Here is a 72,089-nt window from a genome sequence, read left to right on the forward strand (position 1 = left end):
CAATGCTTGCACTCTCTTGCTCTAGAAACATCCTGGATGTTGCTCTGCTTCTCTGGCATTAACCATAACAATTTGAATTTCAGTTGATTCTAGTACCTATGCCATATTTTATTGTTTTGATTTCTTTATTGCATTTATATCCCACTTCTTCTCAAAGGAGCTCAAGACAGTGTGCTCCAAATTTAGTCCCCACAACATCCCTGTGAGGTAGGTTAGCCTGACAAGCAATGTTTGGCCCAAGATCAGCTTCATGGCTGACTGGGGATTTGAACTCTGGTCTTCCAGATTCTAGACCAATACTCAACCACTACACCACACTGGCTTTCATATATAACATATGCCTCAGCGTTCACCTCTATCATGAAAACACACACTTAATGAATGGGGTTTACTGATTCATAGAAACTGTGATGTAAATTGCCCCTTTTCCTACTGAAATTGATATGTGTGTGCAAATGTGTAGTAAAGGATAATATTAGTCATTTTATCTGGCCTGTTCCACACACACAAAATGTTTCAGTTACAGTGCCTATTTTAGGGGGGAACAAGTATACCTTGCAGAAGACACAAGAACAAATACCGGTACTTCCCTCATTTCTCTGTGTTGAGAGGAGCCTGACTTATGGATTCCATGTAGAAGAAAATTAATGATCTCCTTTCAAAGAAAGAGTCGTACAAGAACCAATAAAATAAAACAGATGTTATGACTTGACCTGGGTTGTGTGTATCAGATACAAACCTACATCCATATTTTAAAATCAGATGATAATAATAGAAGCCTTTGTTTTAAAGAAGGGGTCTAAACCAGAGGCGCTGTCACAGCTGGTCAGTGGGAGAGATTACACCCATTATTCTGTCCTGAAAAAGAACAGAATTAATGGCAACCATGTTTTAAAGAGAACAAGAGGGCACTTGAAATATTTCAGTAGGTTCTCCATTCTTCCATGACAGATTTTTTCCCTTCCTGCCAAGTATGCATTTTTAGAAATAACTGGTGATTTGCTTGTTTTAACTATAAAATGATGGATGCCCCCCTCCCTGCTTTTTATCAATTTGTAGTTTAAAGATCTAAATAAGGGATTGGGAATCTGTGTCCCTCCAGATGTTGTTCAGATACAACTCCTGTCCTCCCTAACCATTGGTCATAATGGCTTGATTTCTAACAGAAATCAAGCAGTTGTTTCCTTGCGCAGAAATAATCTGTTTTCATCCAGGGTTTGATCTTCAGTAGTTTGTTCAGTACCTGGTAATTCTCTTTGAAGTTCCTCATATACTTTTTGCACATTTAAAGAGGGCTGTGTTGTTTTAGCCCAAACTAACACCCTGTTCTGTTCAAGAAGGAGTTGGAATTATTTAGCCAGCTGTGAACACAGATGGAATAGCTTGGAATGTATTTCCAAACAAAAATCTGGAAGCTATACTAAGAAAAACAACAAAAACCTAAGATTGTGCTATTGACCAGGCTAATATTAAAGTATTAATGTGTTTTTGCAATGGACTGATGCACATGAAAACTTTTCCAAAAAAGGAAGTGAGCCTTCCAGTAACACATGGAACCTAAACATCTGAAGGGATCCACCATACATTTCTTTTGTCTTGCCTACAAATGTTATGCAATGCCTCGCCCCATCTTACCCCAAAGCACCCGGTATGCTAAGTTTAGAGTAACTCACAATCTCAATGGATAAAACTGCTTTTGGTGGACCAGTAAACTGAATGGACTGAACATGAAGAAGTAATAATAATCAAGTGGTTGAAAATGTGCTTGCATTTGTATTTACAGGTGCATGAAAGATCCCAGTTCATTATCACAAGAACCCTGTAAGGTAGAAAAGGCAGGGGGATAAGTGACTTACTGAAGGCAATCTAAAAAGCTTCATATTTCACTAAAAATTGTCCACCTGAGTCAATCTTGATTATCTATATACAGTACTGACAACACTATGTAAGCTTCTCCCTCGCATGCTAAACAGGCCCCCAGTCCAGTTTCAATTTTTAAAAGGCTGGGCCTTGTGTGCGATCCAGTAGGGGCAACTTGCTGCAATAGCCCAACTTGCTGAAGAGGGATGTTTTCTCTGTCCAACTAATTCAGGCAAAGTGTGGCATAGATACTGAACCACCGCACTTGCACAATAAATGAGAGGTTGCATATCGGTAGTTCAGCAAACACCCAGCATTATCGGTCTCACATCATGCCACCATATTGTATCTTTGTACCTTACTTATTTTGAAATATACACCAGAACAAGAGATTTCAAAGTTCCAGTATAATAATGTCTCTTGAAGAAATACAACAAGGATCAGGTCCAAAAGAAGATGAACAATGTATATATCTGAAGCTTAATGGCACTTTTTGGTATTATCCAGGAATATGGCATGGCCAGACACAATGTGAGGAAAGGAAAATGGGGAATCTTCTGATCTTCATCTCAATCTCCATGCAGCTGGTCTTGTTGGAAGCCTCTTGGAACCTTACTTATGACCTCACCAAAGGAGAGAACAAACTGCCGTCTTGATGTCATGACTGAATCCTTCTACTATTCATAGGTCTGTGGTTTGACAGAAGGTAAGCTATGAAAAGGGGAAAGCTGAATATATCTATGAGTCCCTTGAAAATCTCTCACACACTCCTCTTACACCTACACCCACACTTCATTGGCATATGTTTGAGATACAAAATTAGGAATAGTCTAAAGAAAGAAAAAGGAAGCAGTATAACCAGAATTTCCTGAGTTCAGAAAATGACTTTATCCTCTCCATTCTCCAATGATTCTAGCTTATTTTGAAATGTGTGGGCTTTTGCTCTGTGAAGTCTTTATGGGATGCCCTGGAAGTTGCCTTCAAAGAAACATTTCTTGGAGAACAGTCTTTGGCTTGAAAGAGAAGAACCCACTTGGGAGTTGGTGTGGATGAAAAATCTTCAAACACTAGTAGATCAAAGATAGACCTTACAAAAATGTGACTTTCTGTTCGAGCGTTGGTGTATTTCAGTTACTGTTACATCTGGAAAGGAATCGCATCCAGTGTAGCTGCTAGGAATTGTTAGAAAAGGAAGAGAAGACAATGGAGGTGCTTTTAACACTCTCATGCATAAATGCAAGCAGTGTGGTCTTTTGTTTTTATCCTTCAAGAACACATGCCAAAGGTCGCAGGTTCAATCCACAGCATGTCAAAGCAGGGCTGGGAAATAAACTTGCTGGAAACCCAGAAGAGAAGCTGCTAATCTAGGCATAGGCAAACTCCGGCCCTCCAGATGTTTAAGACTACAATTCCCATCATCCCTGACCACTTGTCCTCTTAGCTATGGATGATGGGAATTGTAGTTCCAAAACATCTGGAGGGCCAGAGTGTGCCTATGCCTGCGCTAATCAGTGCAGGTAATCCTGAGCTAGATCAATCAATTATCTGACTCGGTATAAGGCAGCTTCCTGTATTTCATATCATAGAGCCTCACACAGACACAACCGAGAAACAATTCAAACAAAGCACATTTAAGCATTATTGATTTCAGTGAGACCATTGAGCACATGCTTAAATCTCTACCATTCAAATCAATGGGAGTGGGGTTTTTTTGTAAAAAAAATTAATTGACTGTAACATACTCAGTAGTGAGCTGCAGGGGTGGTGCTCTCCTGACCTTCTGTCGCCTGTGTTGCTACTGCTCACTGGGAGGGCAGGAGCAGCACAGTGGTGGAAATGTCTACCATTGCTGATCATACCTACACTGCCAGGGCTTGTCCACTCAAGAGGCAAGGTGAGACAACTATCTCAGGTGGCAGGAGCCACAGGAGAGGCAAATGTAGATCTTTATTCTCCCCTTCTTCCTGATGTAGATATTCACTCACCCATTCTTCCCCAGCAAGGAGGGAGGCATCTTCTGTGGTCAGCCTCAGGTGCCAAAATGTCTTGGGCCAGCCCTGCCTATTGCATACACATTTATGTGCTTCCTCTCGGCTTTAGGATATGTACACCCAGCAGTTCCAGAATATGGTAGTGTAACATATGAACCCTTCTGAATCAGACCAATGGCCCATCTGGTCCAGCATCTTGTTCTCACACTGGCCAATCAGATGTCTGTGAGAGGACCGCAACAAAGACACAGTTGCACTGTCCCCATGCAATGGGCTTTCAGAGGCATGCAGTCAGTGGCGGAGCTTCATGCTCTGGCACTGGGAGGCAGAGAGCAGGTGGGGGCAGGACTGGCATGTGTCCTGGGGGCGTGGCAGGGGCGGGAGGGCAGCCGCGATGGCACCGCACCGGGAGCGTGCTGCCAGGAGCGGTGCGCTCCCCCCGCACTCCTCTTCCTCCGCCAGTGCATGCAGTGGAGGTAGAACAGCCACTGATCTCTGCGTCCTCCTGTTTGCTTAACTGAGCAGACATAGGAAAGGCTATGAAGAGCTATGCATGGGCCTTCTATTCCCTACAATGACATAATGTGGCATCTATATTTATTCATTATATTTTTAACCCACTGAAGCACAGTAACACAAACATCCTGCAATCATGGAGCAGGAATTCTAACATCTTCCTCCCATAGGAACCCAGAGTGGCATACACATAGAATCAGAATTGTAGAGTTGGAAGGGGCCCAAAGGACCATCTAGCCCAGCAATCCAGTTTAAACATTTTAAACAGCTGTACAAAAATACTATCAGGATAGCAGTATAACTATACAGCAGAGCAGGAGGGAAATAACAGTCCCAGTCCCCTTTCCCCAAAGGCCTGTATGCACAAACAAGTGCATTTTAAACTTGTTTGGGAGAATGATGCCAAATGGGACCATATTATGCAAAGAGTGGGTGGAAGACGGAATGTGTTACATCCTGTTGGGACGGAGCTGAGTCATGCGTGCATCTCCCAGAGTAAGAAAAGGGAAGAGCAGCAACAACAAAAATGGGAACGTGGAATGAATTCAATGTTTACAAAGGTTACAAAACCAAGGCTTCTGTTTTACACACTAACTTGGCTGAAGGGTGATGGGTCTGATCAAGACAAATGAGAAAACAGTGTCAGCTCTGGGGAAATTAAAGGAGTGAAATGTTTTTATCTTTTTATACAGCATATGAACGATGACAAATCAGCTAAACAGGCAGCTAGATTAATATAAATAGGAGAAACTTTTTTAAATATTGCAGAGAGCTTAGTTGTAAGTCTTTGTGAGAAGGTTCAGTGAAGCCCCATAATGTTATGGGGTTCAGAATACAGACATATCCATTATTTGCCATTAGATGGGTTGAAGGTACAAAGCAAAAAGAGCTGTTTGAGTTGGTGAGCTCAGGGTTCTAGCTGAATAGGGATTTGGCCATGATTTTGACTGGTTGCATTTGGACCAATGACTCAGAGCGCTTCCAGATGACCTTTTTATGGAGTTTTTGCCCTGTTATGTCTGCACAAAGTTTGCAGGAAGTTGTACAATGTTGACTGCTATTGATAATTTATTCTGATTTGTTTTCCGAGAGGTTACACAATGTTGCACCAAGTTTGGAAAGTCGCTTTGAGCTGCTTGTGGCAAGAAAAATCAATGGATGCATTTAGTAAATAATCATAAAAATAGTCATCCCTGATTTTCCAGTTGTGCTGGTAAGGGCAGCATCACAAAATCCTCAGAAAAGCACCAGGGACTAAAACCCTTTTCTGCAGTGCTTAGGTGTATTGAAACCCTCCTGGAATCCCCTTAGGGCTGCAACACTTCTATTATTGCAAACCAGAGGAACTAGAAGGTCCTTGTCATGCCAGACTGTCCTTCAGTCTTTCCTTTTGTGAGTCAAGGACCTGCCACCCACTTAGTGATAATTAAAACACAAGGACACAAGTATTTTAGGTTGATGGACTAAAGAAGGCCACAACTTTATTGGTTACAGCATGTGAGTGGTATTGGCTTAGGCATTGGATCAAACAATCTATACATGACTCCACCCCACTCAGCGGGCAGTCATCCGAGGGTTAACAACCAGTGGGAGGAGCTTGTTGATGCAAATAAAACTGGACACTTCCCCTGATGTCACTGGGGGTCGTGCCATGGCCCTAGCCACCAGCAGGCATTGGACAGGATCCACGACTGCCAGATCCCTTTAATGGAATATCCAATGAGGGGAGGGGTAGGTGATGGCTACAACCTGCCTTCCGACATACCACACATATTCCAACGCCTAACCGCCAAGTTGTGACGATTTGCTATGAGGTAGGCAAAAACCAAGAGGCTGGTACTAATTTGCCAAATGGATAAAATTCCTACCAGGCCCCTTGGGCAACCAAGGCAACCAACCAAAGTCAAAAGCATAGATGTGACCTAAAGGGAGGGTGGGCAGGTTGAGGAATGAGGGGCACGGTGCTGCCGCGGCCGCTTAAACGCGTCTAAATCCCGCCCCCAAGCCAGCCCTATTGGCTGACTGAAGGGCGTGGTGCAGCAACTGGAATAACTGATGCAGGGGGCCGAATATGCCCCCCTGCCAACGCTGGAACCAGCTCCCGCTCAAAACTCCTTCCCTCTGGTAGAAGAAGAGGCGTTGTGCTGCCAACCTCTTACCCATTGCATGGATTTGCAGTTAGCTAGTTTCATAGTAAAAGTGTCTCAGTGGGGGTAGCCTGACTGTGATTTTATGGGTATTAGCATCTGGTTTTGGTGACTAAATTCATGGAGCACACACATGATGACCTTTTTGTTTATTTCCACCTTAAAGCTACACACGATGAAGGAGGAGGACAACTCAGAGGCTAAAGTAACCCAGGATGAAAGGAATTATAAGCAGAAAGCACGCTGCCGATTCATGAGGAAACAGAAAAATGGGATTTCACCCTGGAAGAACACTGGGAAGTTAAAGAAAAGGTTGCAGTCAAAGGAGGTACGGCCTCCTCTAATTCTGTGGAAGAAGTGCAAGCACCCTCTAGGACCTAGCCCTTCAATGTCAGGGAGCCAACAAGAAGAGCACGTCATTCACAGATGAGAGAAAAAGAGTGAAACACTTGGCTAACTTACAGTTAGTTTCTTTATGAAGGAAAGCAGAACAAAGAACACAGAGAGACTTCTAAAGGTTGCCCCTGTCTTAGTGACACTGTTGTCCAGACTGGCTTGTGGCTCCCCTTTCACTCCCTAGCCCTCCCTCTCTATAGCAACCTCCAAGGGACCCTCTCTATGCCTGCCTGGCTCTCTGCTCAGCAGCATGCAAAAGATGCCTCACTGGGTTTAAGGCAGGTTTCTCACCCAGCCCTACCTAGAGATGCCAGGAATTGGACCTGGGACCTTTAGCATGCAAAGGAGATGCTTTGCACTGAGCAATAGCGCTCTCCCCATCTCACAATGTTCAGAGATGTAATATTGGTTTCAGCATAGGACGAACTGCAGCGGAGTGGAAACAGTGTTGCATGAGACGGTTACTGGGAGGAATGGAAAACAATGCATTCTTACATCTCTGCTTACAAGTGGTGTGATCATTGTTATTAGATAATAGATCATTGATGTATGAAATTATGATTGCAGACCTTTCAGTACGTTAACCTTTGTCATTTTCTTTCTAGAAAAGCCAAGAAAGTTTGAAAGAAACAAAGGAAAGAGCACCAACTCTCTCCTGTCAAGAAACCTCCAAGTCAGTTGAGAATAGTGCTGAGGATTTCAATACCGAGTGGACCATTTTTAATGATTTGTTCTTCTCAAGTGATGTGGCACCCTGTAATGAGTTCATACCTTATTACAGGACATACTCAAACCTTGTGGAAATCCCTCTGCAGGTAAATATAGAATTGAGCCATGAGAACGCAGAAGGAGAAGAAGTTCAAAGCGATGGCTGTGTCTTTAATCCTAAGTATGAAGATGAGCCTCTAAGGGACGTGAGTCTCACCATGGGATATTTTCCATATTATAGAACATATGAGGAATACTTTGGCAGCTCAGATCTTCCCAGTGAAATACACAGTGGAGCAGAGAGCGAAGGGAGTGTGGCAAACAATGCAGAGGAAATCAAGAGTGAAATTAGCTGTGAAACTGAGGAAGTATCTGAAGGTCCTGTAAGTACAAGAAAGGCCAAATCTTACGCTGAACCCAATATCATACAATAATTTCCTTTATATCTTACTTTTAAAAGACACCTGAAGGCAGCCCTGTTTAGGGAAATTTTTAATGTTTAATGCTGTACTGTGTTTCTCATATTCGATTGGGAGCTGTCCAGAGTGGCTGGGCAAACCCAGCCAGATGGGCGGGGTATAAATGATAATTATTATTATTATTATTATTATTATTATTATTATTATTATTATTATTATTATCATCTTTATGGATGGCAGAACATCATTTTTGTCGCTGCTCACCTATGAGATTTAGGGCCTAACTAAATGTTACATATAAATATGTGTATTAAAACACTTGTAGTCTTTTTTAAAAAGAGAAAAGCCAATATGCAAGTGGGCAATTTAGATGTGTGAGGCTGTATAACCACACCCTGGGAACTCTATACTCTTATCTGTTTATTATTTTGGAAGAATTATTGCTTCTTTTGTCAAATTCATTATTTGTTACAATATTTTCATGCCCATTAGAAATACATAAATAATAATGAAAGAGAGGTTTCAACACTCACAACTTCACAGATCTGAGGCCCATAGATTTCTGAAAGAGCATCCCAAAGTAGTCCACAGTTATTAGGGACTGGTCCTTAGTTCACATAATCCATGAATTTTGACCACTCACCCCTTTATGTTTTCAGGATATTCAGGAAAACTGTGAAACATCAGAGGATACCAGCCAATGTTCTGAGAGTCTTCAGTTCACTGAAAACCAAGTATTAACTGACTCCATTGTTGAGTCCTGCGATTCTGACCTCTCTCTCTTTGATGAAATTTTAAACCTGAGGCAATCACCTTCCGACAGTGGTTATTTTCCATATTATAGAACGTATGGGAAATTGCTTCTCGGCCCAGAAGCCTCAAGTAATGCGCTCTGTAGCAGCAGAGATGCACTGGAAATGTTTGGTATGGAAAGTGAAGGAACTTTGCAAGAAACTAGGGACAATGACAATGGTTGTTCGGTGTGCTAACTCCACTGGGATTGAAACCACAGGCATGGTTTTAAGGACTCTTACCACTGCACGGCCTAGTAATAATTTATATTGAAACATTTTAATAAGAAACTGTTATTCATATTAAGTTGAGCCATTGAAAAAATGGGACAAATGTTCAACTAGCTTTTGCTTGAACTTGGAGAAATTGACCATCTCTGGCAGAAGATAAAGGAGATGAAAAAGTTATTGTTTTTTTAAAAAAACTGCCAGCCCTATAGATGATCAATCAGACTCTCAAATTGTTGAAGGAAAGAAGAATTTTGTCATGATCAAGGCAAGCTCCCAAAATACGCCCCCCATACCACTGTTTAAAATAAGAAGTTGATAATATGTGGTTTGAGATTTAGCTTCTCTCTCTACCACAGAAACTCAAGCTGAGAAAATCTGAGAAGAGAAGTCTTTCTGCAACCAAATAGTTCAGCTGCAAAAAGTGTAGAATTTGTATATTGAGGCATGGAGGATAATATACTGCAGATGAAAAACTAGTGTACTTAATCTAATGAGCAACCATCTCTGGTTGCTGCCACTGACAATGCCCTCTACAAGCACTCCTCTTACAAAAGGAAGACAGGGACAACCTGACCAATTCTCCATCCTGGCCAACAGCATAACAAAGATTCAGTATGTAACAGAGGTGTTGTAATTGCCCACTAAACAGCAACTTTCAGTCCGTAGGAATGAAAGATGCATTATTCATTGCCATCTTTACCAGCTGATTCTTTGTCAGAGTTTAGAAAAATGCAGGAGAAGAAAGGAGAGGCATGGAGCCTTTGAAGAGGATGTAGAAGTCTTCAAATTACTAGTATGACTGCTGATAAGACATCATTCAAGCAATACTATTTTTCTCCATGATAAAAAACAACAAAAAACAGTTCCTGTATTTTGTTATATTTGATATGAGCTACGGATAGGGAGGGACTATTTTGTATAAAAACTTAATAAATACAACTATTTATTAATGTGCCATGTTTTAAAATGTGTGTTCTTCGAGACTGTTCATAAGTAACCCGATATGTTCTAGCAACCACATATAATTGGACAAATTTTTCCTCCAAGAAGCCCAGAGCAGCTTAAAAATGGCCTCGGACAGACTTCCACGCAAACACTGTACAGGATCAGACCTGTTTAAAACTACATCATGTGCTATAAGCAATTCCTTAGGCATAAGCAATAAGCCCAACTGGTTTTAGGCATGCCAAAAAATCTTGTGGTAACTAGAGTTGCAGCCAAAATTGGGAACGGATAATGGAATCTGTTTTGATTTTGCCACTCAGTCACTTTCAAATACAGTGGTACCTCGGGTTACATACGCTTCAGGTTACATATGCTTCAGGTTACAGACTCCGCTAACCTAGAAATAGTACTTGGGGTTAAGAACTTTGCTTCAGGATGAGAACAGAAATCATGCTCTGGCGGTGCGGCAGCAGCAGGAGGCCCCATTAGCTAAAGTAGTGCTTCAGGTTAAGAACAGTTTCAGGTTAAGAATGGACCTCCAGAATGAATTAAGTACTTAAGCCGAGGTACCACTGTACCTTGCTCCACTGCTTTTTTTCGGGGGGAGGGACGCAGGGGTATGCATACCCCTAAACATTTTGTAAATCTAAGTTTGGCCTCATTGAGGGGCAATATTTCAATCTGAGTAGGAAAATGAGAGTACCCCTAAACATTTTTTTAGAAAAAAAGCACTGCCTTGCTCTAAGATTCTCAGTAGTCCCACTGTGGCCCTAATCTTGTCAACACTCAAGCTCCTAAATTTTCTGTTAGAGGGAATGATGCCAAAGAGTTGTAAAAAAAAAAAAACCATACAAGATTATCATGAAGCTTAATTTTTGCATTTCTAAACATTCAGAGGATCAAATAAAGCCCTCATTTCTAGCTACGGGATATATCTAAAATTAGCTCCTCTATACTGGCTTTTCTATATGATTTATGTGAACAATGAATCTAAGAAATCAAGGATTTTGGAGATAAGTGCATTATAGGCTTTCTGGATTATGAAAGTAAATCTGAAGCAAAATCATTAAGCACTTCACTTCATATTAGCATATGGAAAGTTATTTTTTAAATATTTCCCCCATGGAACCATGCAATAGCAGAATAGAGATCATTAACAAGAAGGCTAACTGCAGTTTCCTAGTGTAAAGAATACTCACTAAACAAATTTTCATTTGTGTTGTTCTATGTAACAGAGTTAACAGAGCACAGGATGAATTTCTCAAAACTTTCTCCATATGTCAGCACTGAATTAGAAAAGGGCACGTTATAGCCTTCACCAAGGAAAACGCCTCATTTGGGAATGACAAATATGTCAGTAAAGTCTTGGCAGACTGGAGCTTGTTTACTTTTATCTTTCTACTTGAAAAATCCATAATTATTGCTCTGAGACCTCAATATTTCAATATTATTAGTGGTTCTTTCAAGTTTCCAAAACAATCCACAATTACTTAGAAACACACCATGTAGTTTCCATTGATCTCATATAATCCTTTAATCTCATGAATCCACAAAGTTAATTTTTAAAAACAAGCCTCAACAAAATGCTTTCTTTTAATAATGAAATGGGTTATATTGGTGGATCTTCAGGGACTTCTCACAAGAGACTGGTTGGGCCTCCATTTTGAATCAAAATAAAAAAGTACCCATCATCACCACCACCACCATTTGTTTCCCTGTTAGGAGTTTGACTTCCACCAAAAGTATTTAGCTAGAGGGGTTTTGTTTGCTTTGTTTTGTTTTGTGGCCCTGTCACTATCTCTCAGCCAAGCCTCTGACCTCAAAGAGTTTTCAGAGGATACCTTGAATCCCTTAGGCAAAGTGGGAGGGAAATCAAAATAAATAAACCATTCTTCCCTGTTTCTATATCTGAAAATAAATGCAGGGAATGTGGCTGAATCTAAATTACCACTGCTACATACCCAGTGTTTATTTAAATGGTTTTGACATTGTCCAGGTATTATTACCCACAAGACTCGTCTCAAGCTCTTTGTCATAACATGATGGAGTGCTTCTAATCTTATACATGCCTTGTACCCCACCAATAACCATATATTTGTCATATATACTATCTGGGAGCAGCATCTCTGCAAGGTTTCAAGTTTTGGTGTCAGTTTTGGGTTTGCTCAGTTGCTCATTTTCACAATAAGTTTCTACTTAAAAAAAAAAAGTCCTCGTGCAGATTCCTCAGCATTGGAGTGCTAATTTCTCCTGATATGCAGATATGTATGCAGTTTTGCCTAATAAGATTCATTTTTTGTATTTTATTTTCACAAATATATACACTTACCTGACTGGAATGTTACTTGACTGGAAAACTGTGTAGCAAAATTCAGAAAAGTATAAATTTCAAGGAATGGCTGGGTTTCAGTTCATATAATGTTTCAGAAAGTGTGGATTAGGTAGGTTCATTTTTAAATACAAACTGAATTGAATTTCTCACCAGTTCCTAAAAGCCAAAGATTGGATACTGGACCTTTTGCTTATCTTGGTCCAGAATAGTCTTGGCTATCCCCTGTCTTGCAAATCAGGTTCCATTGGAAACCTCATGTGCCCTCTGGGACTTGAAATCCCTCTCAGTGTATAGAAGGTCTCTGTTGGACAATGGCCAGACTGCCCTGTTTTACTCTGCTTTAAACCCAACTTTAATCCTGCACTGGAGGAATATAATTTCTATCCCTGTCTTCTAGTAGCAGCTGGTAGGAGCAGCTCCCCATGCCTCACTCCTTCCCTTTCTCTCAGTAAGCGCAACCAACCTTTGCTGTTGTTGTTGTAATTCTCTCTATCATCGTTATCATTACCATTCAACAAAACCCACATTTCTGACCTTTCTAGAAGATGTGAGGTCAAATTACATCAGATCTTATATTCCTTAGGTCATCGCATTCCAGCTATGTGGCAGTTTCCATTACCACATGCAGTCATGGCAACGGAAATATTTTGTAATGTGGAGATCCCGTGTGCTCCTCTTCTGCACTGCGCATAATATAAGTGTGTTGATCCACCCAAAACGTGTCTCTGTTTCATTCCCTTTGATATTTTTAGTTTAGCGTTGATTTTTACCTCAGCTGTAATTGCCAGGTCCTCCACATGTGCTGATGTGACTTCTACTCTGTGGAGAAGCTGGAAGATGAACTGAGCCCTACCCAGGTCACCTCACTGGTTGCCACTGATGTCTTCTTGGTTGCAAGCATAGTCAGTCACGACACAGAGGTGTCAGCTTTAAACTGAAGTGGCATGATGCACCACAACTTCCAACAGCTGTGCCCTAAAAGAATCTTTTTCTTTCTCCTCTTATTTGGCCAATGTAATGCCACTGGGAAAAACCAGAGCATGTCAACTGCAGTGGAATCGTGCTCCTCATAACTGATGAATAAAAAGTTAACGCAGGGTCAACCCACCCGTGAGGCAAGGCGAGGCAGCCACCTCAAGTGGCTGAAGCCCCAAAAGTGGTGCCCCCATGGAGAAACAGCAGTGGAACTGGTTTCTGAAGAGATCTCACCAAGATCTCATGAGATCTCACAGAGCACATGAGATCTCACAATATTTCAGCAAGCTGGCACCACTGCTGGCACTTTGTGGCCCTCACTGGGGCAGCATCTTCCCATTTTGCCTCACACAGTGAAACAGGATGTGCCATCCCTGAGTTAATGGCAAGATTCTTGATGATACAAGCAGTTTTTGAATCCATACTCCATAAGGGGATATTTAATTAAATAACCAGTTGTGCTCTGGGAAGCGTTGGTGCTCGTGTTCACTGCCCCAGTGAGGTTTTCTCAAACCCCAAAGTTTTGAAAATGAAAGTGCAAAGCAAGCTGCAGAAAACTACATAAAGAGCTAACAGGGTCTGTTTTAAGGCTGTTTAACGGACTAAATGGTTACACTGAAATGCAGCGCCTGTACATCTAAGCTCTTGCCTCTCCCCATGAATCTGACTTAATAACTTAGCTTTGAACTCTGGTTAGAAACTAAGCTTTGGAACGTCACACATATCACAGAGCTGCAGAACTTGGCATTCAACAAAAGAGGCTTATAGAGTTTCCCCCTTTCTGGTTCATATAAAAATGGAAAGGATTTTTTTATTATGAAGCTGCCTTGCTTCCATTCAGAGATTCCCTTGTTATTCAGATGGTTTTAAGAGCAGCACCTTGACCTGGGATTGCTTTGTCCATTCAGCACTAAATGAGCTACATCCAATGCATTTCTGCGCTATTTTCACTAACAGCATGTTGAAAGTACCTTTGAATTTTGCACAGATCTGAACGCTCTGCAAAATGTCAGTTTGGAACTAGGTTTGCATTTTAGATCCTGATTCACATGATTTGTTTGGTTCCTCCAAAGGGAACAGCTGTGACAGTTGTTGTGGTTCAGTTTCAGGGATGCACTTTTTATGGTTGAACCATTCCACAAACACATTTGTCTAGGAACTCTGGCTTGATTGCCAATAATTCCGAATAAGAGATAAAACAGTAATCTCTCACACTGGTGTGTGTGTGTGTGTGTGTGTGTGTGTGTGTGTGTGTCAGAGAAAGCGTGAGAGAGGGAGAAGTCTTTTAAGTTATTGGATAGAGCAATCCAAACTATAGGAAGCCAGTGTAATTTATGCCAGACTAAAGCAAACCAGCGAAATTTACCCCTATTCCAAACTCAGTTCAGCAGCAGGCCAACCCAAGCCTGGCAGAGGGAAAATAAGCCTTTAAAATAGGGGTATACAGTGGTATCTCGGGTTAAGTACTTAATTTGTTCCGGAGGTCTGTACTTAACCTGAAATTGTTCTAAACCTGAAGCACCACATTAGCTAATGGCGCCTCCTGCTGCCACCGCACCGCCAGAGGCCGATTTCTGTTCTTATCCTGAAGCAAAGTTCTTAAACTGAAGCACTATTTCTAGGTTAGCGGAGTGTGTAACCTGAAGCATATGTAACCTGAAGTGTATGTAACATGAGGTACCACTGTATTTGTCTTTTTTTGTCATTATATCGTTTGCTGAGTTAGTCACATGACCAAGCTGAATGGAGTTTCAAATTGGGTAAGTCTCCCCCTGTCCACTGAATTTAATGAATTTAAGTAAGTCATGCTCATTAATTTGAATGGGTCTACTCCAAGCTGTGCTAACCCTGGATACAACCCCATATGTGACAGGTATGCAGCAGGCCATTTGGACTGAATCAGCTTCTCCCACATCTCTCTCTGCTTTTATGACAAGTTTGGCAAGATACGAGATCATCGCCCTTATTCTTTTTCACTTTTGCTCCGCTTACTGCTTCAAAGGGAAAGCAAGTGGCTTGCCGAAAGTCACCTAGTGACTTTATAATAAAAAAGAGAGAGGTTTGAACAAAGGACTTCCTAATTCACAGCTCACAGTGAGTCAGAGTTGAAAAACCAGGAGAATATAAAAATACAGGATGACTGGAATGAATCTCCCTCCATAAATATAGCAGTCTCTAAAGGCATTGCTGAGACCTCTGATTAACAGCTCCCGGAATTCCCTCACCACCTGGAATCCTTTGACTTGCACCAGACCTGCAGATGATGAAAATTGCAGTCAGAGTCAAAAGAGGGGTAGCTTCTGCATCATGTTCTCCTCTTGATCATATTGGTTCAGACTCCTTTTATATATTCTGCCTTTAAAGCTCAGTCCAAAGAAAAGAGTTGCCCTAAATTTGGAGTTTTGTGCTTTTTAAAATACTTTTTAAAAAAGATAATTGTAAGTGGACACTTGCTGGGCAACTATGAGTAGAAACATCTGGGAGACGTAGAGCTAATTCTTATCCTATGCAGTATTTATGGTGCCTGGTCATATAACATTATTATCTCAGGTTTAAAAGGAGAAGAATAGAAGCACACAAAATGAGACAGCCCAGCCAGCTATGATCCTTATCCCTCCTGTACCATTCTGTACACAATAATATGATTCCCATAAGCTCTCTTGTCTCCCCATCTATGGTGCCACATACAATGCAAGCTGTTCCCAATGATGTGAAGATGTCCTGATAACTAGTGGGCCTCCTGCTTTCCAGGTTTGCAACACAAATAGTATTTATCCTCAAGCTTGTACGCCAGAGAGAGTGTGGGCTGCAGGATAACTGCACGTAGTTGTGGGCAGAAGAAGGGCCTCACATTATCGGGAAGGTTGGAAGATGTTGTGTTATGTCTGGCAGAGCAGCAGCATCCCCAGCTGAGGGGAGAAAAGTCCTCAGCAGAAGCTGACAGAGATCTTTGTCACACACACACACACACACACACACACACGGAAAGGAAAGGAAAGCTTATGCTGAAGATTTTGTGAAGAGGAGATGGCTTTAAAAACAAACAAACACATGAGCACCCTTTAGGCGGTATCTCGTTTGACTAATACCAACTTGGCCTAACATATCACACGCATGATCATCAGTCTTCACCAAAGAAACACTTATTTTAATGAGCCGTGCTGTCAATACTGCATTGCTGTGAAGGACCTTAGCTCTCACTGCAACTGAGAGAAATGTTCCCCTATGTATGTACTGTGAGAGCAATTATAAGCAGCCTTTTCTTGTGTTTGATTAACCACAGTTAAACATTTTGTCTGAACCCTAAACTATGGTTAATTTGAACTATGGTTTCTTGAAACAAGCCAGCTTCATAAACTATGGCTTGAAGCTGGCTTCTTTCAAAGAAACCATAGTTAAGATTAGCCACAGTTCAGATGACACAACAAACTGTGGTTATTCAAAAACAGATGCAAACGATTTCAGATGCCCCCACATGGCACTGCCAGAGGAGGATGTGGGCAGGCAGTGTGGCCTGAGGCTCACCAAATCTCATTTCTATCATGCTAAATCATAGTTTATTGTGACATCTGAATATAGCCTTAATTAATCATTTTTCTCTTCTTCAAATGACTCTGGGTATTATTCGTTTTTAACAGCTATAAGCATGAGGTATAGTATCCAAGCTTTTACTATTATATGTTAAGGGTTTACTTAATTGTGTATTACACAGATGCTTCCTTTTCATCCCAGAGCTCAGCTAGCAAAGAAAAATAGGAATTTTTAAAGTGATTTACCTCCTGCTTATTTGAGGCAGATATTCAATAGCATTGGATGGGATTACACTGTAATTTAGTCCTTGGAGGACAATATTTTCTTACCCTTTTTTATGTTTAGACCAGTCCTAGTTCTGCTTCCCTGGGAGTAAGCCTCATTGAACTCAATGGACTTAGTTTGGAGTAGACATGCATAAGATGACACTGTTGGTTGTGGGGTTGTGTGACAGTGTCTGGTTCCAAATGAGCCTCGCTAGTATCTAATGGTTTATGATGAGAGATGATTAATGGTCCTTATTCTTTCTTCCCCGTTTTCCTTTCATAAATATTTATATCTGGCAGATGTATCCCCACCGGACTGCTTCAACTATTAGGTCTTAGTCATCAACGCACAGCTGAAATATTACGCAGCAACCTGGAGGATGCTTTTCAAAAGCACCACATGTTATGTGCAATCGTATCTTTACATCATTTTTATGACACTGTTAGACAAAAATGTTTCGTTCACATACAATGAACAATGAAATAAAAATATATAAAGAGTGAGAACTAAAAAATGACATTAAATGCTTAAAAAAGCTATTTAGAGCTAGTTACATCACCACACACAGTCAAAGCCACAGAATATAATTTAAAGAACCTTTAAAGATGACAGCTTTTCTACTTATGGAAATATCGCTCCAATTTGTTTGGGGGGTGGGGGTGGGAAGCTTGCATTAAGAGAAGCTTAGCCGCTCTTTTGCATCATCTGCTTAAGATGTGGAGATCTCCTGTTAACTGAGTTAATGCCTGTTCATAGGTAATTTATATGACTGTCTCATAAATTAATCAGAAATTAATTTGAAAAAACATATGGTGCTTTGAAAAGCGTGATCCTCCAGACAAAATGGCAAATAGTTTCTGTCTTGTTTCTTATTGGCAGAATTTATTTCTACTCAAACCTCTGAGACCCAGTCATTTGATGATGGGAATAAATTTTCTGTGCCATTGTGTCAAGACGTGTCAAGTCATGGAATGTGAAGGGTGAAAAACACCTCCCCCCCCCCATAGTTGCAACATAATCCTATCCATGTTTACTAAGAAGTAAACCTCACTGAGTTTGTGGCCACTAATTTCCAGGGTAGTGGGATAGAACTGCAGTCCTGGTTGGCATCCGTCTATCTCAGGAAAGAATGATGAAGTGTGCCTTTGAGTCAAACTGTTGGAGAGTTACAGTGCCTGCTGTGGTGTAGAGACTGATACAGGAGAGACATGTTTTGTTGCAGCTGGGGCAGATAAAGGAATCTGGTTGTGCTGCTGCATATGCACCATGGCTTTCTCCTCTCTGCGCTCCTCCCAGCGGCTATTCCTCCTCTGGTCACTTCTATTGATACTATGGATTCTATGGACCTGTCTGTCTGTCTCCAGGCACTGTGGTTGTCTGCAGGGGATTCCCACATGGTGGGGTTGATGATTCCAGCCTTCATATCACATTTGCAGATGTCTTTGTAATGCAGAGTTAGTCTGCCAATGGGCCTGGGGCCTGAAGCCAGCTCTCCATAGAGCACGTCCTTGGGGATACGGCCATCTTTTATTATGTGGACATGACCAAGCCAGTGTAGACGTCGCTGAGACAGGAGTGTGAACATGCTGGGAATGTGGGTTCAGGAGCGCACATCTTTGTTTGAGACTCTGTCCTGCCATGTAATGCCCAAAATCTTCCTGACGCAGCACATGTGGAAGGCGTTGAGGCGTCGCTCCTGATGGTTGTAAATTGCCCACGACGCACTGCTATATAAAGTAGCATGCTTGGCACGCAAGGCTGGTATACCTTCATCTTGGCATTGGACATTAGCATCACATTCTCCCATACCTTTTTGGAGAGGTGAGCCATTGCCGTAGCTGTCTTGCGAACACGTTTGTCCAGCTCAGCGTCAATGGAGAGATTACTGGTTATGGTGAAACCCAGGTAGACAAAATCGTCTACCACCACTAGTGTGTGGTCCCCAATGCTGATGTGTGGAGTGCTGGGGATGCCCTGACCTAGGATGCTGGTCTTTGTCAGGCAGATGATAAAGCAAAACCCCCTGCTGGCTTGGGCAAAATGGCCAATGAGTCTATGCAGAGCTTCCTCGGAGTGTGTGGTCAAGGCTGTGTCATCTACAGACAATATGTCTCAGATAAGGACCTGCCACACATTTTTCTTGGCACTGAGACATGTCAGGTTGAACAGATTCCCATCACTCCTTGAATGGATGTACACACCGTCAAGCTGAAGGCGTATGAGAACAACCTATTTCTTTGTTAAACAGGGTAAGAAAAGGGGAAGCCACCAGTTTACTTTGTTAGCTGGACTTGCTCAAAAGGAGGCTTTACAGCCTAATTCCTATGCTTTCAGTTGGCTGTCAAGAAGGGGATTTTAAAACTCTGCTTAACTCACACATGTGGATGCCTGGAGGCATAAAAGGGAATTAAGATATCCTCCCCTACCCATTAAAACCCATCCTATACAGCTGACCTAAATCTTGCTCTTTAAATTTCCACCCGCTGGAGTCTGGTGAAGCTCAGCCATTGATTCATGCACCCCTTTAAAAAAAAGAAAGGAAAAAACAAACAGGATCTCCAAATTTAACTGGCTGTAGCAGAATTTGAGGGAAGCTAGGCAGTAGTATATAAGTAGGGAACACATGGGGAAGAGCCTGACTCCATGAATGCAAGGTAAGCCCCAGTTGACAAAGCTCCGTTATGGGAGAAAGGCAGCGTAGAAATGGAATAAATAGAAACGAATCAATCCACATGGTGGTGGTTGCATATTCACATGTAGGAGCTCACTCTCTATGTCACTACAAAATTGTGTTGTTTCTTTGTCATGGGGGGAGAACAGTTTTATTCTATTTCTTGTAATCAGAACTTGAATAGCACAGAAGTCCTCTTGAACCAGTTTGTTCCTGTCTTTGCTTTTTATTTGTTATAATCGGTTGAAGAAAGCAGGTGAACAGGTGATGGGGCTTGTTTGTTTATTTATTTATTTAAAAAACCGATCAAATTATAAGCACACACTGCTGCCTAAAGGATATCTGAGGAATGACTCAAAGCAAGGCAGGGGAAAGTACTGGTGCTCTGGATATATTGTATGATATTTGCAAATATACATCACCAATCTAAGCAAATAGCCTTGAATTTTAGAAGGTCCACCAGTGTGTTCAACTTATGTTTCAGTTACATTTTTTTTAAAAAAAAACACCCCAAAACCCATCAAACCTTGGAGAAACAATGATTTTAGGCAATGCTTTGTCAACAATGCTTTGAAATACAGAAAATTTATATTTCCAGCATGATTCCCTGTGAGCTTGATTTCTGGACTTTATTCTCTCAAGCCAGTCCTGCTAGTAACATGCTTGGGATTGGGCAGAATCCCACCCTGTTCAGCGTCACTGCACCAAACATGGAGGGCTTCTTATGAAGGATCAATAGAGGGCAATGTGTCTCCAAACCACCTCAGGAGATGCTGGGGCATTCTCAATGAATTTGTCTACTCCCCTTTTAAACCCTCTAACTTTATAGCCCTCGCTGTGTCTTAAACAGCATTGTTTTAACCATGTGAGGAGGTACTTCCTCGTGTCTGTTCTGACTCTCTTGCCATTCAGCTTAATTGGCTGACTCCAGGTTCTAGTATTAAGATAGGAGGAAAGAATTCTCCCTGTAGGCAGCTGATTGGCCACTGCCAAAACAGAATGCTATAACAGCAGCAGCAGCAACAACAACAGTAGTACTTCACCCATCTGACTTTTCTGTGATCTTTCAGGGCTATTTTTATATTCTTGTCCACTGTATAAAACTTTTATAAACTTAAAACCAGGGAACCAGGCAGAGGGCCTTCTCAGTAGTGGCGCCCGCCCTGTGGAACACCCTCCCATCAGATGTCAAGGAAATAAACAACTATCTGACTTTTAGAAGACATCTGAAGGCAGCCTTGTTTCGGGAAGTTTTTTAATGTTTTATGTTTTACTGTGTTTTTAATATTCTGTTGGGAGCCACCCAGAGTGGCTGGGGAAACCCAGCCAGATGGGTGGGGTATAAATATTTATTCAGTCAGTCAGTCATTAAGTTATAAAACATTATAACCTTTCCTCACAGGAGCTGTGCCCTGTTTTCTATAGTTGCCCCTTTTCTTACTCAAGATCTGCATCATATCCATGAATCTTCAGTTTCCTATAAAATACCTGACATGCAGAGACGTGGAGAGAGAGAAAAATATATGGCCACACCCTCTACGGGCAAGTGCTGCATTTTTAATGGCAAAGCATTTGCTCCTAATATTCTGGAATCCATAAATAGCTATTTCTGCAGATTCATAATCAATTATTTGTTTCTGATCCTTTGTACGTGTGATATGATCCACTTTGGTTTGCATTTGGTTGGTGCAATGGAAGGCTTGGAGCAGGTGTGGGGTGCCTTCTGACCTCCACATGATGTTGAACTACAGTTCCCACCATCCCATGTCATTTGCCATGCTTGCTATGGCTCATGGGATTTGTAGTTTACCAACTTCTGGAGGTCTGAAGGTTCCCCATTCCTGGCTTAGAGGATACATCAATCAGGAAACCTGACAAGTACTTTATTGTTGCTCTCAGTCAAGAGCAGAGCAAAACCAGAAAACTTTTGACACTACTCAGATACAACCAAGTCCAGTGCTACCTAAACTATATAATAGCACCGTCCCTACAGAATTCCTGATTTCAAGAGTAAAATGGACTATAGTTAAAGTACTACTGCACTTTTTAAAGTACATAAATACAGCTGACTCCTATCCTTGCTTTTCACTTAATTTGCAGTACATGCTCTCCAAATGCTTTGTATTTCAGCCTGCAATAATCCTCTGTGCACATGTTGTGCCTTTCTGTGGAAAACTACCTTTCGTTTTGAAAGATACACACAGCATTTGCCAGGAATAATCTCTGTTAGAATTAAACAACAAAAAGTTAATAATGGGATAGATAGACTCCTGCCTTTATACCACAACAGGCAAAAGAAATGCACTCTGTGTTACGGTAATACAGTGGTACCTCAGGTTACATACGCTTCAGCTTACATACGCTTCAGCTTACATACGCTTCAGCTTACAGACTCTGCTAACCCGGAAATAGTACCTCAGGTTAAGAACTTTGCTTCAGGATGAAAACAGAAATCGTGCTCCGGCAGCGCGGCGGCAGCGGGAGGCCCCATTAGCTGAAGTGCTGCTTCAGGTTAAGAACAGTTTCAGGTTAAGTATGGACCTCTGGAACAATTTAAGTACTTCACCTGAGGTACCACTGTACATAACATCCAATAATAAAAAATAGCAGGTGTTTATAGTTTATAATCAATATTATTTATACCCCGCCCATCTGGCTAGGTTTCCCCAGCCACTCTGGGTGGCTTACAGCATATCTAAAAACATAAAACATCAAGTGTTAAAAAAATAACATTGAGGTAGCAATGTTACTGTGGCAACAGAGAAGGTGTGTGATTATTTGTGGTAACAATATGTTTCCGTGGGTTTAGGTGGCACACATTTTATGATTATACAACTGTGGCTAAAGGGAAATTTTGGGAACAGCAGCTGAAATGAGAGGAACATATGAACAGAAACAGATTTGTAATGAGACACTGAATTCTTTGCAGAACTGAACTTTTGGACTGTTGTGGAGGTGGCGTTTTGCAAGAAGATCTGTCCGTTTCTCTCCCAACTTTTCATTAAGTATAGGTTAATTTGTGGAAGTAATAATGGGCAAATATCAGAAACCTCGTTAAAAAGTTGGCTACTCCCTTTGCCCCACCTATTAAAAAATAAGCACTCCAGTACATCAAATCTCAGGTCCTAACACCCTTGCTCTGCATTCCAAATTGCAGCAAGTGAAAAGATGCATGCTTGAGTTGCAGGATGTGGATAAGAGGAGACACCACAGGAGGGAAGGTTTGTGTTTAGTGACAGAGCACCTCCTTTGCATGCACATGGCCCCTTGTTCAATCCTAGGGAGGGGTGGGGGAGACCCCACTCTGAAACCCTGGAGAGCCTCTGCCAGTCTGTGTAAACCAGGGGTGGGTTACATTCAGACCTGTGGGGACAAATGCAGACTTCAGAACTTTCTATCTTGACTCAGGACTCTCCTGGGCCATGTTCCTTTCAGTTTTCATTTCTTACTACAGAAAGTATTGGTGTGATGTGTAGAGAGCTTTCCTATTCTGATTAGTTCGGGAGGATTCTAGAAGGTTTATTTCTATGTGAGAGAAACGGGAAGAAGGTTTCTGATGTTTTGGTTCTTTGTCTGGGAAGCTGTGTACAGCTGTTTTACACTGGTTCTGTTATGTTTCTGTCAAGGTCATCCTATAATAGCCAGGCCAGGAGGAGCCTGGCTCTCACTCACTCTTTCTGTCTCTTTGTTCTGATGTTCTGTTCTGTATGTTTATTATTAAGGTTTAAGTCTCATTATAAGTTCTTTTAAATATAGGTTTTGTTTTAAGTGCTGCAATTGGATTTTTTATAGACTGTACCAATCCTGATATATTGGGTTTGTGACCATTTATGCTCATTTGCCTTCAGTAGAAAATAAAGCTCTGCTGGATGAAGTACCTGTGGTCTATTTTTTGGAAACTCTGGTACATGTTTAAGTTTTTTCCTCCTCTGGCGCTGGTGCGACAGTTCCCTCCCCAGTCAGCATGGCTTAACAGTCCTGCTCCGCACACCCCACCTGACTGGACTATTTCCTTGAATTGTGATAGTGCCTCTAGCTTAGATGGATGGATGGAAATGTATATAAAAAGGGGGAGTATTAAAAAAAAGAAGTACTGGCCTTTGCATAACTGAAATGCAGCCTACTGCGCAAAAGTAAGAGTTGCATCCATTGTGCTGCCCTTTTTTAATCTCAACTGCTACTCCTCACTAGCAAATGGTTGCTCTTGATCCTGTTAATTCCCTCCCTGAATCTGTACAAATGTTTCTCCATGCAGATGTGAACCATTCTCATAATCCTACAGACAGCAGTGGCCATTTGCTTTGAGGCTACACTCCAAAGCACACTTACCTAGGAGTAAGTCCAAATGAACTTTTTTTGGAGCAGGCATGTTTAGGAGTTGAAAGCAGAGAGTTTAAACAGTTTTAAAGATAATTTTGCTCGCATTTATCTGCCTTGGGGATCTTGTGACCTTCCCTTCGTTCCTCAAATAAAAGAGCAACAATGGGGGGGAGGGAATGTAACTCTGTAAGAAACCAGGGAATTTGTAGGGCTGAAATGGACATTGGATATAGGGAGAGAGTCACGTCTGAGACGAAATAGGAATCAGAGAATGTGTGTTTTCTCCTAAACAGAAATGGCCGTTTTCTGTCTATTCTGGTATTTCCTTTCTTCCATAAAAATTCTCAGTGCTATTCAGGGCTTTTCATAAGTCTCTAGGAACTCTCCTTTTAAAAAACCGCCTTGTGATTTCACTGTAGCACTGTATTTCCCCCCATTATTGTTTGCCAATACGTCTGTGGGTAAACAGAAACATTTGCCTTCAAGACAAGCCAGCTTCTCCTTCCTAAACGATGACCTCAGGCTGCCACTGAGCCCCATGTTGGCACCAACACAATCCCATCCACGGAAAGCAAACAACAGGGTGCGAAAGGGGAAGAACGCTTGGAGAGGCAAACACGGATGGAGCTATATTTAGCTTCGACAAATTCCCACAAACTTATACTATTCCTGAATTAAATATTTCAACAACTTAAAAATTGGATTTGCTTTGGCATTTGAAAGCCCTTCTCCCCAAAGCTGTGCATATAAAGCTACTTAGCTAGCAAGTAAATATGTTAGTGAAAGTAACATGCAAATAGGCATTGTTGTTGTTGTTGTTGTTGTTGTTGTTGTTGTTGTTAAAATTTGTTAGTTGCTTTATCTTGACCAGGGCAAACCAAAGAAACAGACAGACAGACAGACAGACAGACAGATGGACAATGAACACCTCATAGATACATTAAAACCAAGGGGAAAGAGAAATACAATAAAAACATCCCACCCATTCTAAAAAGCCAAAGACAGCTAAAGGCCAAAGGCCTGGTTATAAAGGAAAGTTTTTGCCAGGTGCTAAAGATATATAATGAAGGGGCCAGGCAGGCCACCCAGGAGAGAGCGGTCTATAAATAGGGAGCCACTGCAGGAAAGGCCCATTCCTGTGTTGCTGCCCTCTGTGGAGTGGGCAGACATAGAAGGGCCTCAGCTGATGAGTGCATGGTCTGGGTTGGTTCATATGGGCAGAAGTGGTCCTGGAGTTATTACAGTCCTGAGCCGTTTATTGGGTAAAGAAAGGGGCTTGCAAAACAAAATGTGCACATTAGTCAAAGCTACATACACAAATGTGATTATCAGGAGAAAGTCACACATGAATTTCCATGCGGATTAAAAATAAATAAATTGGAAAATTCTGTGGAAATGTGGAGAACTGAATTTAAGATTGGAAAAATGAGAAATTGACAGGTTTGACTGTCCCTAGGAGTGAGCATTTCATATCAACATCTTTACTGTCACCATGAGCTCTATGCAGGGATTATTTGTGTGCAAACAAAGCGCTGTTTGTAATTGTCCTTAGTCCTGCCTCAACAGCAAATAAGTGGTATAATACTTCCAGTAAGGCAGGAAGTGATTGGTATCCTTCTGGTTTGCTCCCAATGACAAACACCAATCTCTCCCGTGATAGCTGAATGATGTCAAAGAACCAGGCCGGCAGCAACCTGAATAAGGATAAGCAAAGGGTTGGGGTCAAGAGAGGAGTTTCCAGTTCTTCTGCTTTAAAGTTTTCCCTCTCCACTCATACAGAGGTAAGAGATGCCTGAGAGCGGGTCTACAGTGAACTCATGCCTGCAGCCAAAAACTAGCTGTTTTATTTCTACCCCTCCCAAGTTTTCCTTCATGATGGATCCCAGGCTTAGAGGCTTTGGCTCAAGAAAGCTCACTTCTAGACACATCTGCAGAAGGAATTGCAGCACACACAGGAGACAGCTCCACTTTGTATGTGCAAATTACGTTAAACTTAATTCTCTTGATCATACTGTAGCTCTGTGAAGTCTGAGCGCAATAAACAAAAGTCTGCTTGACAGCTACACTTTTTTATGGAAAGAATTTGGGATTCAGAACAAAACACAACATCTCTGGACATAAAAGCACAGAATTTTGCACCCAGTTTGGAATGGAGAGCTTCCTGTTGTTCCGCTTCTGGCTATATTACAGTACTGTTGTGCTCCAGTGTGTCTTCAAGACTCAGCGATGAGGATATGCTAATCCCATATCTCTTCGGTAATCTCCAGGCTTCTGGTTAGAAAGAAAAGATGACTTTGAGTTCCACTTGGGACAAAGGAATATTTTCCCTCTGTGTATGAAGTCAATATAAACAGAGAAGGGAACTCTGCCCAGAGGCTGGAACATGAAAGAAATCCAGGACTTTAACTGATGAATGTTATGAATATGGGAGTAGAATGTCTTGCAGTAAAGCAGGTGCAGAGACATACTGCGGATAAAGGACCTGAAGGCCTTGATGGCATCCAGGTGGCTTTCGTTCCCCACCCAGAGAGTTTCATATCCTCAGCAGCCAATTGGATTGAAAGCTTAAAACATCTCCATTAGCACAAGTTGTTGGCAATGCAAGTGAAGGCAGGAGAAGAGTGGAACTGGACAACTGGGGAGAGAGCCTGTCTGCCAAAAGTCCAAATATCCTGTACTAGTTCAAGCTCTCACGCTAGACCAAACTCCTGCATTAAGGCAAGTTCCTCAAGAGTCCATACCCAGCATGTATTAAAGTATTGAAGGCAAAAAAGAGGAAGGGTTGCAGATGAAGTGTTGTTATATCTTTCCTTTGCTTCAAGACATTTGGGCAAGTTGGTACCAGAGTAATAGCTAGGCTCTGGCATTAACTGACACGTTGATGAAAATATCATCTGCTGAATATTCTCATGTGTCTCATTTGTCTTTTTTAAGAAAATTTAGCACTTCGGGGCTGAGACAGATATGACAACAGAAGGAGATCTCTGATCTGATCTCCCTTTTTTAACTTTACAGCACACACAGGGCCCTCTGGGTTTGGCTGCAAAAGCAGAGCTGGTAAAGATGCTTAATTCTTTTATCAGCACCAGTTTCCTGATTAAATTAGCCTCCTAATTAAATTGTCCTGCCTCACCTGCTGTTATATCCACAGTGGGAGTGAAAAATGAAGATACAGCATTCTACCTGTATTCCACCCCCTGTGGAATTGTGTAGTTTGGGGAAAGTGGGGAGTCCACCCCACACATGTTTTGTTTTGTTTTTTTTACATAATTTCAGAGTGCCAGTCACGTATTTAATTCCTCATCGTGTCTTATTTACCAGCCCTCAGTTGTATTGGACAGACTTGGTGTTCACTAAATGGGATAATAGAGGCCCGGGGAAAATCAGCTCTTGCTGACAGCAGATGGCAGTGTGCTAACAGTTTTCCTTTCTTTGTTTCTTTTTCATTTCACCTGCTGCTTGAGTCAGAAGCAGTTTGTGGCTTGTCGCTGATGGCCCAAATGCAAAAGGCAGACGAATTCCTTGCAAGCCATGACTTGGAGCCTAACTACAATGATGCTAGATGCATCACTACCAATAGCAGGGCAGGGGAGGGATTTTCATGGATATCACAGCGGCGATTTGGAGCTGTGAAACCACCATTGCATCATAGTCTTGATAAAAAGTGGGTGTTCACTATTAAATAAACAAAAGCCACTGATGTGGATGGGCAGTGACCCATTTAATATCACATGTAGTTAGAGTTTTAGGTTTGTGGGGTCATCAGAGCCAGGATTTCTCTTTATTTAGGTGAACTTTGAGCTAAGTTTACAGGCACATACAAACAGTTGCACATGTACCCCTTTCCTGGGAAAAGCAGCATTTCAAGCTGGAGTGTGTGTGTTGTGATTATCTTATTAAACAAAGTACAGCAAAAATGAATTAGTTTTGGGGAAAGTTGCGAAAATATGGCACATATGTGTTTTGAAAGTTTTATCTAGGCAGCTTAAAGTAGTTTAATACATATTTTTGAGCAATGGTGTGCAATGATTTTGGTTTCCCTCGGTTTCTCATTTGTCCAATCTTATGCTCCATTCTTTACATTAGCACATCAGTTTGCAAATTTTTTAACTCCTCATGCAAAATCAACAGTATTTCAGTGCAAATTTCTCCTAATATAACATTTGTATGCAATTTTACCTAGTAGGCTCATTTTTACAAAGCAACTTTTTACTTTTCACAGATATATGCTTTTATAATATACCTTTTCTCCTAGTGTGTGACTTTTTGCACACATTTCCTGGCTGGAAAACTGCATTGCAATGTTTGGAGAAGCCTGAATTTCACAGGATGGCTGCCTTTCAGTTTGCACAATGTCTCAAAAAGTGTGAAATAGTTAGGTTTGCCTTTAAATGAGGACTGAATTGAATTTCTCTTCCCTGCCTGCTCAGAACTAAAAGATGACAGCATTCAACCAGTCTTATATTGTGACTGGCAATATATCTAAAGACCTGGAAAGGAGAGCCTTATTAGACTTGCTATGTCAATTATTCTTGAGACGGCTGAGAAGATATTAGAGAAGCTGTTAATCTGCTGATGTAATAAAGTAAGCCCATTGCAGAATATTATCCCTTGGCACTTTTTCTCTCACAGACATTTCTGACAGGTCATCTTTCCTCTGAGCTGCTGTTGGACAGCAAAAGCCAAACCCCCTCATTTAATTTTAGACCTGTACTATATTTCCAGTTACTGTTTTCTCTCACTGTATGTAATTCAACTTCATGTTGCAGAAGAGCTAAGAATAGTCACCAAATCCGTTCTGGCATGACTTGAAGAGTGGGCACAACAGGAGTTTGGATTGGGTAAGAACTCAGACTGTCACAGCAGAAGTCTGGAACATATTCTCAAACAGAAATTCAGAAGACTGGTTAACCAAAGTATGGGGTGTAGTGAATATGATAAAAGTGACCAGTCGGATAGGGCAAGAGGGGGAAGGCAGTTTTAGAATGCTTTGTAGAAGAATGATGTACGTTCACAATGCATTGGATGACTAAGGCGCAATCAAATGCAACTCACACATACAGTGGTACCTCGGTTTAAGAACAGCCCTGTTTACGAACGATTCGGTTTATGAACTCCGCAAAACAGGAAGTTGTGTCCCGGTTTGCGAACTTTACCTTGTTCTAAGAACGGAATCCGAATGGTGGAAGGGCACCAGTGGCGAGAGGCCTGATTAGGGAAAGCACGCCTCGGTTTTAGAACGGTTTCAGTTTAAGAACGGACTTCAGGAATGGATTAAGTTCGTAAACCGAGGTACCACTGTACTTTGTTAGGGGTGATCTATGATTATTATCAAATGCACACTTATTCTTAGTCTATATGGCCATGTATATGATAGTATAATTATTAATGGAAAAGGTAATCTCTTTTCTTCATTTTTTAATTCTCTTTTCTTCCTCTTTTTGCACATACAGTATATAAATATATCTCCCTTCACTGGTACTGTACTTTTTTACAATCATGATCATGATAATGACATTCAGAAGATGTCACAGAGTGGTCTCTCACACATTTTCCATAGCTGACTTTGTTTTAGCAACTTGTTCATGTCCAAACTGTATTGTTTTAGAAAATCCCAGTGAGATCATTTGCTTTCATGATTGTGGCTCTGTTGACTGGCCTGCTTCTTTACACCTCTAGAGATTATTTCTCTTAAAAGCTTAACTTAAATATGAAGGCACTTAAATGATAAGCGGTTGTTTTCTTAACAATCGTCACAGACGTGAGGAAATAAGAGTTCATTCTGGGTCTGCACAATTCACAGTTGGAAATCTTTTACCTTTGGGGTAAAAAGTAAAGAACTGAGGTCATCACATTATGAAATTACGTGATCTTAGTTAATGTGCCACTGGTTTTATCTGGTAATGTATAACTATAGGTCAAGAGTAAAAATCCTGAGAGTTTGGTTACAACTGTGCTAGTGAAACCCTCATTCAAAGTATTAGCACTGGGCTCTGTGGATTCTGAGTAGCAAAATGTCATTTCCATCATGGAAATTTTCTTAAATGCACAGGCTGGGGTAGGGGATGCAGTGCTGAGTTTGGGAGTGGGAGGCTCAGATTAAAATGTATGCCTAGCTATGATTGAACTGGGCACATAGACATTTTCTTACAAAGAGGGGCAACCCCGCCCCCCACCCTGATGAATGTGCAGAATACAATATCCAATTTATTTCGATTTGCTTTTTGGGACAAAACACATACACAGTGTATACAGTGAAGGAACAGCACAGTACACATAACTCTGTGTGTATGCTGGCTTAACTATTTTGCAACCTCTGTGATGCATTGTCCACTCTGGACAGTTACTTTGTATTTCATAATTCTGATATTAGGAAACCTGTTTTTCTAGTTCTCAGTAACCTGGCAGCAGGTGATGTTACTCCTAAAATATGCCTCAGTTTAGCAATCTGTTTCCAAAGAATTCAACCCATTAATTTGCTTGTTGCTGGTCCAGTCTCCTTCTTTGCATGACATTTGCACCACTGTCCCAATAATGTGAAAAGTAAGCCAGCAGATCTAAGCAGCGTGTGCATATAGTGAAATGTACACAGGAACAAATTCAGCTGTAACAAAAGCCCCATGTGGAATAAACATGTGAGGGTGGACAATTGTATTGCACCTGCTGGCCCAACCACTGGCTTTCATATGCTCACTTGAACCCAAGAAAGGAGTTTACATGCAATTCAATGATCACTGATGCAAACAAAGGTTGCAGAACGTGTGCACTGACCCAAAGCACATACAAGATGTATGGGTGCAAGATCTGTCCAGGCATTTGGGTGAACAAACAAAGGACGCAGCAAGTATGACAAGTTCATATCCCAAAGGGATTGCTATCTAAAACAGACCAGAGGAAATAACAATATTAAATAATTAGCTGAGCACGCCTAGAAATATGTAGGTCTTTTTGTGGCAGCAAAAGGGGAAAAGAGATAACGTAAAGGTGAATTGATTATGGCACAAACTTCCACATCCAAGTATCTATCGGAAACACCTTCCTGTCCATCGTTACATTTTGCTGGAAAAACAATTAAGAGCATAGGTAGATTTCTGATTATCAACAACAATCCTCCTAGTGTTGATGGCTGGGGATGGGTGGGTATTAACAGAGGAGCAAGTATGCCCCATCCCAGCCTACTTGCCTCTTCACCAGCCTCTGCTATTAGAGAAGAGCACTGCTGCTGGGGAGTAGGGGGCTCACTAAGCAAGCTTCACCTGCCAGGTGGGAACGTACCACTAGCAGCAACCCAGGGTATTTTACGGCACTGGCAGCTTTGCATCTGCTGGATCCAAATCCTTGTGATCCCTGCACAGCCCTGATCCTCAGACTCCTCAGCTGGGCCAGCCTAGAGCTAGTGCAGCAAAAAATGTGGGGTGGGTGGGAAGTGTCCCCCACTCTCACTTTCCGCCTTGGCCAGCAGGAGTTGGCAGGGCTGCAGCTGAAGTGGTGGGTGCCAGACCCTCCCCAGCCCCCCACCAGGATTGCTCTGTAGCTCAAAATGAAGCAGCAGCAACTCATCTGTGTTAAAGCTAATGCTATTTAGCCTAAATTCTCTTTTGGCTAAATTTTCCTTCCTATTCATCCAGAGAATTCATGACGATCTTCTTGAGTTCTTCTGTTTTCAGGAGGATACTTAAGTTAAAGATTGTCAAGATCTTTTAGAAGCAGAGTGCTCTCATGTTTCTGTAACTGCTTAGTAATGTTCACCCTATGGGTGAGGAGGTGAGATGACTTTCATTTCATCCCGCAAATATTGCTGGCCACTTTGGGTTTCTTATATGGTTATGTAATTCCAGCTATATGTCCACCAGTGCCAGATTTACGCAGGAGCTAAACCAGCTATAGCTTAGGGCCCCACTCTCTTGGGGGGAATTTAAAAGAAAAAAAACTGGAAGTACATTTCCAAAATATAAGATTAAAAACAAATAAAATAAAACCTACATACAGCAACAGTGTTTTGTGTTGTGTAGGCTCCTATGATGTAAGTAATGGGCCCTGCAAATTGTTATTTGCACATTTGTTATGTGCAAATGGCTTTAGATACCTACTAGGTCCATAAATTACCATATAGCATATATTCAACACAAAAAACAGCGATAATTTGTTGTTGACAAAGGACAGCTGGACATACAAAGGGCCCCATTACCTTCAGTAGCTTAGGGCCTCATCAAACCTAAATCCAGCCCTGATGCCCACCCATACAATTGTACTTTTGGGTTGCAAACCAGCACACACACACACACACACACAGAGAGAGAGAGAGAGAGAGAGAGAGAATGAACTTCCCTTTTTCAAAAGCAAAAAACATATATGTGAACAAAGCAACTTAGTTATTTGCATTTAATTGGTAACGTATCCAGACTGTTTCTGTAGCCTTTGACTCTTGTGGCACTGTCCCTTTAAACTGGGTGAGTGTGATGTCACTGTGGGCTTTGAAGGCACTTTGGGAGAGACACAGTGTGAGAGGTTGGAATCAGAGTTGTTTCAGTTCTGAGGCTGCTGAAAGTTGTCAAAGAAACAAACTGCTGCAGTCACTCTGGGACACTGTGGGATGTGGAAAAAAACAGGCTGAAGGAGGCAGATTCAGATTCTCTTCTGTTGCTTGCTTGGTGCTGAAGGAGCTGAATGTGAACTGCAAACTGTCCAAGAATAAAACTGAACAGGACTGCTTTTTTAAAAATAATAATAATATTATTATGGGCAGCCTTCAGTTGGATGATTTTGTAGCTGGATGGGTAGGAGGTAAGTGACCCTTGTGGGGTGCTGTGAAAAAGGATCAGCAGAGGGGCACATATTTCGCTGAATACTAGTTAACTCTGAGCTTGACTGATGGTACACATGGCATTCTGTGTAAGTGTTCCATGTATGTTAATATGTCCAATTTTGGAAGAAAAGTTCTGAATTCAGCAGTATTCCTTGTGCCTCGTGAAGTTTTATCTACTTGTTATGGATATAAAGACCTGTGTGTGTGTTTGTGTGTTTGTGTGTGTGTCAAAGGTAGCATACTCACACCCACAGGTAATGTATGGTTCAGATAAAAAAAAGTATACTTCTGGGTGAAATACCATTATTAGCATATCCTAAGTCAATTAGCTATGGAGACAGAGCCCGATGTTTGGACAGCTGGGACATTATGTTGGCCAGTCAAAATGCACCATTCATCCACTCCCTTGCCCTTCATGAACTCCAGTTCTTTCTAGAAATCCTGATAAGAAAATATGGATAATTGCCAGCATTTCGTCCACTTGGCTGCCTGTTTTCTGTGTGTGGACAAGAAAGACTGATTTCCTCCCCTCACTCTTCTTGTTCAGTTGGAACCAGAGGTACTGTAAGGCCCTACAAAAAAGAGGTAATTTCGTCAGATTTCCTCTTCCCATGTAGCTCCCTATCCTCCATCAAAATTTGCTCTGGAGATGTGGGGGGAAACATAAATACCAATGGGCTGGATTCATAGATCCAGTGGATTTCTGCTCGTTGAATGTTTCAGTTGATAGAAAGGGGGAAGCAAATTTCCCAAATATATCTGCCAGCAGTCTACTCCACAAAAACTGCATCAGAGGCTCAGAAGACTCCCTTCCCCCAAGAACACCATGTGAGGTAATGCGGGTAATTCGAACCCCCGACCTTCTGATCGGTGAGCCCAAGAGGCTCAGTGGTTTAGACCACAGCGCCACCCGCGTCCCTAGGGCATGAATAGGGGAAACTAAGTGAAAATCACCTTTCCTTCCTCAAACCGAGAGAGCTTCTGCTGGACTGAAGGCAGAACTGCAAAGAGATGGAGCCCTTCCAGGAATGGAAGAACCCCTTTTGCAAATGGAAGGGCTCTGCTGGCTTCACGCCAGTTGTTTTTCCGGATTCCTATTGGGAATTGAAAGGCAATGCTTGCCACAATGGGCTACTAATAGTCCATGAGTAAATACACACATACATGAAGCAGTCAAAAGTGGATCTTGTGGTGACAAGCGCTGCACTGTACATTGATGGGTAAAATCTCTCACCAGCTCCCTTTTTGCTCAGAATTTACCAGCTCTCCGAGCAAGCATTTGGGAAAACCTCATCTGTTTTCTAAAAACGTGGACTACAGGAGCCACATGCACCCCAGGAGATCACCTTGTGGCAAATGGTGAAATTTGCCATACATGCACAGCTACTGAGAGCTCAGATAGACAATTTGCCAGATTATTTTTTTTGTAAAACTGTCCAAAGGAAACATTCTGGACAGGAAAAATTACTTTCTGTGCTTTTCTCACTGGAGGAATAGTCATGCAAAAAGTTGCTTCCATTTAATGAGCTCTTAATGCATTGCAGCCCTTGAGATGAAGCTGAAGACAGGAACAGTCATAGCTCAGTGCTAGCAGAGCATCTGTTTTGCATGCAGAAGCTTCTAGGTTCAATCCCTGCCATCTCCAGTTTGGGCTGGGAATGTCCCCTGCCTGAGACCCAAGGGAGCTGCTGCCTGTAGACAATACTGAGCTAGACAAACCAGCAGCTTATGTTCCTAGGAGGAATCAGAAATACTGGTGTGTGTGTTTTAGTAGAAAGGTCATATTGGGTAGGATGGGCTTTTGTCCCTCCAGTAATGGACAGTTGATTCAGTGAAGGCTTATGTAAACAGAATGGAGGGAGGAAAGCAATTTTTGCATATTCCCTCTTCTCCCTGCATTATCTACCACCCACCCCTCCAAATCCGCCTGGTAGATTGGGGGACTCTTTGAACCATGTGAGAGGTGGCATGGGGGTGAAGAGGGGAGGGCAAATTGGGATCAATATTCTCCTCCTTGTTCCATTGACAGGAGCCTCTGATGGATTAAAGAGCCTCCCCATAGCAAGAAGCAGAATGAGATACGACTAATGTATTCCCGAGAAAGGGACGCAGGTGGCGCTGTGGGTTAAACCACAGAGCCTAGGACTTGCCAATCAGAAGGTTGGCAGTTCGAATCCCCGTGACGGGGTGAGCTCCCGTTGCTCGGTCCCTGCTCCTGCCAACCTGGTAGTTTGAAAGCACGTCAAAGTGCAAGTAGATAAATAGGTACCGCTCTGGCGGGAAGGTAAACGGCGTTTCCGTGCGCTGCTCTGGTTCGCCAGAAGCGGCTTAGTCATGCTGGCCACATGACCCAGAAGCTGTACGCCGGCTCCCTCGGCCAATAAAGCGAGATGAGTGCCGCAACCCCAGAGTCGGCCACGACTGGACCTAATGGTCAGGGGTCCCTTTACCTTTACCTTTAATGTATTCCCGAACCTTTGTTCATGTGTTTACTGTATTTTCCTTTTTCTTTCTTTTTTATTAAATATTTATTGGCATTTTCAAGAAACACACAACAAACAAAAACAAAAAATAAACAAAGCAACAAAGAAAAAAAACACAAAAATACATAATATTCAAAACTAAACAAAAAAATAGAAAAAACACATAAAGTTTCTGATACTTATTATTCTTAACCTTATTTCTCAGACCTCCTCACACCTCCCCTTCTTGTATTCCAATTTAAATTGTCAGTTCAGCAAGTCCTTAACATATTTCTTTACCTTAACTTAAACATTTGTTCTAACATACTATTGTTTTACTTTACTTCTTTTTTCCATTTCCTCAATTTATTTTTAACAGCCTTATTTTCAATTAATTTAAAAAGAAAAAACCAATTTTACCTTATTAAAATCACACATCAATACTTATACCTCATTAATTATTCTTAAACCTTTTTCCTAAAGTCGACCAAAATTTCCCTTCCACGATTTACCCAATTTCCTTACCACTAACAAAATATAAAAAGCGAATTATCCTTATGTACCCTTTGGATTCCCAACCTCCACCCACCCTTTTCCCGGTTCCAGTCCCTAACCAATATCCATCAGTCTTTATGTTATTTATTTAGCCTGGAGATCTCACGTCCGAGGCCCTTATATCTCTCTCAGTTCCTTTCTGCCGGTCTCTTTGATAGTCCTTGATGTTAAGCCCCAAATCTCGGAGGGGCTCCGGCCCAACAGAATCCATGTTGCTTCCAGCCAGTCCTCCATACTTAAAAGCAAAGCCAATGGGGTGCTCCAACTCTTGTTTCAAATTTCTTTCAAATCCAGATGTCCCCAAAGCTCCAGCTTTCACCTTCAACAAATTTGTAATCCTCAGGTCTTCAGATCTCCTCCAAAAGGGATCTCTCCACTTTCCAAACTCCCATTCAGACCAGGCTTTCCACATCCAGTTTTTATTATCCTTTTTTATCATCATGTCAGGCCTCATATTGTAACTCTCCTTTGACTCCTGCAGATCTCCTGCTCCTCCTTCATTTTCTTCAAAAACAACATATTGCTCCATCGTATCTACACTTTCAGTTTCATTTATTTGTTCAGTTGAATAGGCTTCCTGTTTCAAGTCCTTATCAAGCTCAAAACTGTTGTTTACTGTCCAGTGTAGTAGTGATACCTTTGTAGACAAAGCATTGTATTCATCTTGCAAGTTTCCCAAGAGAACGAGTGCTCTGTCCAATTCTGCTTGGATTTTACATACTCCAGCCATTTTTATGATGTAGTGTCCCTATTACCCCTCTAGGGGGATTTTAGTTCCTTAATGTTCCTTTCAGCTCAAAACCAAAAGTCCAGTTATTTTGTATCAGCCCACCTTATTTTCAACAAGTTATACCAAATAAACCAGCAAAAACAGCAGAAACAATGTTCTCTTTTTCCAGCTGACAACTAGCTGACTAACAGCTCACTTGACAGCTGTCAAAATCTTCAATGCAACAGGCTTTCTCATAGGACGTTCCCGGGTCTCGGGGGGGTGAAATTTCAGCTCCCAAAATTCTTTTTATCCTCCAGTAAATCTTCTTATAATGTCAAAACCGTGAAGTCAGGATCTTTCATTAAAAAACAAGAAACAGATTCTCTCGACCTTAGCTGCCCAGTCCTTTGCTTTAAGTTGTTTACAAAGAGGGGGGGGGTGAACTTCCTTTTTAGCCCCTTCCCGCTCGTTCCAAATCCAAAATTAAAATTTTTTTAAGGTTCCAATCTCCGTATTACTCACGGGTTTATATTTTAGAGTCCAATCGGTCTTGGAAGAAGTTGGCGCTCTCTGTCAATGGCTTGCGACTTCACTCCGTAGGCGAGGGAGTACTCTCAGCACCACGCCTCACCCTGCCTCCGTTCCGAAGCCTTTAAAAAGGCTCCGTCGCGGATTGGGGGGGCGCAAATGGTGCCCGCCGAGTCTCTGTGTTCACAGGCATCCGCGCCTGTGATTTTAAGGGTCTCCGCTTCGCCGCAGCGGCCAGACCCAGACGCTACGGAGCCGATTCCCTCCGGAGCTCGGAGGGAATCCGCCATTAAACAATGGCGCCAACCCGGAAGTCCTCTGTTTACTGTATTTTCCAAGTATGACACAAAGTAAGACCCTCCTGGAATGTATCAGGGATTTGTGGCTTTCTCCAGAAAGGAGAGCATATGAAATGTCTGTGATAGCTTTGCAAAGTTTCATTCTTAGCCAAAAAGGGGGTTGGTCTGTCTTATCCCATGATTCTTTGTATTGTCTGAGGCAGAATATGCACATATTTCCCCCCTGTGCAATGTGAGAGCTTCCTCTCTTCATCAGGCCCTCATATGTTCATTAGGAAGATCATTGAATCTTAGAATTGTAGAGCTGGAAGGGAGCCCAAGGGTCATATTGGTGGTGGGTGATGAAAGGATTCTGCTTCACAGATTACAATGAAGCAGAGAACAGGAAGTACGAGTGGCTTGTGCTTCCTTTGGCGCTCTCCACCAAGTCATAAGATTCTAAGTCACTGAAGAGATGAGTTATAGAGAAGAACAGGAGTACAGTCTTCCTTGTTTTCTTCTTTTGAGGAATTTCCCTACTCCTTAGATTGGGTTGCCACATTCAGTGTTTGGCCCTCCTTCTCTGGCCTTGGAGACGGCCTTAGATCTCAGGTCCAACAGCTTCTCCATGGGCTTCCCCACTCTCTCATACCCAGTTCCAGGGCTTGTCCCTCATAATGATGTGAATGCTTGTGCTCTCTTGATATTGACTGTTCGTGCCTTCCTGCTTTTAAGAGGTGCGAAGATGTATAGTACCGAATTGTAATCCTACCCCTTTCAGGAGAACCTGAGGTGACAGCCTCTTATTGTTATTTGCAGAGTAAGAGTTCAGGCATGCAGGTGTCCCAGGAAAATGTATGAGATCTCCTGAAGAGGCTGCAACAATGTCCTTTAGTTTACCAGAAGTGAGCATAGAAGGAGGTTGGGGTGGAAGATTGACTGGGGATGTTCCTGGTAACCCTGTTGAATTTCTTAACCAGGAGAATCATGTGCACCATCTTGAGCTCCTTGGGAGAAAATGTGGTATATATAAATCATAGAATTGTAGAGTTGGTCATCTAGTCCAACCCCCTGCAATGCAGGAATCTCAGCTAAAGCGTGTAAATACATACATACATACATACATACATACATACATACATACGTGGCAAATAGAAAAGCCAGCTATCCCAGGACTCTTGTTTTGCTAATTAACTCTTATAAGAGAGACTGTTAGTTACTTTGCAAAATCCTTGGAGTAAGAGAAATAAGGCTATTTTTCTCATTGCTTCTTACCCTAAGATGCAGAGCTTTTGTAACACGTGTAAAATTCTTATATTTCACTTGATGAAAGAGTTAAGGAAGGGGGAAGTCTTCAAATTATAGCCTAATAGTGTGTGTGTTTGTGTGTGTGTGTGTGTGTGTGCGCACACACACACACACACACACACAGTGGTACCTTGGGATGCTAACGGGATCCGTTCCGGAGCCCCATTCGCATCCTGAACAGAACGCGACTGTGCATCTGCGCATGCACGGGTCGCCTTTTGCTGCTTCCGCGCATGCGTGTGACGTCATTTTGACCGTCTGTAAATGCGCAAGCGGTGAAACCCAGAAGTAACGCGCTCCGTTACTTCCGGGTCGCCGTGGAGCGCAACCCGAAAATACTTATCCTGAAGCGTATTTATCCCAAGGTATGACTGTGTGTGTCTGTGTGTGTGTGTGTGTGTGTTTGTGTGTATAGTGCCATGCTCATGCAACATCCTCTTCTGTTTTTCAATGGGCAAATGCTCATTTGGCAAATAGCACAGCCTGCCGTCTTGCTATTACCTCCCAAGGGAGCACATTTCACGGCCACCAGCCTTTCCAGCTGATTCTGTCTGGTGGCAGTCCCAGACACTGTAGTGGTTGTTTATACTGTAAAGCTGTAAAATGACAAGGTAATTAATGGTAAGGAAAATGTAAATGAACTGTCACCTTTACAGTAGATGCAGGATCAGTTCTAGTGAAGATTTACTAGCGGCAAATGTTGTTTACTCACATTACTAAAAATAAATTCCAGTTGCACTGTGTGTACACATGATAGAGAGGGATGGTCTGCCTTGCATGCTATCTTTCTAGTAAATGCACAACATGTTTACCATGCTAAAAAGATAGCATATGAGGAAGCTCTTAGGACCACTGAGTTGATGGCTGATGTAATTCAGCTTCTGTCCTCTATGCGGAAGAAAATCTAAGCAAAGTAATATAAACATTCTCTGTCCAATTTATCTGTTTAAAACATCATAAAATCATACAGGATCATTTACAGAGATTCTGAAAATTAGATAAACAGGTATGACAATAAAGAGACATTAATAATAATAATAATAATAATAATAATAATTATTATTATTATTATTATTATTATTAATACCCCACCCTCCCCAGCCAAGGCCGGGCTCAGGGCAGCTAACAAGCAATAATAAAAACAAGTTTTTTATTTTTGAATGACAAATGGGTTGCATCATGAAATTCTGTGAATGGAGTTCCACTCTTGCAATGCTCCCTCTTATAGATGCATGGAGAGGCAATTTCCATTGAATGGCACTACAGTATATATATTTATCTCTCCACTCATTAGTGCATATTCACTGGGTACTTTATAAACACTTTCAGTCTCTGAAAATCTACTCTGGATAATTGGGGGATCCTTCAGTCCTTCATGGAAGGTGGTATAGAAGCTTGAAGCAGAAAGGTGGGAAATTTGGCCAAAAAATAAAATAAATCACCTCCATCAGTGAGAGTCTCTGCTGGATCAAAGGCTCTCCCAGAATGGAAGATCAATTCTGGACCCAAAATTCTCTCTTCTATTCCACCTACAATTTTACATTAATTTTTAAAAAGAAAAGGGGGGGAAGAAGATTGTTACTTCATGTACAGAACTACTCATGTTCTCAGACTTTGCTTAAACAATTAACAAGGAACAGTAACTGTTCAAATTTGGGCAAATGATAGAAGTATAGTTTTATAAGCAGGCAAGACTGATAGTCCAATGGTCAAGAAGGTGATTTCTGCAAGTGCTGTAGAGGAAAATGAGGGGTAGGTAGCCCGGCCTGATCAGATCTAAAAAGTGCTGCTAGTGATCTTATAATATTGAGCTAGATGGGCCATGGGTTAGATTCATTATAAGGCAACTTCCCTATGTTTCTAATAGATAAACAGAACACAATTCTTGCATAGAGAGAGCAACTATTGATTAAATTTGGAACCTAAGGCTTGTATCCCATGTAGTACTAGGTAGGTGCGGGGGCGTAGGAAAGGGGGGGCGGGTCGCCCCAGGTGACAAATTATCAAGGGGGGTGACAAATTATCAAGGAACAATTACTGCCCTACTAGGGCGGTTCATAAAAAAACTCTCTTTTTTTTAATGCCTGCTCCAAAGGTCTTATCTTACTACACTAGGGATTATATAGCTTAATATGAAATTTCATGCATATCAGTTAATATCTTGACCCTCCTCCACGAAAATAGCTGTTTACTTGGCATTTTTCCTATGTCATGAAGGCTGAAATTTCAACAAAGCACGTGCCTTTGCTAGACACTTTTCGGGCACCTGCTAAAAGCCTTCTTCTTTAGGCAAGCATACCTAGATGCTTAGGAAGTTGAAGTAATTTTAATCTTAATATTTTAGCTTTTGTATGTTTTAAAGTAGGATTGTTAATTTTTCTTGATTTTATTGCTGTGGTGTTTTTTTGTTTTTTGTTTTGGTAAACCACTTTGCAGGTTTTCTAAAATAAATTTTATTAAATAAATAAACAAGAAATATAAATAAAATAACACAAGCCAAAACACAATCCATCCTGTAGCTTTAAGTATCTGTCCATAGTTGCCTACTTGTTATCAAAGGCTCAGAATCCACATTCCTTTGTAAGTAAATATGAAATAATGTAAAACCATTTTTGCAGGCAAAAACCCCCAAAAAACAATGTGTGTGGAGGGGGTGACAAAAATTGTCTGCACCAGGTACCACCTGACCTTCTTACGCCTCTGGGTAGCTGTCATAGAATCATAGAATTGTAGAGTTGGAGTCATCCAGTCCAGCCCCCTGCATTGTCCCATTGGTGCAAGGATTTATTCCCCCTCTCTCTTCCCACACCTCCTGTGCATGCCCTGTGCTCTCCCCCCAAAATCTGCTCTGGAGCATTGGGGAGAAATCCCATAACAGATTTAGGGGGCATGTGGGGGGAGGAGAAAAGGAAAAGCACCATTGCGCAAGTGGAAATCCTTGTGCTGACAGGATGGTTATGCAGCGCTATATTGGATACAAGCCTAACAGGTTCGAAACATTGGCAATATTTAGATCCTTGGTGGAAGGCAAGCCAAAATGCCAAGGTGCTAATTGCTTGGCTTTTCATCTAACAGCTAAGCCCTTATTTGCCAGATATCTCAGCTTGAAAATAACAACAACAGATACTGATGGGTTCAAACTTGTTCTATAGATTGGTTGTCAGTACATCATCTGTTACTTACCTGGCTAATGACCAAAGACAAGAATGTTCATTTCCTCATCTGTATACTTAAATAAGTTTTGTCATAGCACTCGCTCAGAAAAGTTAACAGTATATTTGACTCCACCTTGGTATGTGCTAAAAGAAACACACCTTTGGTGCAGGAAAGTATCGGTAGCTTTCTCTGACTGAAAGTAATTTGATGGGAATCCCTTCCAATTAAGAGAATGCATCACATATGACAAAAGAAACCAACAACCTGAAAAGGGTGGAACTAAATTTTACTCAGAATATTGAAATTAATGGGCTAAATCTGTGATGTTCATTCATTTCAGTGGGTTTGCTCTGAGTAAAACTTAGTTGAATACCACCCTAAAACAGGAAACGGTTTCCAGATGGTTTCTAGTAATAGTTGCCAATAAAGTTGATCAAACTAATTGATTTCAAATTGGTAGGCAAATTCCTGCCCCATTTATTTACATTGATTTACCAATTACATTGGTTTCAATGTTAACCAAACCAAATAGCATGGTAACAATTGGGATCCTCATCAATATTGTACTTAAAAACCTCCCCAGGAGCAAAATCCTCTCCTGGCACCTTACTTCACAGACGACGATGATGCATTAGATATTTTCCTGCTGAATGAGAAACAGGTGGGTAGGAGTTGAGAGTGTTAGCTCAGATTTGGCAGCCTCCTCCTCTTGCACAACTACTGTCTTATTGAAAAACTCTCAGAAATGCTCCCAAGTAAGTAAAAAAACAAAAAATCTACACAAAACTGTCATTTATTTTCTCGATGAGAGAAATCTGAAAACCTAATTTCTGTATGCATGTTATGCACGTCTTATCCATAGTATGTTTAATTATTTGTCTGTATTCTCAGTGTCTCCTGGTAATTTTGAGTCATCTTGTTCTCAAATTGGGTGAACAATAAACTGGATGCAAAAATCAATGTTAAGGGTAAAGCTTTAAACACATCCTGACTTATGAAAGAAAGCTGCAGAGAATCTTTCCAAATATATTATGTAGATCACTTTTAGCACACGTTGTGGAGGGTTATGGGCTATATAATTCCTCACAGAGAAGGTACCGCCTGGATAGGTGAATTGAAAATAGGCAAAATCTCACATCAGCTGATGGTCTGTAGTTATTTCATTAATGTATTTTTTCATGGCATCCAAACTATTGTGCTCAGATCTATTTTTCTAGAAAAAGAGGTGCCAGAACTCACCATGAACCCCTCCCTCATTCTTCTGAGAGGTGCCAGAACTGAGTTCCTGTGAGTTGTCCCTGGAAAAAAAGCCCTGATTATGTTCTGACACACAGGTTGGAAATTGCCGGCTCAGGATGCAGCCCTAATTCTGGCAAGGCTTAACAGAGCGGTGGGGCCATTGCTGCATCCACAGCTCCACTGAGCATGGTGTCAAGGGTGAAAGGGAAGGCTGATTGCTGCACCAACCTGGAGATGACACAGTGAATGGACCCAGACTGGACCCTATGCTATCATGTGGCAGCAGTGGGGCTGGCCTGAGATCTATTCCAGAGCTTTCTGTTGCCTTCTGTCAATGGAGCAGCACTTTCACCCTCCTGTTTGGTGGGCAGAAGGGTGGCTCTGTGCTAGAGATGGGGCACTGGCATCACTCTGCAGACAGAAGCTGGCAGAGCTGGGCAGAGGAACCCTTTTGCCCAGTCCAATCCACACCCCGGCCTGGTCCAGAGAAAGTACGGATTTGTACTGACAAGCAATTCCTCTGGGGTGCTTATGCAGCGACCATCTATGGTTCACATTGTTTTCTCAGCTTGCATAATTATGCTGGTGGGAGCTGACTAGGAATTTACAAAACAGAGAGGTTTGTCGTTTGTTCAGATGGCAGCCGCCCCCCCGGCCATGCTTTGAGGTAAACAACAAGATACGTTTTTAAAAAATGACTTGTTTTTTATTCAGTTGTTTTATTTTAACCTCCAGGAGCTGCTGCTGTAATTGTGGGACATCCTCTGGACACAGTAAAGGTAAATAGTGTTGCGGTCGTTCTGAAATCAGTTTAGTATACCTCGGGTTACAGACGCTTCAGGTTACAGACTCCACTAACCTCGGGTTAAGAACTTTGCTTCAGGATGAGAACAGAAATTGTGCTCTAGCAGTGCGGCGGCAGTGGGAGGCCCCATTAGCTAAAGTGGTACCTCAGGTTAAGGACAGTTTCAGGTTAAGAATGGACCTCCAGAACAAATTAAGTTCTTAACCCGAGGTACCACTGTATACAAAACAGAAAGAGATCATGTTACAGAGAACATGGGTACTCTTTGTAGTGAGATACGTAGTGAGAATCTTGCACACTGTTCAGAGATTGAGGTGGTGTGCAACAGTGTGTGTGTGTGTGTGTGTGTGTGTGTGTGTGTAAAAGGACCCCTGGACGGTTAATTCCAGTCAAAGGCGACTATGGGGTGTGGCGTTCATCTTGCTTCAGGCTGAGGGAGCTGGCATTTGTCCACAGATAGCTTTCCGGGTCATGTGGAAAGCCTGGGGCAGCATTTCATAAATGCGTGAAACACCCCCATAGTTGTGTTTAGGCTTGCCACCTTTTCACTGACCCTGCTCTTATGTCTTAACTTCAGAGAAGTCGCAGAAATATCAGTGAAGTTTTCTCCATATTTTACCCGCTTATTTTTTTCCCCTGCTGTTAATTCACAGAAGCAGGACTAATTTAAAAATGGCAAATCCTAGCTATAATTGGCAGGAAGTTTAGTATCATACAGTAAAGAAGTAAGTTTCAGGTGTCTGTATGCTTTATGCCGGGGGGGGGAGCCCATATTCCCTTTTTGTCCTGTTTCTGCAATGTTCAGTTTGATTTATTGTGTTTAGCGAGCAGTCATTATACACATAAAATTAATAACAAGAAGAATACTGCTAATAATAGTGGTTTACATTTCTACTCCCCGACCTCTACAGGATAAATCATTTCCCATTCCCCCTTTAAGTTTCATTACTTGAATCTGTAAAGCCCTGGTAGAAATTTGGATGTTCTAATCTAAAGGATAAATATACCTCTCTGCGTCAGACAACAAAAAACAGATCTTTGCAAGAGATGTCCTTCCCTTCTGCGATCTTAACAATGGGTGGATGCAATTGTTTCTAAGGGCATAATAAAAAGGGCAAAAAAGGTTTCTGCAATGTGAGTCAGAAATGAAAGTCCATGTTATAGGAAACTGGTAGCTACTTCATTTGGGAGATTCTTCAAGAGATGCCCTACATTTGTGTGTTTGTTTCCGTGGCTTGGAAATATCCACTGCTTTTTTTTTCTTAAAAAATGTTTAGGGGTACTCTCATTTTGACTCAAGAAAATCACCATTTTATAGTTCAAATTGGGAAAAATAAATACAGTAAATGGACAAAAGTACAAAGAGTCACAAAATGTTTAGGGGCATGCGTACCCCTGCGTACCCCCAGAAAAAAGCACTGACGATATCTAAAGAGAAGCCACTGTGACTGCAGAAAGCACCACCAGAGTTCAGCTCCTGATTTAGCATGCCACTGCGAACATTATACCATGGATTTGCCATGCTGCAACCCACGGAGCACTTGGATGCACACGGATGACGCTGTAGGTTGCAAAGAAGCCCTGATGGTCCATGTGAGACTCGGCCCTGAGACTGGGTGTCTGTTCCAACCTTGGTTTACAGCCTTGTCCATTTTACGATGCAGAAGATGCTGCCTGTTGCCAGGGCCAGGATATTGCAGGAGACTGTTCCAGCGTGTAGCAAGTACTGTCTTCCCATGAACAGGGTTGTGGCTGTGCATGCTTGGAGGGTTTGAAAGCGAGAGGCGTCAAAGTACAGTGCTTGGCTGAATGCTCTCCCCCCCCCTTCCTGTCGTTGCTGTGCCAGAGCACTAATCGCATTTGTGTGTTTACAATTTGTTGTGCCGTCCATGAAGCAAGCGTCGAAGGAATATGTGCCTTCCAGTTCTGGCAAATGGATTGTTTCATACTGTCGCTGCTGGTAGTGCGTGCCACGAGCCGACAATAGGTCTTGTGGGAACATTTTTGCTACGTTTCCTACATTTGCTTGAGCACAGCCAAGAAACAAGCAACGCATCTTTCAAGGCTTAAAAGACAACTGTCAAGCTGGCACCTTCTGGATCTGGATGCAGCAGGGGAATAGCAACGAGGCAGCTTTGTTGCATTTCCAAATCAGTGGGGGGAAGGGAAAGGTCTTAAATGGTGAATGGAGAAGTGGAGTCATAGAGTAATTCAGTATTTACTGATGAACATAGCAAAGGCGCATCCTGAAGAATAGGGGGGTGAGAATGGGGACCCGTGAGGAATAGCTTGGTGCATTGAATGTGGATTATGTTCCAGTACATCAGGTCTCTTCAAACTAACAAGTAAGCCATGTAGGCCGTGCTCAGAGGGAGTACTTTGACAAAACTTTAAACCCCATGAAGGATCTGCCAGCCAGAGGGCTGATTTCAGTGAACAAGAAATTAATGTGATGGTCAGTGAATAAAAGGAATTTGGAAGGTAGCTTAAGCAAGCATGACCTGGATTTTAATGTAGCTAAACCAGATTGCTCTTATGGTTTGTGTCTGTGTATGGGTAAGTATGGGATTCAGCTTTCACTTCGCCAGACAGACACTTAAGTGCTGCCCAGCACTCTAGTTTTTGATGAATCCTTGAGTAACAAATGATATAGTATAATTAACCAAGCAAATAATAAAATAAAGAAGTGAAAAAGTAAAAGATTGTGCTAAATCCCACATGTGCTGTCTCCCTCTCTCTCCTCTTTTACATTTTGGTAAGACAGTAGTTAACCTGGTATTCTATAAAGAATTTAAATGCTATTTTCCAGACTGATGTACAAGATTCATTCTCATAAATAATATAGGATCCTCCCCAATTTTTGTACTCCTTTTTTGCCAAAATAAATAATTTTATCCTACAATGTATCAGTATATAAATCTTTTATATTGTAAACTGTCCTGTGTTCCTCAGATGAAGGGCTCTATAGAAGTAGTAGTAGTAGTAGTAGTAGTAGTAGTAGTAGTAGTAGTAGTAAATAATTCCTACATTCAAAATATGTTGACAGTAGGGAGCTTTAGATATCACAGTGTGGTTAGAACTGCTTCTGTTAATGCATAGACTGGACAGAGAGCATGATTTGTTGCCCTGATTTTTCTTTGGAACAAAGCAAGAATTATAGTCAAATAAAAGTGGACATTGTTTGTAAAGCATGTGCTCTCGATTAATTGGAAACACATTTCTTTCTGTTTAATTTCATAATTGTGTTCTTCTGTAGACTCGCTTGCAAGCTGGACAAGGCTATGGAAACACATTTAAATGTGTTCTCACTGTCTACAGGAATGAAGCTGTAAGTATATAATTTTGTCAGAATACACCATGACAACTCTAGACTTGAAGAGGCCCTCAGCATAGCAGCCTCTGATCCTATTCTGCTAGTGTCTCCCTCACCCACCTGCTCACCGTGGCAGCCTTAGCTGCTGGTGGGTGTTAGTAGCAGGCAGCAGTGTTGGTGATCAGAGTGCCAAAAAAAGGGTGCCAAGCAGCGTTTGACCCAAGCAGGACATGCCAGGTGCTGAAACTGTCATTGGAATATACAACACTAAATGGATCAATGGTCTAATTTCATGTAAGGCAACTGGCTCACGACTAACTAACCAACATGGCCCATTCTGTGGTGACTTGAGACAGGGCCTTCTTGGTGGCAGCACCCAGATCGGATAATTACTTCCCTGAGAAAGTGTGATTGTCCCACACACTGTCAAGTTTGCGATATCAGGTAAAAAGATTTTTGTTGGAGATATGCTTTTCATTCTGGCTCTTAACAATGTTATAGCTCCACTGCTGCATACTCTCCAACATTTCTCCAGTGAAAAGAGGGATGTCCCATTCCATAATGATAATTTTACTATTTATACCCCACACATCTTACTGGGTTGCCCCAGCCACTCTGGACAGCTTCCAACATACATAAAAATGCAATAAAACGTTAAACATTTAAAAAGCTTCCCTATACAGGATTGCCTTCAGACGGCTCAGGGGTCAGAGAACTCCAAACCCTCCAACATTTCTCCAACAAAAATAGAGGTAGGCTAACATACCCTCCAAAACTTCTCCAATGAAAATAGGGACATCCTAAGGAAAAGTGGGACATTCCGGGATCAAATCAGAACCCAGGACGGCCTCTGTAAATCAGGAATGTCCCTGGAAAATAGGGACACTTGGAGGGTCTGCTGCTGTATGATGTCATTATCTTAGTTGTGCTGTTCTTAAACATATTGAGTTACTGTGTACAATTGCTGCACTTGCTATTATGTTGCTCAGTGTCAAGCGGAAGGGAGGTGTTGTTATTTTTTAAAGCCATCACTCTTGTTTTATCCGGGTAAAACTTTGATTTTAAAGCTTTCTGGAAGGAACAATCATACACATTCTTATTCACATCCAACTTTCTTTCATCTGCAGGTGGCTGGGTTCTTCAAGGGAATGTCTTTCCCACTAGTTAGCATTGCTATCTACAACTCAGTGGTCTTTGGTGTATTTAGCAGTACCCAAAGGCTCATTAGCCAACAGCGCTATGGGAATTCTCACCATCCTCCATCACTTGCGGACTTGGCTTTAGCAAGCATGGCAGCAGGGGCTGTTTCAGTTGGAATTGGTGGTCCAGTTGATCTGGTAAAGATAAGGCTGCAGATGCAGACACAAACGTTTATTGCAGGTAAAAGAAAATCCAATTTTTAATTTCTTTTTCATCTTCTGTGTTTGTTTCTAGCTTATACTTTATCCCGCCTTATAATGATATGTTGGTGGTGTTACAGCTAGATGACCAACGTATATGGCTCATTCTTGTATATAATATTTTTTTACTCTACCATGTGTTCTCATATGTGTAGAATGAAGTATACCTAATACAACTCTCATTTAGCATTTATGGACCAAAAAAGTTTAAAATGCTTCTAATTGCAGATGGATAAATATTTAGCTGCATGAAGGTGCAAAGATTCTTCAGAGTCCTGACCTCAAATTATGTGATGGAAAACATACAGTGAATAGAAGCGATATTGTGAGGCTCTGATATGAGTGGAGAATTTCTCTCGCTCTTTAATTTCCGAGTTTTGAGCTACAGAGAACTACACAAGCAAAAAGCAGTATCTGCCACAGTATTGTTTTATTTATTAAAGCAGAAAACAAATAGAAAACAACAGGTTTTTTATAAGCTGTTAAGGCCAGAACATGAGTATGACAAAGAAAATCTGAATGTATTGTACAGCTCATTTTGAAAAGTGAGCTGTTGTTGAAATGAAAAGATTACCATCAAAGCTGCAGGCAATTTTCCTTCCTCCTTTTTTGCCATTGCCGTCAGTTTTCTTCCAGTGTAATATTACAGAGGGATGTTCCCAAAACTATTTGTCCTACAGGCAAACCGCATCGTGTTAGTCACATGTTTAAATTAGTGTGATTAACACTTAATCTGACCAGCTGTATTTTGGAGAGCAGTTTCAGGGGCAAAAGGCAGACCAGGAAAGAGTAATTGGCAGCAAAAGTTGGAATAGGACCAGAATGGGAGCAGGTTCCAGATTAAGGTTCTGCAGTGCAGATACTTTTTATTCAAAACAAGAGCAGCTGGATCAAACACTTTTGTTAAATATGAAAGGTAGTTTGGACCTTACATTGCAATCACCAAGCACCAGAGCCAGCGCTGGGTTTGTAGGTAAGGTGCCCCCCCACCTTCCCAGAACCACCTGGGAAGAATCATAGAGTTGGAAGGGACCCTGAGGATAATCTAGTCCAACCCCCAGCAATGCAGGAATCGCAGCTAAATAATCCATGACACGTGGCCAGCCAACCTCTGCTTTAAAACTTCCATAGCAGCTTTTAGTCAGACAGAGATTGTCAAAACGAAAGAAGGAACATAAAGGAAACAGACATGGAAAACGATGTTCTGAAGAATACTAGGTAACTTGACACTAAGCGTGTTTTTCCTTGCTCCAGCAGCCAACTTAAACCTGAAGCACAGAGCGGCTGGCTTTTCAGTAGAGACTGCTTACAGAGGTCCAGTTCACTGTGTTGGCATGATCCTTCGGCAAGAGGGTTTAGGGGGGTTGTACCGCGGTTCTTCTGCCATGATTCTGAGGGATATTCCAGGATATTGCTTATACTTCATCCCTTACACGTTACTTTGTGGATGGATCACTCCAGATGGATGCCTTTCTCCAAGTCCCTTTTCTGTGTGGATGGCCGGTGGCATTGCAGGTATGTCCTTTTCTGTTCTCCTTCACCAGAAATGATGCTATCTAGAGCCTTGATTAAATTTGAGCTCATTTATTCACTCCTAACATGCTTTTAGAGTGTTGTTTGTGCTGTACTTTTGTACTGTTTTATTGTTGTTAGCCGCCCTGAGCCCGGCTTCGGCTGGGGAGGGCGGAATATAAATAAAAATTTATTATTATATTATTTTTTCTGTAGTGGTGGCAATGTTAGTGGTAGCCCTAGAAGTGTTTTAAATTGAAGACATATTGCGTTTGTTTATCACATAAGTTGCTCCTAGGATTGCCATCAGTATTTTGAAAAGTTTTAATGTGCTTATCTATTATACGCACACTGTGCAGTCAGAGGCCCAGAAAAATCTGTTATTACTGTGCAATGCACTGATCAGTGTGCATAATTTAGCAGCTGTGTGCTGTGGCTGATGTTGCACAAAGCAATGAGGTGCCTGGCTGGTTGCCTCCTTCCACTTGGTAGCACATGCCTTTTGAGCAGTAGAGTCACAGTGGAACGGAAGAGAAAAGGTGATGAAAACAGGGCACACAGTCAGAAGAAGCTGACATCTGACTGACACCTTGAGTCCACCAGCCAAGACAAGCTCATCTCCCCTTAAGGATGAGCTAGCTCAGTCTCACTCATCTGCTTGGTGCCTGCCTAAGTCGAATAATTTAGTTTAAATTATTTAATTGGATTTCTATACTGCTTAATCAGCCACAGCTCAAAGTGGTTTACATGGTTACTTCAAAAACCTCCTTCTAACAACAAAGGGACACGGCAAAGGAATGGTCTCCACAATATACAAACTACTGCTCCAAAACCCCACAGGCACCCTTGATGTAATTAAAAAACAATGGGAGGACAACATAGACTATGAGATTAACCCCACCCAATGGACTAGAATGTGGTCTAAACCTCCCTTTAAATCCATATCAGCGAAAAGGAAAGGACTCACCCTGAAACTCACTTACGGATGGTACCTAACACCATGGAAACTGATGCTAATATGCCCAGGAACCTCACCAAAATGCTGGAGAGGGTGCACCTTCACAGGAACATACCTCCACATGTGGTGGAAATGTCCCAAAATCTGGACATAAATCATACAAGAAATATGCGAAATAAGTAAGCAAGTATTAGAAGTCACCCCAGAACTGGCCCTACTAAACATCTTCCAAGATAATAATGCCCACTCACATCATAAAGAGCTCATAACCCACCTACTCTCAGCAGCCAGAAACATCATGGCCAGACACTGGAGAGACCTGTCAAGAGTAAACATGGACCATTGGTATCAAATAGTATGGGAAACAGCCTAATTAGAAAAGCTAACCAATACCCCAAAACTGACATGGGGACAAATAGAAGAAGACGCCTTCACCCCGATTTGGTTTCCCCTTATCACATACACAGCCCAACAAGACAACAACAAGAATCCCCTGACAGCATACGAATCAATCTGGCTAACCTGATTAAAAAATACACACTCACGCCCCACTCACACAAAAAAACAATTCTCACTACAGCCAACCAAAGACAACCAGCCACACCCTTAGCCACACCCAACCTCTCTCACCACCAAGGAAATACAACAAGAGCGAAATGTTGAATTCCTCCCACTATATTCCATGTAAACCACTGTTTTATTGGGTTTTATAAACAAGAATAATAATATACAAATAAGCATACCAAGTTTTCTCATGTCATTTGTATATCACAAAAATAGCACAATAAATGTGGGAAAATATCTAGAACATATGTTTCATTATTAGCGATCAATGTATAAATTCTTGGTTTGTGAATTAGTTTAAACAATTAGGAAAAAGAAGAAAAAAATTAAGGGGGGAAGGGGGGAGTGGGAGTGGTGAGTGGGGTGGGGTTAGGGTTATGCTTCTATTATTCTACTTAGTGTGTGTGAGGGGTTGTGTCAGCATTACTTGCATGGGTTCTCTTACTATCCACTTCTCAACATTCTGCCGGTGCAAGCGTTTCTGCTTGCCAGAAGGAACAATCCTTCTCTCCTCTCCACTATGAGATATGTGGGGGGTGGGGGGTTCTCCAGATCAGCCAGAGTGGATTTGGGGGGGAAGCTTGAGCTTTGAGGGGAAATCCCAGAACAGCAGAGAGCAAGGATTGTTCCATCTGGCAAGCTGGCATTGAATTCCTCCCTATGCATTTTTATGAGCATGGATCTTTCATTGTAAACCACCCTGGCAATTTCTGTAGAAGGATGGAGCATCATTTTACTTAGAAAATATAGTTTACTCCGCTGTTGGCTCTCTGTTACTGAAGAACAGAAGCCCAGCTGAAGTAAGTAAGCTAAGTGACAATTCCAGCACATTAGCACCATCTCACTTGAAGACAAAGTAGTTGCCAGTTAACAAGAAGAGGACCTCTAGAACAGGCATAGGCAAACTCCGGCCCTCCAGATGTATGAGACTACAATTCCCACCATCCCTGACCACTGGTCCTGTTAGCTAGGGATGATGGGAATTGTAGTCCCAAACATCTGGAGTTTTCCTATGTTTGCTCTAGTATTTCACAACACTGACACCATCTTAAGTCACTGTCCTGTAAAAACACATTTAGCACAATGTGAAAAGCCCCAGATTTAACTATAGCAAGCAATCCATATTTATGAAACTGTAGTGCATTAACATTTCACAACAAATACTACATTCAAAACTCTGCAGTTCTTAAATGTCACCTCTTTTTAGTACTGAACAGAGAAACACTTAGGAGAAGGGGGGCAGAATAAGTCATTGAATAAAATAGGTCAAAATCTACTTCCTGAAGTGTCTCACTTCCCTGCTGTAGCAAGAATTGTTGACAAGCTTGTCTGAAGCAGATGAGGTCATTTTAAATGGCAAGCTAGGGCCACTTCAGAAGTGGATATATTTGTTATTAAATACAGTACACCTGTTTGCCATTCAACAAACAAGGAGCATGTTGTATTTAGACAAGCAAGCCAAGTACCATTAGCTACCAATCTAACTTTATTTTAACCAGGTAGCAAAATTCACATTATCTTAAGTTACATTTCATATTCTAGCATATTTTTTATAGCTTGACTCCTAAAGACAACTACCATTCTCTTCGATCAAGGTGCTCAGAAAACCTTTCGTATTCATATCTAATACTTTCTCCTTTTCTCGTAGGAGCAATATCTTGGGGAACAGCCACTCCTATGGATGTTGTCAAGAGTCGCCTTCAAGCTGACGGGGTTTATTTGAACAAATACAGAGGAGTCATTGACTGTATCTCCCAAAGTTACCACAGTGAAGGTCTAAAAGTAAGCACTATCAAAATACTAAATATCAGGAAATAGGTTTTGGTAACAAGTTGCATGTGGGTCTATTATGCCCATGGCAGCCCTTATTTACAACTTAACTAGCACAGTTATGCATAATGAAGAAATGGAATTCAAGTCCAAATGGCCTTGAATAGCCGTGATAACCATCTTCTGCCTCCAGTAAATGTGGCCTACCCATTTTTTTTATTTTCAGGGCCCACCTTATTTCTATGACTGTAAGCTGTTTTTAACATGGTGTTTTATTTGTTGTAACTCACTCTAGGACCTTAGGGTGGAAGGCAGGTAATTAATAATATTGCTTGCCAAGCTGTGGTGGCAGACTGCACATCCCCTATTCCCATGGACTATAATTTTTTACAGACATTCCTTTCCCAAGTGAAAAATGTTGCCTCATGCCACTTGAAAATCATGCAAACTAAAGAATTACGGCTTGAAGTTTTGCCCATTAACCATTGTTGATCATGGAGCTGTTTATAGCTGATAAGAAACCACTACACAAGGCTAGCTAGTTGTTCTGGTCAATATGAATTACTGTATCCTCATTTTGTGATGTGGGAAGCAGGCACGTGGAATGTCATTACCCATAAATCAGCACTTGCTTATAGATGATTAAATCCTGCTATCTCAGCACTTACCTCAATCATCATCATCCCGTTTATCTCAGCTCATCAGCCTTAGGATACTGCCATGAATATTCCCACTGCCAATTTATATTGCCTGCAGCCACCCACAGCTGTATAAACAGATATCATCAGTGGAAAAAATATCACCCCAGACAACTCCTTGTTGTCTATATGGCACCCCAATTGTGGAAACTTCTCCTTCTGAAGTTTGTTTAGAGCCTAATTTATTTATTTTCCAGTGCCAGGTGAAGACAGTTCCCTTTCCCCAGTCTTTTAGATAGGCCTTCTGAATATCTGAGACCCATATGAGTACTGATATGTTTTTAAATGGGGGTACTGATATGTTTTTAAATGTAATTTTCATATTGAGTTTTATACTGTTGTGACTTTCCCTGTGATCACTTATGATGAGGGGAGGGGTGGAATATTGATTTATTTAACTTATTAAATAATAATAATTTATTATTTATACCCCGCCCATCCCCAGCCACCCTGGGCAGCTTCCAGCAAAATATTAAAATACAATAATTCATCAAATATTAAAAGCTTCCCTAAAGTAACCTGGACACAACACTGCTCACTGACCAGTCCTTGTATCCATTTCATATATATATATATATATATATATATATATATATATATATATATATATATAAATCATCTTTTAAAAAATTAATCACTTGTGGGGGGGAACAACCTTGTTCAAATTCCTTTTGGCTGTATGCCTAGAAATATAAAAGAACAAAAGAGAAAACCATCAAGGAGAAGGACAGACATGGGGGGAAAGATTCTCCTGAAATCCATTGTCATGGACTGGCTGGATGCAGATTTGTGGGAGGCACCAGCCAGGGAACCCCCAACTGAACCACCAGGGGAGGATGGCTCAGAGCCAGGGGATTGGTGGTGGAACAGCAATGAGTGGTCAGAGGAAGAAGGAGCAGGCTGGGAGAAGGAGGTGTCAGCAGCAGGTGAAGTGACAGGGTTAAGTGAGCAGGAAGAGTCTGAGATGGATTGCAGTTCAGACTCTGAGGCTACAGAGGAGGGGGCTGTCATTTACAGTGCCAGATTTATGTATAAACTAAACAAGCTATAACTTAGGGCTCCATGTTTTATAAAATAAAACATACATACAGCAACAGTGTTTTCTGTTGTGTATGGACCTATAGGGATGCAGGTGGCGCTGTGGGTTAAACCACAGAGCCTAGGACTTGCCGATCAGAAGGTTGGTGGTTCAAATCCCCGCGACGGGATGAGCTCCCATTGCTCGGTCCCTGCTCCTGCCAACCTAGCAGTTCGAAAGCACATCAAAGTGCAAGTAGATAAATAGGTACCGCTCTGGCAGGTAAGTAAACAGCGTTTCTGTGCGCTGCTCTTGTTCACCAGAAGCGGCTTAGTCATGCTGGCCACATGACCTGGAAGCTGTACACCGGCTCCCTCGGCCAATAAAGCAAGATGAGTGCCGCAACCCCAGAGTCGGTCACGACTGGACCTAATGGTCAGGGGTCCCTTTACCTTTACCTTTATGGACCTATTAGGTCCATAAATTACCATATAGCATATATTCAACACAAAAAACAGTGACAATTTGTCGTTGATAAAGGACAGCTGTAAATAGAAAGGGCCCCATTACCTTCAGGAGCTTAGGGCCTCATCAAACCTAAATCCAGCCCTGGTCATTTATCAGTTATCACAATCCTTTTAGAACATTAATGAGAAAACCGGAGTCTCCTAATGTCTAATTCCCATTTGTTAGGTCCCATCCCAATTATGTTCTGTCCAAAATACAAATTGATAAGCTCTTTTGATGTAAATTTTCCTTCTTTGTTCCGAACAGGTCTTTTTCAGGGGCCTTACAGTGAATGCAGTGCGAGGATTCCCAATGAGTGCTGCCATGTTTCTTGGATATGAACTTTCACTCAAAGCTCTAAGAGAACAAGCAGAAGCAAATCCTTGAATTCCAGGTCAGCTGCATGGTAACGTTTTGAGGTTTCATGCCTTTTCTGTCTATACAGCTAGGGAATTATTGCAACACCAAGGTAGACAGTGATGCTGCATATATTTATTTGAAGGCAATTTCCACTTAAACCAGTTAAAAATACTTTCACATAATTGTTAAAATCCAGCACAGACTTGAATGCTCTCCAGCACATTAAAATCAATGTAAAACCAATTAAAGTTGTATTCCTGCATGGTCTGCCTTGAGAATGAGTCTCATTCAACTCATTGAAGTTTACTTCTAGGCATGTGTGCATAAGATTAGACTTTAAATGAACCAGATTGGCTAGGAATGGAGGAAAAATTCAATTTAGTACTTATGTAAAGTTGAATCTACCAAATATGCACTTTTTGAAGCAATATATGAACCAAGACACACATTTGCACTACTCTGAATTTTGTGATGCAGTTCTTCACCCAAACAATATTTACAGCAATGCATATATTAGGGGAAAGTATGCATAACATGAAAATATTAGTGAAAATTACCATACACCCAAAAATGCATTACAGTAGGGGAAATTGCTTGCAAAAAATGGTACATTGGTCAAAACTGCATATAAAAATAAATTTCATTAAGAGAAAGTTGCATGAAAATTGACTTTTCGTGAGGATTTCTTTTTTAAAAATCTCAAATTGCTGCAAAATGTGGAGAACGTAATTTAAGATTTGAAAATGAGATATGGAGAGAACTAAAATTGACAGATCCTTCGACCCCTTAACCTTTGTATCGGATTGTTGCCACTAAGTCCACCATTCCCTCATTTTCAGACAGAAGCACCATTCTTTATATAACTAAAACCGCACTGTGCACACACAAGAGGGCGGTATCAGCTGGCTTGAGAGAATCCCAATGTTTGCAGAAGTAAAAATAAATAATAAATAATAAATAGTGGAGGAAGCGAAACCCAAATAGCCATAGTGTCAGAACACTGGTCTTACCTACCTATTGTCTACACTGACTGGTAGCACCTGTCCAGAGTTCCAGATGGGTCTCACCCAGCCTGACACAGCATAGTTCTGGTCATGGGAGTAGCTTACTCAGAACGGGCCCATCCAGTAGATCTGTTGCAGGAATATTGGCCATGTTTCTGGAAATTGGTTTTGGCTTTTCCAAGAAACTAGTTTAAGCTTTATAAGCTCTTAAACATTCGCAACCAGTTCAACCAGAGATGATGCAGGAATTCCAAAAACTGGTACAATGCCAATGTCTCCAAAATGTTGCTGTATGTAGGCAGCTTGTGGGATTGCTTTTCTGATGACTGTTTCTTTTGATCCTAAGGGAACTTCTGTACTTGAGCATTGCTTTCACTTCCTGAACCAAATCAACTGCACGGCCTTGATCAGAAACTTGATTTTACCAACGTGGCATATGAAGTGAAGAAATTTCATCAGAGAATGTTCTGTTCACGATGAGTGATTTTTGATATGGTACATGGACTGAAGAGTTTCAAGGATGGATCAGCTGAATTCTCATTCAAATCCTTTCTCTTCTAAAATGTTTTGTTCTAAAGACAAAAACAATTTTAACATGCACATGGTTGTCTGGCAATGATAAAAAACGTTTATTGGTGAAGTAAGAGTGCAACATGTTCTGCTGGGAAACGACCACAGATGTCACTTTCTAGAACCATCAGTAAGTAGTTAATTGTGGCCCTTGAAGAATCAAAGAAAATATATTCCCGTGTACTCAAACTGTCTTCCTGTTTGTTGCCATGTGACTAGATACTTTATCTGTTGTAAGACAAGAAAGAATGTAATAACCTCATGAAGAGTTTAAGCATTTATGTAGCAAATTTACACTTTTGATTCTTTCCCCCCATTCCAAATGTAACTCAATGTGATAAAATTCTTTGCACTGTCCCATGATGTTGCGCTCTCTGACATTTTATCTTATGGAGCATGGTTCGTTGCACCAAATGAGAATCCAAATGTAAGATCAAGTAAATCAGGTGGAATCACTGTATATCTGCCATCCATTCAGCACTGCTGTGGGTATCTGACTCCTAGTTGGCTCCTGTTAGTAAATGGGTGGCTAGAGTAGTGCATGCAGAATAAGGCTAGGCTGCTGTTTTCAGAATTTTCCCTAGTTAGCCCTTCTTAGCCAAGTAAAAACCAGTTTCTCGATTAGCAGACCTCATCCTCAGACATTATTTCTCAATTCAGGATATAAGAAATAAATGAATGCATCAGTTTAGTTGTGACAGGTATCTGATGAGAAAATATAGGAGAGGATAAAGGTTATGGGTGCATCTCAGAGACTAGAGAATTTGAACAAACAGGAAGGGATAGTAAAGGAGTAGAAGAAATAAAACCTGCATGATCCCTTTGCTTTACCAAAATAGCTAAAGAACATAGTCTGTAGACAAATCGGGCAACATAGTACTTTTCTTTAACAATTGGAATGTTATCTGCTGCTGCAACTAGACGACCAGGGGAAATGCTTTGGATAAAATATCACTCTGAAATAAAAATTGCTTTACTATTAGCACGGCAACACAGCTCCACTGAACCCCAAATATACTGTAAATTGTGATCTTTGTTTACATAAGGGGACTAACTCCCTGTTGATGTAGTTGGAAGCTTCAGCAGCCTTTGTTATGGTGGAACATACCATTCTCTTGGACCATTTATCTGTCAAGAATGGCAGTACAGTACCTCTGTTCATTTTGCCCAGTAGGACTCAGAGGATGCTTATTGTGGATTATTAACACTGTCACCATGTAACTTAGTATGAACATACTGGTTAAGAACATCTAATCTGGGACTCACATAACCTGATGGATCCTGTCTTCCTACATCATCCCATGCTACACGTGTGGTTGGGAAATCTAGCATGGATCTTTATGCTATCAGTGCACCAGATTAGGACAGTGATACCTAAGAACAGGGCACTTACCCCTGTTCCCCCTAGCGTACCCCATTGATCCACTTTCCTACTGAGGTGAGGAAGACTTTGCTTGACTGGTTTTGCCAAAGGAATAGTTTCTTTATAATTTTAGTGAGTTCTTAAATTATATTTTAACAGACCTGGGGTGGTTAATTTTAGTGGGACGCATTTCGTGTTTTATGTGAACTGCTTTGTACATTTAGGAACCAGACTTTAAAGTGTTTTAATTAAAAAGGCATTGTATCCAATGTGAATCATACTAAGACCAGACCCACTGAAATTAATTAAACTTAGGTTCATTCATTTCAATGACTCAAGAGTATAATTTAGCTTGATACAACTCAAGGAATGAAGCCGAATGTTGGAAGGCTCAGGACATACGAAATTAACTATGCATTGTGTGAAGAAGTAGTATAACTTATGGTATTTTTAATTTAAATGGAGATTAGACAAATTCATAATATCAATTGTTACTCGAAAAATGGCTATTTTGAGGATAATATCAGAAGCAGCAACTCCCTGAATGCCAGATGCTGGGAAGCACACAACACTCACATCATGCTCGTGGGCTTCCCATAAGCATCTGGTTGGACACTGTGAGAACAGAAAGCTGGATTAGTTGTGCTTTTGAGCTTATCCAGCTGGACTCTTCTTATATCCCTCTTCTGAATTTCTAGGTGACAAGTCCTTAAGAGTCATTAGGGACAGTTCCATATCTCAGGAACCCAGGAAACTGCCTTACAGCGGCTCAGATCCATTCATCCACCTAGCTCAGCATTGTCTATGCTTGTTGGCAGCAGTTCTCCAGGGTTTCAGTTTTTCCTAGCCCTACCTGGTGATGCCAGATATTGAACATGGGACCATCTGCATGGGTTCCACCAATGAGCTGCAGCCCTCCCCTCTTCCATTTCATTTCCCCCTAAGCCCACTTTAAAACCACTCGTCAGCATTCTTGGTAGTTAGATAAGATAGACAACCCTTGTGCATAGATGGCAAATAGGTTTCTGTAGAATTCAGGCAAATGTCTTTCTCCCACCCTGTCATGAGATTCCAGGTGAGCGGGGACCCTGCACATACAAGCATTGCGAGCCAGATTTCTTTTTACTGACTTCAAAATTATCCTAAGGTCTGATGTTCTCCAAGACGGGCCTGTCAATTTTTCAAAGAAAAAAGTGTAAACATTAATCCAAAACTGGAAGCAGTGTTGGTTCACTGAAGATGCAATCGTTAACTGTTCTTCTATAAGCTTACATATCAACTGATGGTCAGTGCCAGTGTAAACTGAATTTCAGAATACAACACTTCCAAAAGGGAAATCTTTAACTCTTCTTATGTTTATTTTTATCTGTCATTTGGAGAAGGAAGAAAATAGAAGAACAAATGACATTTGCAAGGGGTTATTGACCTTTCAATTTCTCTTGAAGCTTGTATATATGCACAGAGGGAATTCATATTGTCTGGAACGTGAAACATGGTATATCCTCAAGTTGTCCATTGCAAATCATTGATATAATGGCTGTTTTAGGAATGATGTGTGACGGGAAGAGGGAGGCCATTTTAGTGATCAGTGAAAGTCAAAGATCTGTCAGGTGCCATGTGGCATATATGCATACTTATATGCCTGGGATATATCCCAAAATATGCCAGGGAACTACTTTTTGTAATAACAAAAATGTAAAAAAACAAACAAAAAAACCAGTATTATTGTGTTGTAGCATTACAGGTTTTTACCATTATGGAAATTAGCTCCCTGTGTGAATTCTTTTGCCACTAGCTTAGCAGTTGGATTTTTGCTCCAACTTGAGCCATGCTAGCCTTTCATGCATGGCATTCTTCAAGCAAGGGCTGGATGTTACTAATTTCCTTGAAGAAATCACTTACAAAATTTGCAGAATTATGTTCTAGAGAACTTGGTTCAGATGGGTAGGTTTGTATCTAAGTTGTTGAAGCACAAAGGGGTTGTCAGCTTTCCTTTGCTTAGGCCGCAATGCAGACCTCCCGCCACTGCTGCATCTCCTGCGCTGTCGCACATGGCCGGGGCAGAAGGTGAGCATTGGGAAAATCGCTGAAGCAGCCTGAAGTTGATGCAGTGGCCAGGCCACCATACAGCTACAGTGTGACCACCTTGGGATCTAATGAGCTGGCTGGCTCAGCCTTTTCCCTTCCCTGCCTCATGAATGCCCCACTTCAGAGCCTTCCAAGAGCAGGCTGCAAACCAGTAACACTCTCACCCAGCCACACATTTGGTGATGCCTTCACTGATGGTGTGATGCTTGCAGCACTCTGTGGGTGGTGGAGGTCAATATAGCTAGGAGAGCTGGCCAGAGGGACACCTCCGTCCAAACCCACACCCACCAAGTGTAAGGTGGGGGTTAGATTGCTCTGTTACTCAGAGTACTGCAGGCATTCGTGGAGATTGACCTACCCTATCTTTTAAATTATTTAAAGTTGACTTTTTCTGTGGTGAGTTCCTGAAGAGAAGAATACAGTGGTTCCTCGGGTTAAGTACTTAATTCATTCCGGAGGTCCGTTCTTAACCTGAAACTGGTCTTAACCTGAAGCACCACTTTAGCTAATGGGGTGTCCTGCTGCTGCTGCGCCGCCGGAGCACAATTTCTGTTCTTATCCTGAAGCAAAGTTCTTAACCTGAAGCACTATTTCTGGGTTCGTGGAGTCTGTAACCTGAAGCGTATGTAACCTGAAGCGTATGTAACCCGAGGTACCACTGTATAAGATATATCCTCCCTATCTTCGTGTGTTTTGTGCTAGTCCTACTCAGAGTAGATCTATTGAAGTTAATAGATAAATTAACTTCTGTTTATTAATTTCAGTGGGTTTATTCTGAGTAGAATTTTGGAGCACAAGGCTGCTGTCAGGAGAATTTCAGTACTTATATTGATATGTTGTTTTACAGTTCTTAAAAACAATTGCTAGTCACATCTACTAAGTGGGAATTTGCTATTCATTTTTGTTTCGAATTGAGATTTATACCACACCCTGCAAGAAAATTATTAGGGCTTGGTATGTATTGATCACTGTAATTGTCCTACAAATAAAGAAGTATGTTTTTTCCTACTTCTGCGTTTCTCATGAATAAGGGTAATCCAGAATTGATTAACGGATGGCCTTCCATTTGGATTTATTCATAAAATAAAGAATGGTCTTATCTGCAGTTAGGTACCTTTAAACTTCTGTACACTAAACTGTAGACATGGTTAGTTATATGCTGCCTGTTTTCAGTGTTTTGTTCTTTGAACTTCTAATATAGTTTCTTTAATTTGCTTTTTTATAATCAAATTGTGGCAATATTCATAAAATAAAGAATGGTCTTATCTGCAGTTAGGTACCTTTAAACTTCTGTACACTAAACTGTAGACATGGTTAGTTATATGCTGCCTGTTTTCAGTGTTTTGTTCTTTGAACTTCTAATATTAGTTTCTTTAATTTGCTTTTTTATAATCAAATTGTGGCAATATTGTTTTTGCTCTTGCTGTTATTTGATCCCAATCACATCTTTTGGGGTAGATTTTTTTCCTGCCTCTGGTTTTCTACCTGCTCCTTCATTTCCCTCCTCATTCTTCGGTAACTGTTCTTGGATAGATTCCGGTTTGAATTATAAAAAGAAAAAGTATTGCATCTAACAAACATTTCTTGCGATTGTGTACTTACATTTCAGAGTAAAAGATAGATAGGTGCTTCCAAGGAGTAATGGCGGGGTGACAAACCTCCCCCTCCTAAAAACCTACAAAAAAATGGAAAGGAGCTCATATCACCACCACCCACAGCCCATTTCACTTATTACCTTTCCCCAATCTTTATTTACAGAGCTTGCAAGTGTGGCATGTACAAGTACAGTGAAATGCATAATTCAAAGCTTTAAAGCTTGGGAGTGCTGAAAGTGCACCTTCTTCTACACCAGGCATTCCCAAACTCGACCCTCCAGCTGTTTTGGGACTACCATTCCCATCATCCCTGACCACTGGTCCTGTTAGCTAGGGATGATGGGAGTTGTAGTCCCAAAACAGCTGGAGGGACGAGTTTGGGGGTGCCTGTTCTACACAAACCTACCCAGTTTTTAAGAACTTCGGAAGCCGCCTTGCTCAATCCCCTCTTCATGTGTTACATGCAGAAAGAGGGAAAGTGGCACTCAGTGATCCCCAAGGCCTGCCTTTTCTTTAGTTTGGCCATCTGAGTTGGGGAAGCTTAGGTGCATTTACTTCTTCACATGGAGATTTTGACAGATTCTGGAGCCCTGGGAAATCAAAGCACTAGGATCCCGAGAAGCCTCTTGATCAACACAAAAAGGCTTCCCTGCTGTCAACCAAAGGAGCAGTGCTGCTAGGAGGCATGTTTCATGGGGACAGGGCCAAAAGCTGGGCCATACAGCCTCTCCCTGCTCACTTTCTCTCTTTGTGAGTAACACATGGAGTAACACTTTCTCTCTTTGTGAGTAACAAATGGAAAGGGTCTTGTGTCCCACCAATCTCTGAGGTGCATTTGAATGGGCACTCAAGATAATAAAATAAACAAGGAAAGTAAAGGAAAGTAGAACAGCAGCATTAACATTCACCATAAAATATAGAACAGGATACAGAAGTCATCCAATGAAACAATTCACCTTGCATGATAGATTTAAGCATAGCAGTATGTCTATGTCACGCCATCTTGGAAAGGGAAATTTTAAATCAAAACATATTTGGGAAGGAAAGAAAACCCAGACTAACTTATTGGGAATACAGTATGTGGTTAATTTTATGAATTGTTTCTAATTCTCCCCTTAAAAGGATTTCTCAGTATCTATTCTTTATTTTTCCTTGTGTTAACTAAACATTTGTACAGCACTTGTGAGTTTCATTTCTTTTATCTGGGCTTGATCCAGACATATCTTTCTGCAAAACAAAGCGCTCCTTCATTATGACATTACTTTAAAAAAAAAAATAGTGAGAAAATCAAGGAAGGCTTATTTATTTTTGATTTACTTCAAAGATGCATCGGATAATATGAATATTTTTTTTTTGCTAAAATCACCCTGCCTTCAAATTATTCAACAGTTAAAATTAGTGGGTAAATTTTTGGAAGTTTAAATCATAAGGATCAACAAGTCAGAGGTTTCTTCTCTTCCCCTTAATCATTTAACGCACATGTCAAGGGCTCAGGAGCAGAAGCACAGGGGAGAGAGGAAATGGAGAGCAAAGGGGAAGAATCCGAGGGCAGCGTAGGGGAGTATGACAGTGACCCGAGAGATTCCATGAGCTTCTCCAGCGAATCAGAAGATTCCCAGAAGGGGGAGCCGATGGTCAGGGCAAGGGGGGTCCCAGGGGGGACGCACCAGAAACAAGGGGCCAGCAGGGACTCCCAAAGCAGCAGCGGGGGATCAGGACCAGCTTCCCCACCAGAGCGTAGTGGGGGGGAAGAGTCACATGTGTCAGGACCAGCGTCTCCTCCAGCGGGGAGAGAAGATGAGTCAGGGCTGACCACGCCTCCATCGGAGAGTGGGGGAACGGAGGGGAGGTCAGTTACAGCTAGCCTCCCCGAAGGGGGAAGCAGTGACAGCAGCAGTGAAACGGTCAGGAGGAAGGTTGCCGGCTGGGCGCGCGCGCCAAGTTTAAATGTACAGGCGCGCGGGACAGCAGGAGACCCGGATTGGGAACCAGGTCCTAAAGCCCGCCGGAGGCAGGGGGAAGACTCAGGGGACTCAGCGTCAGAAGAGTCTAGGAAGGGCGAGACCCCGACGGACAGGCGGAACCAGAGAAGGAAAGAGCAAAGGAAGAGGTGGAGCAAGGCTAGAGTCTTAAACTGGTGTCTGGGGGGAGGAGATTCAGATGGAGCTTCAGCGGTCTAGAGTTTGAGACGTAGGGCTGCATGCTGTGGCTGTGGCTGTGAAAGTGAAACTTAACAACGAAACGGCGTTGGTCCTTTGTGAGCTGGGACCTCGGGCAGCCCTGACAGCACAATAGAAGCACTGACACAACAGAAATCAGATAAGACCACAATTTAAGGTATTCCAGTTAAGGGATGTAATTTTAAAATTAATAATAATAATAATAATAATAATAATAATAATAATAATTTATTATTTATACCCCACCCATCTGGCTGGGCTTCCCCAGCCACTCTAGGCGGCTTTCAACAAAATATTAAAATACAGTAATGCATCAAACATTAAAAGCTTCCCTAAACAGGGAATTCAGTTTGAGTACCAGTTTGAGTGACCCAACTACATTATTGGCTACTCCTGTTAAGATTATACTAGGCCCTGCTTGCGGATTTATGCATAAAAAGGTACAAACAACACAGTCACATCAACAGGAACTTCTTCAGGGATAAAGGTGGGTTCCTTGCTCCGCCCCAGGAAAGCTGCTCAGTCTTGTAGGCAAGAAGCAAGCATAGAAACAGGGAGACATGGACAGAAAGAGGGAGGTATTCTCCTTGCAACAACTCTATGGGTGTCAAACAGAGCTTCAAACGAGATAAATGCTATAAAGAGATAAAGTGAAGAAGGCAAAAGGAGCAGAGGATGATGAATTTTGTCTTCAAGTTATTTTTCATTTGGCATGTGTCACAAGCCTAGCAACTTGACGGATTACGGATTTTCAAAATTTATAAAAACGCGACATGCATAGAATGCCTTATCCATAGGTGAGGGAAGACAGGTTCTGCAACTTGCACAGCCCAGCAAATTCAGGGTGGAAAGGTAAGTATCTTAGAAGCAAGATGAACCAATTGTTCTGCAATTATATAGGCTCATTTTGACCAACCTGCTTCGTCACTTACTCAGGCACTGTGTATAGTGAGCACCTTGTCAACTTATCATAGTGGTATATATCAAGTTTTAGGACCGAATATGTAATCCAAGTTCTTCAAGACAGCACTTGCAAGCTTCTGTGATATTAATTCAAGGTGCAGTTTTGCCAAGCAGAGTAAGAGAACAAGAGTTCTTCAGTTGTGATCATAAGAAAATTCCATGATGTTGTAGGACACAGTTTGCAATCAAGCGAAATGCTGTATCTTCAGAATAAGGCTGTATACATGCAACAGTTTTTCAATATTGGGTGGAAGTTTCAACTGGAAGAATCTACTAAGTATGGAAAATGGAAAATACTTTCATCAAGATTATACACTGATGGCTTCCTATGGTGACATTATTCAATCATAGTCAATTTTATCACCGTGTTAAAAGTTAAATAAAATTTTCCCTGTCTGAAGGAAAACACAGATGACTCATTTCCAAATTTACTAGCACTAAAATGTACCGTTACCTTAGAAGAAGCGGAAATGGCTACTGAGTTTCAGTTCTGAGACGAGTCTTTTCCCCACTTCTTGTGAAAAACGGAATTTTGATCAAATCTCAATTTAAAGGAGTCTCTCTAGCAACTTTGCTGGCATCAAACAGAATGAACTCCACAATGCTGTCTTATGTGGCTTTTTGTTGTTTGAACATAGTGAACCAGTGCAATGTCAATGAGTTCAGAAATAAAATAATTAGCCTTGTAAGTATATACAGCTTAATATTATTTTTAGATTACCATTATTTTCTATTTACAAAATGATCATAGTTATAATAAAATTGTTATAATATTGTCATTTCAGAATAACAGAAAAACCTGCCTGAACAGAGAATTTGTAAGTGTACAAGTCTTTTTTGCAAATATTATTTTTACAGATATTTGAGCCATGCTGATCTTTAATGCTCATTTTTCTCCACCTTTTCAGGTAAACTTAAGTCTTCCTACTAAGTGGGTAAGAAAACAATTAAAACACTTAAATTACATAAACCTTGGAAGATTGAAGCCCTTGACTTAGATGCATTGTTGTTCTTAACAATTTGTTATCACCTGTTTAAAATTCTTGCAAGAATGAACAAGTTAATACCAATAATGTTATTAACATGTCTATTTGGAATTGTTATTAATTAGCAGGAGTTGAGAATGTTGTTCCCAGATTAGTTTAAAAGGTGTAAGAGCATTTTTTTAAATTATAATATGTGTAAGAGTGTTGTCATCATCATCATCATCATCATCATCTTAAATAAACATAAAACTTAACTGGTTAGACCTGGATTTTATCTTCCACAAGCAGAAATGTTTCTTCTGTTTCACAGAATGTTTTTGATCTAGCAGAAGAATGCTGCTGATGGAGAGGGGTAGATGATAGCTGTCAATTTCCCCATTTCCCTTGGAGCCTCAAACAACACCTCCCACACTGCTCCAGAGATCCCACACTGCCGCTCTGAGGTTGTTTCCACTGGCGGAAGTGAACTCTAGATCCAATTTAATAAGACAGACCACCCCCCAACAAATTATTTTAATTAATTAATTAATTTTTTATACCGTCCTCTACCCGAAGGTCTCAGGGCAGTTCACATAAATTTATTGATATACCACTATTCATTGGGGGGAAAAATGAGAGTGGTTTACAACATAAAACCATACAATTAAAACCAGTAAACACCAATAAAAATTATCGGCAACTTAGATATATGTTAAACAGACAGCATGCAGTCACTCTGCTTTCAACATATACAGTGGTACCTCAGGTTACATACGCTTCGAGTTACATACACTTCAGGTTACAAACTCCACCAACCCAGAAATAGTGCTTCAGGTTAAGAACTTTGCTTCAGGATGAGAACAGAAATCGGGCTCTGGCGGCGCAGCAGCAGCAGGAGGCCCCATTAGCTAAAGTGGTGCTTCAGGTTAAGAACAGTTTCAGGTTAAGTATGGACCTCCAGAACGAATTAAGTACTTAACCTGAGGTACCACTGTACTGTACATCTACAGTATATATTCGTGTTGAATTTTTTAATATATGAAAGTGGAAGCAGTGGGTTCATTAGATTTATTTTCCAGACAGTTGTTGCAAAAAAATAAAATAAAAAAATCTGGATCTGCTAACCAGCTATATCAAAATCACCTTTCTTGAAATTGCAAGGATGAAATTTGCAAATGAAATTTGAACATGTTATAAATTTTGGGTTATGAAAAGATTGAGACAAAGGGGTCTTAAGAAGTGAAATGTGGCCCGATGGCTTTTGTTGTTCATACCAGCATGAAAGTGCATGGTTCTGAAATGTGAAATATGCATCAAAGTGAATAAACTAGAAACTGTAGCAGTTTTTAAGTTTCACAGAAATCAACTGTGCGGAACTCCTCTTATGAGTAGTATTTAACAGTGCTTAATATGGATGGATCATACTGTATCATTTTTGTAACATATATATATATATGTTTAAATATAAGTTAAAAACTACAGCCAAAAATGCATAAAACATGAAGCAAAATTCCCTTTCGCCCCTACAAATGATGGAAAAAATCTAATATTTACAAGAACTGTCGGATTTTGTCAACCTGTCATACATTTTAAAAAAAAACTCTGAGTGACAAAGGACTAGACCATGTTTTCTCAAAATGGCTTCTCAAAAGTATATGTTATTTCTAAATTATTATTTTTTTTGTTTGGCTTATTCAGATTCAGAACTATACAACTGTTTTCGGTTTTGGTAAAGAAGCTTTAAATGCTCTCTTGAAATCATTTTAAGTACTGCATTAAACTGAAGACTTGTAGGTAAAATGACATAACTCTTAATTTCAAAATATTCACCAGAGCTAAGTTTTTTTAAAAAAACAAACAAACATACTAGGTTTGGATGTGAAACATTCCCCCTGTTATGCCTTGAGAACTGCATTCAACAGATGCACAATCTCATCCTATGCAAGTATTTAATTGGAAATAAGATCCATTGGGTTCAATGGGGTTTACTGCTAAGTAATTATGCAGATGGTCTCAACCCTAGAGGCTAGGCTTTTAAAAACATTTTTTATGGCAAGCAGATGGCCCACTCTGTTCTAAGACCATTTTCTCATGAAGGAACTGTAGAGAGCTGTTTATCTGACTGGAAACGTTATATGGGATAAGTGCATGAACGATCCAGTGTCTGCTAATCACCTATCTCCTTCTTGGAAACAGAAAGTCCTTCTCCAATGTTTATAAGACTGGCATAGCTTAGCTTATTTTGGGAGTTTGTTGCCTGACTGAACAAATACATGGGAGCCCAATTTAAAGACATGTAAGTTGGCATGATTTGAGATTTTCAGAATAAAACTTAAGTGGCCCCTAGGTGACCTATGCACTTTTATCCTAAGTATATCAGACATCATATATATATATGCAACAGCATTTAACAATCTGTCTCCCTTACACTTCAGACCAGATAATTTTATGTTCTTACATATCTGGTTTCCCTTTGCCCTTTAAAATTTATAGAAATAAAGATCAGGCCAGGCTGGGTGAAGGCTATAATTAGTTATGACATCAAAACCCATAACTGGCCAGTTCAGAAGTCAAATCTGAACAGTTGAAAAAACTGCTAAGTGGCTGACTTGGTTGCAACAGCAACGTCCCATGTGCATTCCAAGGTTAGGCACAGCACACTTCTGTTGTGAGTTTTTTTAAAGTAACCGGTCTAAAAGTGGCTACCACAGGGAAGCACAGGGTCTATGATGAAGAAATTGAACACAAAGCATGTAACCTGGACATAAATCACATTTAAAATGTGAAGAATCCTCTCAGAGGGCAATAGTACGTCATCAAGAAAACCTGTTGTTCTGTGGGACTTTCTCTACCCTGATTTTTAGCTGTGCCACCACTCTATCAGTCTTGATTCATAGTACTGGCACTGCGTACTGCCTAGAGAGTGACAGGTCATCATAAAGCAGGAACCACAGCAGTGATTTCAGGTGCATGGACTGGACCCCAGCGGTAGCCACAAGCAGGAGCCAAAAGTCAATTTTTAAAAAACGGTAAGATAAAAATAAAAAAAGTTACAGCAGGCATCCCCAAATTCGGCCCTCCAGATGTTTTGGGACTACAACTCCCATCATCCCTGACCACTGGTCCTGTAAGCTAAGGATGATGGGAGTTGTAGTCCCAAAACATCTGGAGGGCTGAGTTTGGGGATGCCTGAGTTACAGGATCTATTAAAAGTTCAACCAAGATGATGCTGTGAGAAATAAATGGGGAGACAATTATGAGTTCCAACAGAGCGAGTCTGGCCATCCCTAATTGTTACACAGTGAGTTACGCCTCCGCTCACTTAACCATTAAGGATGGCTGAAATAGAAACGCACACTAATAATACATTTGACCATGAATGACAATGTTAGCAATAAAATGGTAGTTTTATATTATGAGAAGTATGCCACAATTTCTGATCCAATATATGCATATTTCAAGTCCTAATCACGGTTTTATGCAGTGTTTTTTTCTGGGGGGGGGCGCATACCCCTAAATATTTTGTGAATCTTTTTACTTTTGTCCATTCACTGTGTTTATTTTTCCCAATTTGAACTAAAAATGGTGAGAGTACCCCTAAATGTTTTTTTAGAAAAAAGCAATGGTTTTATACCATTTTCTAATATAAAGGATGGGGTTATTACTCTATTTTATATTCTGTTAGCAGAACAGTATGTTTTACACAGTTGTCATTGATATAAGTGCAGTTGGTTTTGATGTTAAAATAGTACTTATGTTTCTCAGACTGGTTGTAAATGGTCATGTCTTGATAAAGGATTTGAAGCTATTCAGAATCTGAAGCCAAATTCCAGGTGTGCCAAGAAGATTAAGAGCCTTAATAAACGTTATACACAAATCAAGAGGAAACAGGCATGCAAGGTAGGTGGTGTATTCCTATAAATATAAAATACATACAAGAGTTTATATATTTATAATACTTAACAAACACAGCTACATTATTATTCGCCATTTGTATTTCTAAGTCTTGCCCTTATATCTTTCTAATTTCTATTTGGTTCTACACTTATTAGCAGTTCATACAATTCTGCGACAGTTTTCGTATGAAATCTGGATCTCTGTATTAATTTCTCAAATGGGGTTAATTTTCTAGTTATTTTTTCTTTTAATAGCTTTTTTTTACTGAAGAAGTAACATTTAACAGTTTTTGTCATAGTCGTAAACTGAAGACAGTAAACGGTACAAAAATAAAAGCCACCCAGGAAATGGCCTCTTCAGAAGTGGCTCCCCCAATTAGCCTTCTCAGACGGGCTCACCTAGTGTCATATTTGTGGTATTTTCAGCATGAGGTAAAGACTTTTCTGTTCACTCAGACCTTTTACATATTTAAGGAATCTGGGTGTCTGTTTTTTAAAATCTATTTTTAATTTTAAACTTCTAAAAGCGTAAAAGAAATCTATTATCTTAATAACTAGCATCCTAAGGAAGGCCCACATGAATTCCAGAACAGTGAGATAGTCACCAATAACGCCTGTTCATATGGTTTTGAAGGACAAAGATGGTGTTCTCTCTTTTTTAAAAAAATATTTTTCAGGTTTATACCTTTCAAAAAATTTACAGACATTTTAACATTTCAAAACTTGACTTCCTTCCCCCTCTTTCTGAGGTTTCTGAAATTTATTTTTAATATTTTCTGCATCTCCAAATTAATTTGTTGAGAAAGATGGTGTTCTCAATAGGTTTGAGATACTGTAGTGGGGGGAAAGGAGCGTGATGATCTGTCATGCTGAGCATGTGAAGTCCTGGCTTCACCATCAAACTACTAGTTCCAATAAGATGCTAAATACAGTATGTGGGATTTATGTAAACTGAAAATGGTAAAATCGCCATGGTGGGCAAGGGGAAGGCTACTCTGATAAAACTACCCTTCCACACTTGCCATCAATGCAGCAGCTTGGTCCTATTATTATTCACTCAGAAGCAAGCCCCAAGAAGTCCAGTGGAACTTATTCTCAGGTAAATGTGCAAAGAACAATAACCTGTTGTTTTACCTAACTATCATAAACCCCAGGCACCATTTTATTCCCTGTCTTCAGAGAAAGAATGTCCCTGCATAGTGAAGTATTTGACATTTGATGTTTTATTGTGTCTTTCATATTTTGCTGGTGGCTGCCCAGAGTGGCTGGGGCAACCCAGTCAGATGGGAGGTATTTTTCAGTCTATAAGACGCCACCATGTATAAGACGCCCCCTGTTTTTTGGGCAACAACCAATCGCCAGTCCTCCCTTGGCACTATCCATGTATAAGACCCCCCCTAATTTCTGACATTATTT

The 72,089-nt window shown here is 41.1% G+C and overlaps 2 protein-coding genes across 3 annotated transcripts; both read left to right on the forward strand.

Annotated features, from left to right (window-relative positions):
• Positions 1-2,504: 2,504 nt before the first annotated feature.
• LOC128409602 (uncharacterized) lies at positions 2,505-9,242 on the forward strand. The gene is made up of 4 exons (XM_053380180.1): positions 2,505-2,566; positions 6,681-6,842; positions 7,516-8,001; positions 8,697-9,242. Exons 2-4 carry the CDS (start codon positions 6,690-6,692, stop codon positions 9,024-9,026), a joined length of 969 nt encoding a protein of 322 aa, XP_053236155.1. The 5' UTR covers positions 2,505-2,566; positions 6,681-6,689; the 3' UTR covers positions 9,027-9,242.
• A 23,365-nt stretch (positions 9,243-32,607) lies between these two features.
• Positions 32,608-58,130, forward strand: SLC25A48 (solute carrier family 25 member 48). 2 transcript variants are annotated; one of them, XM_053376856.1, is made up of 8 exons: positions 32,608-32,884; positions 43,880-43,923; positions 47,206-47,277; positions 48,390-48,642; positions 49,917-50,177; positions 53,345-53,478; positions 55,957-56,083; positions 57,400-58,130. In XM_053376856.1, exons 1-7 carry the CDS (start codon positions 32,839-32,841, stop codon positions 56,074-56,076), a joined length of 930 nt encoding a protein of 309 aa, XP_053232831.1. In that variant the 5' UTR covers positions 32,608-32,838; the 3' UTR covers positions 56,077-56,083; positions 57,400-58,130. The 2 variants fall into 2 exon arrangements, with proteins under 2 accessions (XP_053232831.1, XP_053232832.1); XM_053376857.1 differs by having other exon boundaries at positions 49,920-50,177.
• The last annotated feature ends 13,959 nt before the right edge of the window (positions 58,131-72,089 follow it).

The sequence above is a fragment of the Podarcis raffonei genome, chromosome 2 (assembly GCF_027172205.1).
Source record: "Podarcis raffonei isolate rPodRaf1 chromosome 2, rPodRaf1.pri, whole genome shotgun sequence".
Lineage (NCBI taxonomy): Eukaryota > Metazoa > Chordata > Lepidosauria > Squamata > Lacertidae > Podarcis > Podarcis raffonei.

Excerpts from the sequence above, each read along its gene's own strand:
- LOC128409602 (XM_053380180.1), top strand. The coding sequence starts at position 6,690 with ATGAAGGAGGAGGACAACTCAGAGGCTAAAGTAACCCAGGATGAAAGG. Across the intron at positions 6,843-7,515 it reads AAAGGTTGCAGTCAAAGGAG|AAAAGCCAAGAAAGTTTGAA; the intron begins GTACGGCCTCCT and ends TTTTCTTTCTAG. Across the intron at positions 8,002-8,696 it reads AGGAAGTATCTGAAGGTCCT|GATATTCAGGAAAACTGTGA; the intron begins GTAAGTACAAGA and ends TTATGTTTTCAG.
- SLC25A48 (XM_053376856.1), top strand. The coding sequence starts at position 32,839 with ATGGGCAGCCTTCAGTTGGATGATTTTGTAGCTGGATGGGTAGGAG. Across the intron at positions 47,278-48,389 it reads CTGTCTACAGGAATGAAGCT|GTGGCTGGGTTCTTCAAGGG; the intron begins GTAAGTATATAA and ends TTTCATCTGCAG. Across the intron at positions 48,643-49,916 it reads GACACAAACGTTTATTGCAG|CAGCCAACTTAAACCTGAAG; the intron begins GTAAAAGAAAAT and ends TCCTTGCTCCAG.